Source organism: Pteronotus mesoamericanus, unplaced genomic scaffold, assembly GCF_021234165.1.
Source record: "Pteronotus mesoamericanus isolate MK-2021 breed Mesoamerican mustached bat unplaced genomic scaffold, CSHL_Meso_final contig_20, whole genome shotgun sequence".
NCBI classification, from domain to species: Eukaryota; Metazoa; Chordata; class Mammalia; order Chiroptera; family Mormoopidae; genus Pteronotus; species Pteronotus mesoamericanus.
The window spans coordinates 6,292,532-6,364,145 of record NW_026555085.1 but is presented as its reverse complement, the minus strand read 5'-3'; the positions used below and the strand labels follow the sequence as shown (position 1 = coordinate 6,364,145).

At 44.7% G+C, this 71,614-nt stretch overlaps 1 protein-coding gene and 2 pseudogenes across 1 annotated transcript; all 3 read right to left on the bottom strand.

The window, feature by feature from the left end:
- Positions 1 to 14,459: 14,459 nt before the first annotated feature.
- LOC129067945 (60S ribosomal protein L22-like) lies at positions 14,460 to 15,427 on the bottom strand (annotated as a pseudogene).
- Positions 15,428 to 20,989: 5,562 nt separating this feature from the next.
- BRPF3 (bromodomain and PHD finger containing 3) lies at positions 20,990 to 54,771 on the bottom strand. Its single transcript, XM_054569279.1, has 14 exons — positions 54,653 to 54,771; positions 54,047 to 54,139; positions 50,178 to 51,633; positions 47,240 to 47,396; positions 44,768 to 44,899; positions 42,295 to 42,423; positions 41,687 to 41,999; positions 40,661 to 40,963; positions 38,504 to 39,010; positions 35,558 to 35,651; positions 31,856 to 31,953; positions 29,137 to 29,234; positions 24,639 to 24,793; positions 20,990 to 23,320 (listed from the first exon to the last, which is right to left on the bottom strand). The coding sequence occupies exons 3-14, from the start codon at positions 51,626 to 51,628 to the stop codon at positions 23,137 to 23,139; spliced, it is 3,621 nt and encodes a 1,206-aa protein (XP_054425254.1). The 5' UTR covers positions 51,629 to 51,633; positions 54,047 to 54,139; positions 54,653 to 54,771; the 3' UTR covers positions 20,990 to 23,136.
- Positions 54,772 to 58,640: 3,869 nt separating this feature from the next.
- On the bottom strand, positions 58,641 to 59,280 carry LOC129067008 (ras-related protein Rab-2B-like; annotated as a pseudogene).
- Positions 59,281 to 71,614: the final 12,334 nt, after the last annotated feature.

Below are 71,614 nucleotides of genomic sequence, written 5' to 3'. Positions count from 1 at the left end.
AAAACCACTGTCGCTGGGGTTGATTGCAGGGAACTTTCCTTTTCAAAATGGTCCTTACCGGTACACTACCTCATCTTTTCACGTTTTTTTTAAAAACCTATTTTTAACTGTTCAGGAGCCAACTAATGGTTTCAGAGAAAGGCAGTTCCAGCACCAGGGTCTAGGTCTCTGGTTACACCATAAACCCATGCAGATAACCAGCAGAATTTAGATTAATTACCAAACCAAAGCCCTGGCCCCAAGTTTAACTGTCATTATGCAGAAAGACTCATCTACCTTGGATTTTTCCTGAGGTCCTTGCCTTCCAGAGACAGATTGTCAGAAACTGAGGCAACACTTGCTTGGCCAGCGCAGGTGTCTATCCCAGTAAAGAGCCCAGAAACCTCAAGTTTTGGTCCAAACCATCGCTGTGGGTACCACAACGGTTGCTGACCTGGAAACACTGGTAGAGCCCGGTGCCCGCTGCTCAGACTGCCACCGTGGTGAAGCACACTGAGTGTCGTGACAAACTGGCCTGACATCCTCACTGCTCCCCGCTCAGACCAGGGTTCCAAGTGTATCCCACAGGACCCGTTCTGACGCGTGGACTGTGGATAAAGGATTTCATAATCAAGTGAATCCATTTAAGAAATATGGGGGTAAGACTGGGATAAATTGGAGGGCCACAATGTAAACCTTCATGATAAAGGCACTGATAATCCTGTGCAGCAAGTTCCACTGGGTTCCAGCTTAACAGCCATCCCTTTCCTTTCCCTGGCTAATCAAACCCCAATTCTGTCTACTTTCTTCAGAGCAAAAGCAAATCCCAGAACAGAGGGGATTAAGAAACAACAAATGAACACAATTCTGACCAATAAAACAGAGAATAATCTGCTGGGAAATTCTGAGAAATTCATCATCTTTCTCAGAAATTAAAAAAGAAATTAGCATGCCCTGGCCAGTGTGGCTCAGTCGGCTGGGACTTGTTCTCAGGACACAGGCCGAGGCTGTGGGTTTGGTCCCAGTAGGGGCGTGTATGAGAGGCAACCGATTGACGTTCCTCCCTCATATTGATGTTTCTTTCCCTCTCTTTCTCCCTCCCATCCCCTCTCTCTAAAAACAAACGAGCAAATATTTTAAAGAGAGACTAACCAGAATTCTGCATTAGTAATGGCTGAGCAGCTTCTGTTAAACCACAAACCTCCCACATGACAGAGTTATGAAAGCAGCTATGAAGACACTGGTGAGTGATCAAAGCACACATAGTAGAGAGGAGTCACCACTTGAAAGAAGGGAATAGCCTTGGATAAGTTTTGTGGTTTTTTGTAGTTTTTGCCTGAGGGAAGGCCCTAGTCAGGGCCTGTGGCCTAAGTAAATCTAGGATAGAAGCCCCCATGGTACTGGTGTGAAAACCCGCAGGGTCTGTCAAGTTCTGGTGACCACGCAGCTGGAAAGTGAGGAGAAACCCTGGAAAGGATACGGAACCACGAAGGCAGAGCCCCCACCTCTGTGTAAACGCTGCTCAGATCTCTGAACCCCACGTGTGCAGGACAGACTCTACCATTTCAGCTCCCAGCTACCAGAGAGGAGACTGTATATGCAGTTTGACAGTTCAGCCGAGTGAACTGACTGCTAAAACAAATGAACAAATAAATAAAAAATAAATTTAAAAAGCAATAGTCTTCAGAAGAACAAAAGGAAATCAGACCGTTTACAATATATCGTTTGCAATGTTCGGAATACAATCCAAAGGTTCTTGACATTAGATTCGGAACAGTAAAGTAACACTTATTATATTGAGTTTTGCCAGTCCTATAGTTGGGGAAAGTTTCCCAATTCATTGTCCATATACTCATGCATAGGTTCTGATGATGCAGGTATTTGATGTCTAGCCAAACTGGGAGGTAGGCCCCAGCCATCCCTTTGGACATCATTTACCCGTGTCTGCCGGGGACGTGCTCCTCTCTTAATGCCCGGAACTGTCCTGACTCTCAGGAGGAGAAAGGTGACAGTCCGGCCCACATGGCCACCCGCTCCTGTCTGCGTCTCCAGGGCCCAGAGACGTCTCAGCCCCTGTGCAGAGCCTGGGCCCACAGTTGGGCGTGAAGGTAACTCCATGGCCAGGATAATGGATTCCTGGTGTGGGAAGCTAGACAGTTCCTTACGTCAACTCTGCAAGGACGTTTTCATTCCACTCTGGCTAGGTTGGCCCATTCTAATCAGGGCCACGACCAGGATGACAACAGGCTGTGATTGACAATAACCGGGGATTAGTAAGAAAAGAACAGAAACATTTATTTCTCAAGAAACTAGAGTATTATTTGAATCTAAGAGTTTTTAAAACTAATTTTTTAAAACTAATTCATCATGTTGATTTACTTGTTTTACTATTTAGCGGTTACTTTGTTTAGCTGCTTGATAAGGTGTTGTGACTTTGTTTTTTAGAAAAGATGAGGAAACATAATGCTTTCTAGTTCAGTTAACAATATCTACACCATAAGACCCCTATTCAGACCACACAAGCTCAGAACAGAAGTGGCACGCCTTAGCTGTAAGCAATCTAAGACGAAAAGGACAATTCTGAGGGCTAAGCTCGTAAGGTGAAAATAGCCATAGCATGTACTAGGTTCTTCCTGAATCAGGTGATTCCTTTTGTATTTTTAATAAACAAAATTCTCACATGGAATGATAGAATCATTTTGGAAAAGAGTTTTGTTACAGAATGCAAGGGATTCGCCTCTTGGGGCGCTCTATCCAAAAAATGAGACATGGCTTGTTACAAGGTAATTTTATTTACTTGTAGCAAGTAAAGGAGCCAGGGGATCATATCCAAATCCCAGCCTCTCCAGAGGGAAGCTTAGTCTTAGTCATTGCTTGTATAGACTGTTTGGTCAATTACATGTTGATTTGTTCTTTGCAGTTGGCTACATTTGTCCAGTTGTGTTTTTTAAAATTGATTCTGGGAGAGAGAGAAATACATCAATTTGATGATCAATTTGTTGTTCTACTTATTTATGTACTCATTGGCTGACTCTTGTATGTGCCCTGCCTGGGGATCGAACCTGCAACCTTGGTGCCCCCAAGATGCTCTAACCAGCTGATCTACCCAGCCTATCCAGTTGTGCTGTTGTCAGCTCATCCTGTTTACTGCTGCATCTGCAAAATACATTTTAACGTTTAGCAAGATAGCATTACAGCTGCCTGGACCTTGAGACCCTTGTCTTATCAAACAGTTTGGTTATTTATGAAGAATCATAGCAGTTACGTCTTGGGTGAGGCTGAACGCTTCCAATTTGTCTTTAAATTAGTGATTCTACTTCTGGAAATGTATTCTAGGGAGAAAATCTAAGGCAAAGGAAAAGCTCTAGCCAAAAGAGCTCATCACTGCACTGTCTTAAATATTTAAAGCATTGAAAGCTCATAGCATCTGAAAGTAATGGAATCACCTACAGCAGTGGTCCCAGGGACCAGTTTCGTGGAAGATAATTTTTCCACAGACACCGGGTTGGGGTTTGGGAGTTGGGGCAGGGGAGACAGGAGGCAGAGCTCAGGTTGTAATTTGGCAGCTGGAGCAAAGTCTCACTTGTTTGCTTTTCCGCTGTTTACCTCCTGCTGTGTGGCCTGGTTCCTAGCAGGCCAGGGAAAGGTACAGGTCTGTATCCCTGGGGGTTGGGGACCCCTAACCTACAGCATATCCTCTTAATAGTATGTTACATAGCCATATTTTAATGGTGTTTACATTTTAAGGATATTTGGTATTGGACTAAGTTGTCTTCTATTGCCTTTCCATCTAATACGTGGAAGTGATTGAAACAAAGTTAAAAATAAAAGTTGTAAGGCAAAGATTATTTGTAAAACACTAGCTATAACATTTGGTCCCAGACGCGGCCTCCCTGCGGCCTCCCCCCCAGCTCCTATAGCACCCATGGGCCCTTGGATGGGTGCCTTGTATAGTTGGTGTTTTCATTATGTCCCTCACACTGGTATCCTTGACACTTTATCTGGGTTTTTAGACCTCTTTTACTCTGTACAGCACACAGCTCAACCCTTGTACCCAATCAACCACCAAGTCCTAACAGTTTTACTTTCTAGTTTTGCTTAGCTTCCACCCTTCCTCTCCGTCCCCCTAGGAAGGGCTGTGCTTGTCTCTCAGGAGGATTCCAGCAACATTGTAGCTAGCAACGCTGTATCAGTTAGGGTACTTTCCGCTGCAAGTAACAGAAAACTCACTGCAGAGTAGCCTAAATAATGAGGAGAGAAAACTCCCCCCAGAAAGCCCTCTAGGAGACTCTCCCTCAGCGTCCACGGGCCAGCACTCGGTCCCACCGCCAAGCCTCAGGCGCAGGGCAGGCTGGGAAAACCACCAGAGGGCCTCCGCTGTCTCTGAGGCCGGCCCGGGGGAGGGAGAGAAGGGTGAGGGGCAGTCTCCGGAGGGTAGGGAACCAGCAGTGCCTGTCTCAGGCTCCCTGCTTGGGTCTCCTCACCCCTTTAACCCATTCCCAACACTGCCATTATCTATTTATAAATTTTTTAATCAATGATTCATCCATTGGGTTAGTCCATCAGGTTCAGCTAGCTTATGTTCCAGTTATAACCTTCAACTACTTGTAGCTTGGAATATCAGGGTTGATTTTCACTGGCCACGGCCGCAGGGGGAAGGGAGAGCACGGAGATTTCTACCAGCTCTTACCTGCTTCCGCCCGGAATTAACATATATCAGTTCTCCTCACACTGTATTGGCTAAAGTAAGTCGCATAGCCACACCTAACTTTACAAGGGCACAGAAGTGGTATCATCCTTTGTGCAGGGTGAGCAGGACTAACAGTTACCACATTGAACAAACTGAGCTTTGACTATATATGCTAAGTGAAGGGCTGGAGATGTATTGGTAAGAAAAACAAATTATCTGTTTTGAAAGCATTTACAGTCTAGAAGGAATAATCTACTCCTTCCTTTATGCCTTCATGCTGCCATATAAATACTTCAATTGTATCACCTGTTAGGTGTTTATTACTTTTTTTTTTTTTTAAGGACTTGGCTGTCTGCCTGAATAGGCTGTAAAACCTAATACCTGGAATGGTGCCTAGCACGAGCAGAAACTTAGTAAATGTTTGTTGAACGGGGTAGGAGATAGGATAGGCTCAGCTACAAGGAACAGGAAGCCTGGCGAACAGCGGCTTAAACGAACAGTTTGTATTTTCACATAGCAAGGGGTCTAACAGCCAGCAGCTGCTGTGTCTGGCTTCTCTGTTCTGTTCATCCAGGACCTGGGCTCTTCTCAACCTTACAAGAGGACATGCCGGGCTTGCTGACTTTTCTTCCATGTGATTGTGCCTCGTAGTCACAAGGCGGCTGCCACTGCTCCACATAACATATTTATATTTAAGGTGGGAAGAAACAGAAGGGTCAGTGGCACGGGGCTCTCCTCTGGTGCTGGCCCCTAGAGCCACCAGTAGCTTATGTCTCATGGCCAAAACATGGGTCACATGGCCATTCTAAGCTTCGAGCAAGGCTGGGAAGGATGATATCTGGATTTCTAGTCTCTGTGGCTGGAGATGGCAAAGAAGGTGCTGGAAGGGTTTGTGTAGCCAACTGAAAGTATTCACTGAAATGAAGAATATGTGCTCAATAAATATTTACTGGTGAAAGTTCATATTTTGATGACCTCGTTCTTTATGGACTTAATTTTTTTCAGTAGTAGTTTATATTCAATATTTTCTATTCATTTCAGGTGTACAACATAGTGGTTTTATTGATTTTTAATAACAAAGAACTCTCATCGCTGTTGTGACTACCCAATATTGAATACATCTTCTGTTTGTGCCGGGCACTGTGCCAACCAAAGTATATGAATTCTCTCATTTACTCTTCGCAATACCTGTGACACAGGTATTATCAGTCTCTGTTTTACATGTAAAGAAATTGAATCACTGAGTAGTTAAGCAACTTGTCCAACTGGTTCACTTACCAGCTAGTAAGTGATGAAACAGGGGTTTGAACTCCAGTGTCTGACCCCAGAGCGCATTGTCCTGTCCTGAAACTTTAGGTCTAGAAGGGAACAGAGAGCTCATCAGACCCAAACCCTGCGATTTCATAGTGCTGCGCCCAGAGGTAGGACGCGACCAGCTCGAGGTCACACAGCAAGCTCACGGCAGAGCCCGGCCCAGGACCCGGGGCTCCCAGGCTGCGGTTCTTTCTATTCCACTGGGCCACCTCTATTTAGAAACCTCACGTTAGTTCACTGACCTTTAAAAAGATAAATGGCCAAACTTGGGTTCTGTGGACAATTCAGTTTAAAAACATGTATTTAATGTAAGGTTTGGCAAATTAGAACAAGTCGTTTCTGTTTTTGGAATGAAAACTTGATGATTAATCAGTCCAAACTCTTTTGCCCATCTCAGTGGAAACTCCAGCCTGCACCGTATTTTTTTAGTTCTTCAGAGAGAAGAGGAAAGAGAGAATGCAATGGTTAGAGAGCCGCACTGGGACTTCCTAGGATTACTTTGAACTCCAAGCTTCGGATCCAGAAATGCCTTATTGGTAGTGTTTAACCTCATCCTGTGTAACGTGGCCTTGGGAAGCCTCTGGATTGAGTGGAACACTTACGCTTCAAATCCCACTTGACCTCGGACTCGCTGTCCATGACAGAGGCCCATTGTGAGAACGAGGCGGACTTAACGTGCAGAAAGCTCCTGGAGTGAAGGGGACTTGGTGAGCTTCGGCTCCCTTTCTCGGCTCCCTGCTACTTCCCCCTCAGACTTGGGACTGAAATGCCAATTTAACAAGCATCGTGTTTCACAAGACTTGAAGTGTTTTGCCAACAGAACTCAAATCTTTCAAGGGAAAAGTTTGCCTAAATTGGAAAGTCATTTGGTGGGGCATTTAAGGCCCTGGAGAGTAAAGATTATAGGCATAAACTCTTGAATCACGCAGGGGTTTGAATTTTGACTCTGTCACTTCCTAACTTTGTGCGTAGTTGTGCAACCTCCTTGTATCTCAGTTCCCCTTGATAGGGGTAGCCAGCTGAGGGGCGGTTGTGGGATTAGCCGCGGGAATGTGTGCAGGGGCCTGCGATCTGTCATGTGGTTCGCTCATCACACAGGTGCTGGAGCCTTGGCAGGTCCTTGAGGCTCTTTCACAGTATTTTTCACCTGACTTGTAGTGTGGCTTAGACAACACATTTTCTTTGCTTCTTTTAATGTGGGGACAATTGGGCAAGTGACTGCATGTGACAGCAGAATGAGGTGGCATAGCAGGCAGTAGCAGAGGACCCAGGACTCCAGGGCAGGGGGCCTGGGCTGAGTCCTGGCTCTGCCTTCAGTGCCCGTGTGTTCCCTCTTTCTCTGGCTTCAATTCCCTGCTCGTAAAGTTTAGGGGGTGGGAGAGGTGACCGGTCAGGTCACTCCTGGCCTTAGACGTCCTTGCTAATCACTGCCACCCAAACACTATTTCAGAAACTTAGGTCACCAATACTGGCAACACTTCAGCAAATCCTGTAATTTGGGTTTCAGAATGAAGAAATCTTTCAAGTCCCCCTACCCAGACCAAGAAGAGCCAGTTGGGAGGGAATAGCAGCCTCTCCTGGGGCAGAGTTGAGGAGTCGCCGGGCCTGTGTTCCTTGACCTGCTCTCCCACCCTCCTCTAGCCCCTCAGATAAAAACGTGGCTTCCATCTCCCACCTTTTCCCCCCAGTTCCTACTGTAAACTTGCCCTCAGTCCTTTCTCCACACTTGGAAATTCATTCACCAAACATGCACAGTCACCAAATGCGTACCCACGGTGCACCAGGCGCTCCTCTGGGGCGGACAGAAGACACAGCCCCCGCCTCGTGGGGCTGGCGCTGTAGGAGGGGGCAGAATAGCCAAACGGCATGTAACAGCAGAGCAGGTGGAGTGGCAGAGAGACGGAGTTAGCTGTGTTGGGGTTTTGTGTGGTGAGTGCGATCTAGCAATTCAGGGTGTGAGAGGGGAGAGTGTAGACAAGAAAGGAGTTGTGATAACTGACCATGGAGTTGAGGCTGGAATCGGAGAGGAAAAGGGGTTTAAGGGGGCAGTGAAATGTGGCGAGGTCTGCGGACTGTGGGCCCTCTGGGGTGTAGGCTGGAAGGAACAAGCTACAAAGAAGTTTGAACTTGGCGTCTTTGAAGGGCCTGGAGCTTGACCGTGGGGCAGAGTAGCTGATCCAGGGAAGATGGGATCATTGAGGGAGAGGAGGTCAAGGAACCGGGAGGCCAGGGCATCGGTGGCCCGGGCAAGCGGTGGTGAAAGCACCCAGCAGCGTGGCAGGACGAGCGGGGGAGGGCAGAGAGGTGGGAGCTGCGGCCCCCTGGGAGCTTGCTTTCACCCCCTGCTTTCAGGGACAGCAGTGAGTGGAGTTAGTGAAGACACATTTAATAGTGCAATGCAATGTTACATTTGGGAAAAACTTCTTTTGTTTTTATAAGAACTCAGAAAGAGAAAGAGCTGTTTATGTGGGGTAAAGCAGGCAGGCCTGAGCGTTCGGGCTGAGAAACACCTGGGAGTATGTTGTTCCATCAAGATCAAGGCTGCCAGCCAAGGGCAGGCAGTGCTGCTTGTGCAATCACAAAGCCCAAGCTGCTCAAAAGGTATTTAGCTTTTTAAGGGTGAAGTAACTTCCTGTCATCTCTGAAATGCCAAGGAGAGAGCCTCTATTTCAAGAGGCTTGAAATAATATTATAATGACAATATATTAGTATCATGTACGGGAGGCAATGTGTAGAGACATTAAGAACGTGGGTTTGAATCCCAGCCCTGCTATTTATTACTCATTTAACCTCATCTGCACAATGGGGATAGCAACAGCGCCTACCCCTCCTGTTTTTGAGAAGCAAATGAGCTAATGCATGTAGAGACTAGATTGTGTAAGGACTCAGAAAACGTTGGCCAGATAGTCTAATCTTTGTTGGCAAAAACAGCTTTGAAGGCCCTGTGCCATTAGTATTTCTGTGTATGGAAAGCCAGCCAGAAAGTAAATTGCATTTCTGTTCATTGCATTTCAACAGCCACTGGGAGGCAGTGTGGCCCAGGGGAGCGGGGCTGTACTGGGAGTCGGGAGCCCTGGGTTTCCCTTCTTCCTTGGCCTGCAGGGGAGCGGCCAACTACAGCCAAAGGCAAGGCAGGGTGTCTCTGAGCCTCAGCTTGCCCGCTTGTAAAGTGGGGGCAATTCTGCCAGGCCCACACAAGGTGGTTTTGACCACCAAATGAGGAAATGTTACATGAAGGTAACGGCAAATCACTGGAAGAGTGTGTGCAACGCGCTGGTTTGAGTGTCCGCCTCCTGTGCGTTGGAATTCAGCCTGCGTCCTCCCCAGAGCAGTACCCAGAAGACAGAACATTTACCAGATAACCAGAGTCTATGGGAGAAAGTGCTGGTGGGGGAGAGTGTTGGATTACAGAAGGTAGAAATATTTTTACAGTTAAGTCTATGAAAAAACTTGGGGAGAATATAATGAATGGTGCCCACTGTGGTCCACAGTTATCCAACAGATGCTTCTGCTCATGCAACATGACCTGAGGTCAAGGCTCTTCAGAATGGTTTATAGCTGTATAGGTTGAGAAGCCCCTACTCACCTGCCAAAGAGAGGAGGGGTGAATAGATAAGGCATAAAGCAGAACAAGAAAAAGCTCTTTGTGAATTGACATGGAAACACTGACCAGAAACATCGAGGGAAGAAAGAAAAAATGGAGTGCAAAACAAGACTATAAGATGCTACTATATGTTGTCCAAAAGAACAGGGGAGAATATCTATAGAATTTATGTATTGGTATATGCATAGAATATCCTAGAACCAATTATAAGAAACTAGTCTTATTAGTTTCCCCTCTAGGAAGGAAAACTGGGACACGGGTAGGAAGAGGAATATCACTGTATATCTGTTTGCACCTTCTGATTTGAGAGGTGTAAATGCAACAGCTACGGGATGGGGAGGGGGAGAGGAAGGCTGTGTGTGGGCTCCAGAATCAGATGGCTGGGCATGACTCCCAGTTCCACCACTTTCTGGCTGTGTGACCTTGTACAAGTGACTCAGCCTCTCTGAGGCTCAGTTTCTGCAAGAAAGGGGCTTGAGAGTATGATAACAACCCACCTGGACTGTGGGGAGATTGGCCCTATGAGTTTAAAGCATGTAGATGGAAAATGGTTGCTATAGCTGCTTAACCAGCCAGAGCTTTCCACTCGCCAGGTCAGCTTCCAAACTTCCCAGAGGGCATATGCAGTTCACCCTTTCTTTTCACATGCAGTGCCCCAGGCATCCACCCGTGGGAGTCCCTGCACCTTCAATGGTCAAAGAAGAGTGGGGTCAAAGAAGAGTGGGGGTAGAGGGGGGGAGTCCTGAGTCAAATGCAGTAAAAGGCTTCTCTCAAGCTTCTTCCCAGAGGAAGAACCCTGCAGGCCAGCCGCTGGGCTCTCTGGTAACCAGGTCCAGCTCTACTGACCCCACATCTTTCCACCCTGCCTGCCCCTCCTCACTCTGTTGAAAACAGCCATTTTCAAACACGAGTGTGCATCTGAATTGCTGGTGCCAACCAGATTCCTGGGCCCACCCTAGGACCTCATTGTGCCCATTTAGGCCTTTAAGATGGGGCTGCAGCCACATGTCTGTTGCTCAGTCCCACCTCCTTTACCCTCCTTGTCTCTCCCCAAACTACTCCCTAGTCCTCAGACACATCCCAACCTTTCCACCTTCCCCCTCCACACTTCTGATTTCCAGGATCTCTCCTTCACAAGCGAGATTGCCCACCTGCTTAAATGATGCCTGTCTAGACAGACATAGCTCAGATATCTGCTCCCCGAGGAAGCCCTCCGATTCGGGCTTCCCTGCCCTTCCTCCAGGTGCCCACAGACCCTGAATTTGCCTCTGTCACAGCACTATCAAGGCCTCCTTGAACTAGAAGGATTCTCCGTAACAAGGAAAGCTATGGCATTCAAGCGCATGAATGTGAGGTGCTTTGTAAACACTGGCCCCCTTCGCCCCAAGCCCCAGAGGAGTTACTGTCCTCGTTTTATAAAGCAGCGAGGCTCAGGAATATGGGGGCTGCCCTGGCCGAACAGCTAATAGGTGCTGGGCTGGCATCTGTGCTCGTCATTCTGGTCTGTCACCCTCCTCCCAGACTAGACACTCTCTGAGGGTGGCTGTCAGCCCCTTTTCCCTCCTTCAGGGCCGGGCGCAGTCCAGCCCCTCTGGGGATACCAATGGTGAGATGGGGGTGGCCACAGAAGGAGGTGCCAGGGTAGGGAGCACCCCTGAGGGACCCGTGTGGAGGTGGGGGTGGCAGTGCAGGGGCCACAGGTTGGTTCTGGGTTGGTGCAGAGGGAAGGGGGAGGTGAAAAGACTGTGTGTGGAAATAGGCAGGGAGATCCGGCTCCCACCTTGGGGAACTCAAGAGATTGAGAGGACTTGATGGAAATAGACAGGCGCAGGGCCAGAAGGGACCAAAAACTGTCTCCCACTTTCACCTAAACACCTTTGGAGGTCCCGTTGTGAGAAACCTGCCTGTAGACTCCCCTGGGCACAGACCCACTTTACTATCCATATGCAAAGCCATGCGTTGCAGAATGGATGTAAAAGACTGGAACCAACTCAACGTATACCAATAAGGAACTGGTTTAATCAGTCAGATTTTCATATGATGGAACACCCTCCAGCCCCAGAAAGGAGGAGTACACTGTTGAAGAATGGAGCAAAACCCATGGGCAAAGGACCGGAATAGACATTTCTCCAAAAAAGATATACCAAAGGCCAACAGGTACCTGAAAATATATACAATATCATTAGCCATTAGGGAAATGCAAATTAAAACCACAATGAGATATCACCTCACACTTGTTATAATGGCCATTATTAAAAATACAAGAGATAACAAATGCTTGCAAGGATGTAGAAAAAAGGAAACCTTTGTGTACTGTTGGCGGGATTGTAAGTTGGTGCAGCCACGATGGAAAACAGTATAAAGGATCCTCAAAAAATTAAAAATAGAGTCACCATATGATCCACCAATTCCACCTCTGGGTGTTGATCCAAAGGAAAGAAAAACACTAACTCAGAAAGATACCTGTGACCCCATGTTAATGGCAGCATTATTTACAATAACCAAGATATGGAAACAACCTAAGTGTTCATTAATGGGTGAATGATAAAAAAGTTGTGATACACACACACACACACACACACACACGGAATATTATTTAACCATTAAAAAAATGAGGAAATCTTACCACTTGCAATAACATAGATAAGACTTGAAGGCATTATGCTAAGTGAAATAAGTCAGAGAAAGAGAAATACTGTATGATCTCGCTGTATGTGACTTCTAAAAACAAAAACAAAAATAAAACATAGAAAAAGAGATCAGATTTGTAGTTACTAGAGGCGGAGAGTGGAAGAAGGGGATTGGAGGATGGCGGTCAAAAGGTACAAATTTCTAAGTATAGGATAAAAAAGTACTAGAAATATGGTGTACAACATAATGACTATAGCTAATACTGCTGTAGGACATATAGGAAAGTTGAGAGTAAATTCTAAGAGTTCTTACCAGAAACAGAAAATATTTTTTCTTTTTTCTTTCTTTTCTTTTCATTGTATTTATATGAGAAGATGGATGTCAGCTGAACCTACTGTGGTAATCATTTCACAAGACGTAAATCAAACCATCGCGCTGTACACCTTCAATTTACACAGTAAGGTACATTAATTATTTCTCGATAAAACTGAGGGGAAAAAAGGAAGTTCTCATTGCTCTGATATACAACAATCACCAAAATATATTTTAAGTAAAAATTTGATGTGCATAATTAGGGAAATGAAAATTTAAATCACCATGAGTTACGATTCCACATGTACCAGTCTGAGAACTTTTAAAAATTAATAATTCCAAGTGTTGGTGAGGAAGAGGAGTGAAGAGAGCTCTCAAATACGCTGGCAGGTATGTGAATCGACACAACCACTCTGGAAAACAGTTTGGCATTGTCTTCTGAAATTCGCAATGCGTGTTCCCTCAGACCCTGCAAATGCCCTGGGGAGATCCTAAGTGTCCATCAATACGTGACTGGATAAAGAAGACATGGCACGTATACACAGCAGAATATTATTTGACCATAAAAAGAATGAAATATTACCATTTTCAACAACATGGATGGAATGTCAGACAAAGACAAATGCCATATGATTTCACGTATATGTGGAATCTAAAAAACAAAAATAAAAAAAAATGAACAATCAAAATAGAAACAGACGAATAGACACAGAGAACAGATTGATGGTTGCTAGACAGGAGGGAAGTTAAGGGATTGGTGAAAATGGTGAAGGGTTAAGGGTACAAACTGGCAGCTACAAAGTCGTCCCAGGGATGTAAGGTACAACATAGGGAACATAGTCAATAACATCGTAATAACGATGTGTGCTGCCAAGTGGGTAGTAGACTTAACAGGGGGATCACTCAGTAAGTTCCATAAATGTCTAAGCACTATACTCTACGCCTGAAAAAAAATATTGAATGTCAACTGTAGTTGAAAGAAAAAGAACATTCACACCAGCACTGTTTCTAGAAACAAAAAATTGGAAGCAACCCAGCTGTTCTTAAATAGTGCAACAAAAAATTATCTTAATACTAGGAATTCCATACCAGAGTGGAAACGAACTAACCGCAGCCATGTGTACCAACACTACTGAACCACAGGACCGTAATGGGGGTGGGGGGAGGCAGGGAGAGAGAAGGAAGTTGTAGAAGACTTCACGAAATACACACTTTCTTCTCTTCAAAATCTAAAAAGCTGGGATACCACACAATGTTTATTATATGGAGATATAAACATGTGGCAGGACTATAAAGAAAAAGGGCATGATAAGCATAACATTCAGAGTAGAATTTAGGGAAAGAAGACCTGGTGTGGAGAAGGTCCACAGAGAGGATTTTAAAAGATCTGCTCCTTTGTCTAGGACAGGTGGTGGGTACGGGGTGGCTTATTGCATCATGATTTAAAAAAAAAATTATATACTGTATAGCTACTATTTTTGTATCTACTCAGTATTTAATAAAAAACTTTTTAAAACGCGGCCTAGACTTGCGTGAACAGCATGTTACCATTTGTATAGAAAAGGGGACACACACACATGCACACATACACACACACACTTATGTTGGGTTTGAATGGTTGCTGTTTTATTCAACTCATATATCATAGCCCTGGCCAGTATGACTCAGTTGGTTGGGCACCATCCTGTAAACCAAAAGGTTGTCAGTTCGATTCCTGGTCAGGGAACATGCCTGGATTGTGGATTCGGTCCCCGGTTGGGGCATGTACAAGAGGCAACTGATCAATGATTCTCTCTCACATCAATGATTTTTTTTCCTCTCTCCCTTCCTTCCCCTCTCTCGAGAATCAATAAAAGAATTTAAAAAGTTGGAGTTTCAAATCATCGTCAGCAGCAAAAAAGCATACAAAATATGCCAGATAAATGAATTTTAATCCTCATCTTCCTCCACTTCTTTATCCTGCTTAATCTATAAGTAACACAATTTGTAACTCTCTGCTGTTGGCAACTACATGCAACCAATCACGTAGCTTCTTCTTCTTCAAATATTGTTTGGCGAGATATATCCAATACCTTTTGGAGAAAGTCCCCTCAGAAGTTACAATGATCTGCTTTTGCTCCTTTCAATGGTTATAACCCCTTCACCAGGATCCCCAGCTTTTCCATTCACTTTGTTTCCTGAGGAAACTGCTCAAGATCAGCAGCACCCATAATTCCATCTTCTACAAGGTGGCGCAGTTAAGGGGAAACTTCAGAGCCCACTTCGGTCTTCACCCTCCTCGCCAGAAGCTTTCTCACGGGCGCCGTGGTGGCGGCGGAGGCAGGAAGGCCTCCTCTGCTGGCACTAAAGTATCTCTGGAAAGTTACATATGCAACTGGTAAAACTGGTGGCCTGTGGGAAGAAACTGGGAGGCTGGGGACAAGGAGGGAAATGTGCCTGAATTTTTAAAAATTTAAGTCACATAAACAATTGAAATAAAGAAATAATAAATTTCAAGACAGGGAGGGACTGAGAGGGAGACCGGAAGGGGAAAGTGGAAGGGAAGGGAGGGCCAAGGGTGGGACAGGAGGGCTGGTAGGCTCTGGCCGCCAAAACCTCGCTTTGCCCAGACCCACGTGGAGCTAGAAGGCCCACCAGCCACCCAGGAAAGCCTGTGTCCTCATCTCACACTTGGGGCCCAGCCCCAGACCCTGCCCTTGCACTTGAGGATGGAGCTGGCTTCAAAGAGTTGCCTGCGTGAACTCTGGCTCTGTAATCTTTTGTTTCTAGAGCTTTGTTCCCAGGCAAGCCTCCCTTGGGTCTGTTTTCCTGACCCGGCCTTCTTATCTCAGACCTTCACCCAACTGGTGACCTGAGCAATTCCTTTGAAGTTACTTCAGAGTCTTCTGGGCCCTCATCCTCGATGACTGAAATGTGTCTGTGTCGCCAGGGCCAGCCAACAGCCAATGGGCCCTTTTATCCCCTTCTTAATTCCCCCTCCAGGACTCAGGGTCATTTGTGATACTGCCCCATCAAAACCTGCTTGCATATTCTTTATTCACACTGGAATATCAGTAATTCAAAAGAAGGCAGGGTCAAAGGCAGGTCCCTAAGGATCATGGCCTTGAGAGGTAGAGGTGTGAAGCGCTAATGGAATTTCAGGCTTCAGCCAGTGGGCAAGGAAGGGTTTGGACTCAATGTGCAGGGAGCGCCTTCCGCCCCGCTTGTACTTAGGGTGCTTGAGGACGAAGCGGCAGCTTGGGCTGAGAAGAGAGTGGGACCCTGAGGCCGGGCTCAGAACCCCAAGTCCAATGGCCAGAGATGAGGAGACAGGACTGGGAGGGCTGTGTTACTCTGGACTAAGAGCCACCTTATTCCCGAAAGAGCCAATGCAGGGCCCTGCAGGCACCAGGGTACAGAGGCAGGTGCTCAGGGGACAGCACTGCACGGCCAGGACAGGGGCAGCTCTCCCACCCCGCCCCTCCCCTCAGTGGGGGGCTCCCCCGTTGGAAAGCACCTTGGTGGTTCAAAACTTCCCTCAGGAGCAAGTAGTATTATAGAGGAAGAGAGAAACCTTGCTGTATAATGGAGCTTTAGCGGAAGCCATTCAGCAAGCAGGTCTGGAGCAAACGCCATGAACTGACTATACTAAGCGTTGGAGAGAATGTGGAGCAGCCAGACTCTCATACCTGGCTGTGGGGATGTAAACTGCACAGGCAATGGAAAACCATTCGCTAGAGTCTGCTATAGCTGAACAGCTGTCCCCATGACCTAGCAATTCTGCTCCTGGGGATATACTGAAGAGAAATAAGCACTGGGTCCACCGAATGACAGGTACGAGAATGTTCTCAGCAGTGTTATTCATGATAGCCCCAAACCAGGTTGGTTAAATGAACTCCAGTGCGTTTATATAGTGGAATACTACCCAGCAATAACAAAAACCAAACTGTAGTGGCATGCAAAACGGGGAAGTTGTTCAGAGGCATACTGCTCAAGGGAAGAAGCCAGACGCAAAAGAGCACACACCGTATGATCCCACTTGTATGGGAGTCAAGAGCAGGCAACTCTGCTCTGTTACTCTAGAAGTCTAGATGGCCGTTACCCTTGGAGGGGGGCCGGTGACGGAGAGGAAACATGGGGACCTCTCTAGGGCACCAGAAGTGTTCCGTATTTTGATCTCGGTGGTGGTTTCATGGATGGCTACACATGTAAAAATTTATGGAGATTAAACTTAAGGTTTATGTATCTTAATTACTATATGTAAAGTTGTATCTAAAACAATGATAATACTTAAGGTCTAAAGCTCCACTGTCCCTGCCCCCGGCCCTGATCACTTGGCTGCTGGCCTTCCCCTCGGAAGAGTGTCATGAGCGCTTTGGAATGACCTCTCATGCCAGGTGCTGGAGGCTGCCCCTGAGGGCCAAGCCTGGGACCAAGAGCTTCTCAAGCTGCAGAGGAAATTCTGTGGCGGTCTGGTGGCCTCCTCACTCTTAGTATTTGGAGTAGGACTTATTTCTACGGAAGGCACCCCCAACAGCAAAGTTCTTGGGGTAGAGATACATAGCTCCCTTTCAATTTCAACTGCTGGAGACTATCAATATTTTAATAAAACAAAGAGAGGTAAAAAAAATAATAGCAATAACAGGCAAAGTTTGGCACAGCCCAGTTCAGCATACATAGCAAGCGAGGATGAGTCAAACTTGGGCAGAGGCGGTGACAGGCTCGAGTTCCAGTCGTACCAAAACCTTCTGCAGAGATGATAGACAGCCAACAGCTCCTCAGAGCAGCTGATTCTCAGCTACCCAAGCAAGAAACTAAAATACACACTCTACCTAGAAAAAACAAGAAACTATAAGGAATTGCATTGAGATGGTGGGAAGAGTTATTTCTGGGTGCTTAGGATAATCTTAGTTTCTCCTTTGCACTTCTTAACAAGATTTCCCAAATTAGGTAGTAAAGAACAAATTTTATACTCTCTCATGGCCAGTTCATATAAAATCTTTCAAGGGTATTTCTGGACTTTGAAGCTGAGGAGAGGCCCTGCCCTGGATCCCCTCATATCCTGCACCCTTGCCCAGCATCTCTATCTTGCCTCTATATCCCTGAAAGGGGCCAATACAAAGCAGAAAGGAAGAGGAAAGCACACAGACCCTGCTTCAGAAGTGAGGGGAACTAGACAGACACCTGCCACTTCCAGTCAGCGAGCCCAGGACACGCAGTGTCCTTTGAAATAACAACACAACCACTCTGCCGAAATTTGGGGTCAAGTAGCTTTTTAAAAAATTGAGGTATAATTGACAAACAACATTTTATTAGTTGCAGGTATGCAACAATTATTTTTGTATATATTGCAAAATCATTACCACAATAAATTTAGTTAGCATCCATCACTTTACATAGTTACAGGTTTTTCTCCTGTGATAAGCATTAAGATTTATTACTCTCTGAGCCACTTGCAAACGTGCAGTATTTTGTTTAGTATTATTGGCTATAGTAGTATAATACTATATAGTATTATTATAGTATTAACTATAAAATATTAGCTTTTTCTCCTCTGTGTGCCTGAGAGTCCCAGCCCTCTTAAGAATATTAAAATTGTTTAGAGAATACTTATATATATATATACACACACATACACACACACACACACATAAATATATCAGTGTGTGTGTGTGTGTGTGTATGTGTGTGTGCGTGCGTGTGTATAAAATTTCTTTTCTTCCCACCCCTAGGGCCCTCTGCCACCCTCGAAGGGAAAGAGCAAGCAGAAAGGCACCCCAAGTGCCAAAGTCAAGTCAGCCTCCCCTCCCTCCAGCTCTGGCCCAGCAGACACACCCCTCTCTGGCCACACTTCCCCACCACACAGCAAGGCAGAAACTTCTATCCCCTCTTTGGAGAAAACATTTTTGTCTTCCAAAGACCTCCTTCCCCCATCCCAGACTGGCTGCGGCTGCCCCGCAGGCACCACGGGAGGCCTGCAGACCCAGGGTAGACAGGCCCCACATCCCATCTCCCTCCAGGAGGAGCCGAGCAGTTTGACCACTCACCCCCTCTTTTCTCAAAGTCAGAGCTCACAGCCTAGCGAGGTCAGGAGAATCCATCTGAAAGGCAGATTCACACTCAAGTGTTAAGGGAAACTGACAGATCAATGGAAGTGGCTAAGCTGACTAGAGTTTTGGCAAGTGCTTTTCATGGTATTTTTAAACTTGTTAGGAAGATGAGATTTTCTATTCCTAGTCAGAGTGCCCCCACATGCTCCAATATAATATTTCAGACCTGAGTACATACATTTTAATCACAGCATTGATAAAATCCATTAAGGGCACTTCTGCTCACCTTGAGAGCCGAGTCGTGGGCCTGCAGAGAGTAGAAAATGCTGGGTCTGGGTCCAGCGCCACCTCTTCCTGCTCTGCAATGCTGCACGCCTGTCCCCCGCTCTGTGAGGTGCGTCGGTGGGCCTAGGTCCTTACAGCTTCACAACCTGTGTGAGGCCCCGGGCACACCACCCCTCTGCAGGCACTGTCTCCATCCTCTGACTCGAAAGGTAAGGGGCTTTCCTCAGGTCTGTCCTCCCCTCTCTCTCTTTGGACACTCTGGTAACTGCCCTGGTAGGGGCTCCAGCGCCCCACATTTCTGTCATCTGCTCCTACCTTCCTCTTGAACTCGGCTGGGTACCATCTCCTTGCTGGGGCTTTTTCTCAGATGTCCTGTAGGAAAACTCATCAAAAACTAAACTCTTCCTCCCCTCCCCAAACCCACTGCTGATCTCTCCCAGAGCCACCTGCAGACCCTGTCTTAACATTCCTTCATTTTGACTCTGACGTCTGATTAGCTGCCAAGCCTCTTCCCTGTTCCAGTCCTTCAATGGATGCTACTGCCTGAGATGAACTAATGCCTCGCCCTGGCCTTAAGGTCCTCTACGAAGTCAGTCTCTGAGAGACTCAGAGATGTTGAAGACCTTGCTTAAACTCACACAGCCAGACTGACAGGACTTTCTAGTCTAGGCTAATGACTACGGGAGGCCGTCATTAGCTGGAATACGCACCATGATTTCCCTGAGCCCTGCCTTTGCTTCAGCCACTTCATAGATTTACATGGCCGTCCATTTTTCTCCTTGCCTGCTAAAATCCTGCCCATCTGGTCATTTTTCTTTTACTTTGTTTTCAAAATTTTTTTAGGGTGACATTGTAATTTTGCTCTACATTGCCTTTGTAATTCAAAATATAAATTTATAAATAGGGATTTTTAACCTGACTTTTCAAGGCTTGAACTAATTATTTCATTCTTCTGAAAGTTTTTGTTATTCCACCAACCAAATATGATGCCTTTCTCCCAAACTCCTCCTGTCAGGGAGCCTCACACCTGCCTCATTCAGACTTGTCTGTGATCTAACTGTCCTGGGTGCATAGCTTTGCACACCCAACATGCAATACAAGGACTGTCAGTACAATGGAGGTACTTTATTTTTTTTAATTGATTTGAGAGAGAGAGGGAAACATTAATGATTTGCTGTTCCACTTATTTATGCATCCATTTGCTGATTCTTGTATGTGCCCTGACCGGGGGATCGGACCTGCAACCGTGGTGTACTGGGATGGCGCTCTAACTGAGTTACCCAGCCAGGGCCTATACTGTGTTAATGTTATAATGAATTGAGAATGTTCACACTTTAGTGACTTCAATAACAAAATTTCAAAGGTCCTGTGGAAGTAATCAGGAGACCCCTGCGCCTGAGACAAGCACAGGAGCCAGGCAGGACCAGAGAGAATGCGAGGGGAGAAGTTGCCCCAGGCCCTGTCACTAACAGTTTGTTCCTGGGAACTCTCCCCCTGCTTCTGTTCTCCACAATGTTCCTCTCCAGAAATGTTGGTGTCACAGACACGGAGGGAGGGGAGAAAGGTGCAGGATAAGCTGGCATAGCCTTGAAATGTGTGCAGCTTATGAGAAAAGCCTTGATTAGATCCTTGTTCCAGGATTCTGCCACCATTTCTTGGCTGGCTGAGCTTGGACAAGGCTTTTAATCTTGGTAGGTTTCCTCATATGCAGAATGAAGACCCGATAGGTTTAAGGATCCTTAATGGAAACAGAGACAATGGCAAAGGAGGTGTGAGCACCCTAGAGTCAAACCCCACAAGTGTGGTAAACAGGTGCTGGAGGTGTCCTTCTCCCACTAAAAGAGCACGTGCTCCTGAAAGAATAGAGGCATGAAGGAACAGGGAAGCTGAGGCATGGGAGCTAGGCTGGACCTTCCATAGCTCCCAGCAGGCAGTGCTGTTTGGGATGGAAACAATGTCAGAGTCCATCTTCACACTGGTCCCAGGGGTTGACAGAGCCCTCTCCAGCTGGGAGCCTGCAACAGCTAGACAACCCCATTCTTAATGGCTCCAGGCCTTCTGAGGAGGGAGTGGGCTACAGAAATTAAGAAGAGAGGGGCAGGCACCCATGGATGACACCAAGCATGACACAGCAATTGCTGCCCATTAGAACATTTATTTCTCAGAGAGAAAATAATTTCAGACAGTCATATTATAGTAGGTAAAATTAACTTTTGTATTCTTTACAAGCATAGATTTTTCTCTGTTTATTACCTCTCTTATACCATCTGTTATAAACAATTCTAGAAAGCAAATAAAGTCACTTTCTACAATAAATAGAGCATCGTGTGCTTCACAGCAGACGCGACTGAGACACATAGGCCCCATGCCACAGCAGGATCTGAGCCATTTCCTGTTCTAAAAGAGCAGTTTTAAAATGAGACTCAGAGAGAGACTGAGAGATTGAGAGAGAGAGACACTAAGAGAAAGTGTCAGAGTGAAGAGATAGACACAGAAAGAAGGGAAATAGAGAAAGCCCCAAGATCTTACAACACAGGTTGAGACAAAGGTCACAGAGTCCACAGCCCACTGACTACCTGGGGAGAGGGGGTGCATTGGCTCCTTTAAACAAACCACACTGTGTGCACTTAAAATACTCAGCCACACAATGGAGGACTCCTGTAATGGAAACTATAGGCCCGAATAATTTAGAACAATATTTTACAATTATATACACCATGTCCTTCCCTAGCCATATGCTGTATTGTCTTTAGTACTGTACAAAATCCAAAACCCCATCCTTTGTGTTATAGAGTTTTGTTGGTTCCCTTTAAAACTCTGGCTCGTGTCCCAAATGTATAAGAAGTTGTGGTGGTTGGTTGGTTATATTTTTAAAAACTCGTGTGTTGTAAAAATGGCAGTGATCTCCCCAGTGACTTCATTTTGTCCAAAACTCCTCTATGAAAATTTTAAAACAATTAAAAAGAACATCAGGTTAAAAATCAACATGGCAATCAGTGGCCTGCAACCTGGCCCTGTGACTTTGGTGCTTAAGAAGTGAAAAGAAACATCCAGAGAACAGACACTGAAGCCTCTGAAAGTCATGGTTTGTCAGTCGGCAGTCCCCATTTCACAGTTTTTTTCCTTCCGTTTTTGAGAAGGTGATGGTGTGGAGGAGGTTGGGGAGAGAGGGAAGGGGACAGAGTGTCAGAAGTAAAAGTGTTGGTTTCCCTGCAGTTGGGAAGCAGAGCAGCAGAGGCTGCATGGGACAGAGCACAGGACAGGGGGAGGCTGGACTGCAGGCACCACGCCATCCACAGTGGTGGACAGGGAGACTACAGGCCGCGGCTGCAGGAAAGGTAGAGCCCACGAGGGGTGGAGAAGAATGAAGGGGCAGACCCAGCTCTGCCCTATAACCCTCAACATCCAAGTGGACAGAAGGACACTCATACATCTGTCCACTGAGGCTGGTCTGCTGGAGCCCACCCAGCCTCAGCCTGCCTCTTGGCAAGACAAGGAGAGGGCAGGAGGGCACCTGCCTCAATCCAAGGGGGCAAGCTCTCACAGTCTGGCTTCAGCTGCCTATCTGCCGGTGTGAAGGTCAGCGGGGGGAGGAACAGCACGAAGGCGGGGGGTGTGTGCTGGTGGACGGGTCACCCAAGTGACAGGCTGGCCTCTGTTCTGGGCCTTGAGGAGCCAGGAGGAGGCACCCACCTAGCATAGCAGCTGGCCTCAAGGGGGATGAAACATAAAAATAAAAACACCAATTTGGTGACGGTTTCTGTCAGTTTGGCACAAGAGAAAGAAGGAAAAGGAACCTGGGAAAAAGACTGGGCAGAGGTGCAGAAGATGGGATGGGAAAGAGGTGTGAGAGTGGGGGATGGAAGGGGAGTGTGGGTGAGCTCAGTGAGATTCCCCATGGGACCCTAGTGTATCCACAGCACCTCTGTGGTCAACGTCAGAGCCTTGCTCGCCCTGAGGTGTAGTTAACTGGGAGTGAGGTGGAGGGGGCCAGGCAAACCCTTGAGGAAAAGCCCAGGACCATCTCCTCGCTAGGCCTCACAGCTATTTCTACTTCTAACTGGTTCTTCAGTGGACCAGCCCCTGAGGGAGGTCAGATGGGAGTTTTTGGCACACAGCAGCCCGCCAGGGAAACCATGCAGTTTGTCAAAGCTGGGGCCTTGCCCTTGGAAAGAACTCAGCCCAGTCAGTCCCTGGCCTGCTATAAAAGGAAGGGAAAGCTGCCAGCACAGAGAAGCGTCTCTGTGCCCTAGGGATGGAGGCAGGGCAGACAGACACAGGCCATACCCGCCTTACAGGTAGCTGGAGGTGACAAAGGAGTGGGGCCCCCGGACACGACTCAGGTGGATCATTGCTCGATCGTAGGCCACCTGGACCGACTTGCGGATGCTAGTCTTGCGACCTTCCAGCATCTTGAGCTTGTCCACAGTATCTTCCACGCCCAGGGGCAGGACTTTGTCTCTCGGAAGCCACTGCCTAAAATACAAGCACAATTAGAGGCCTGAGCTGTTGTGAGTTGGTCCCATGAGGGTGTTCCCCAGGGCCTGCTTGATCAGGACACACAGAAAGAGACAGACTGGGACATACCAGATAGAAGGCCACCAAAGGACCTGTTTCTGTGGTCAGGCCCTTCTCTGGGCCCCAGGATGCTCACTCTGCTTAAGGGGTTGTCAGGGTCCAGGAGTCAAGACAGATCCATGTGCTGCCCTCTGGGACAGGCTAAGCCATCGGAAGGCTCTAAGCCTGCTTGCTTTGCAGAATGAGGCAGATATGACTAGAAGAGGGGCTGATGCCAGGCATCAATGAACTGATTCCTGGGGGGCCTGAACCTGGTGTTTTTCTTAAGATATCCCCAGGTGAATCTAACAAGTGGCTAAGAGCCCAGTCTTCAGGGTCAGATCTTAGTTTGCATGCCAGGTCTGACTATGGGGTCTTGGCTTCCTGAGCCTCAGCTTTCTCATCTGCAAAATGGACTGGGGGAAGGGAGATCAATAAATATTTAAATGATAAAATATAATGTAAAGTAATTTACATTAAAGGCACCGAGTAAACACTTAATAAATGGTAGCTATTATCATTATTATCATTTTTACTGGTTAGTCCTACCTCCTTATTCTATAGAAGCAAAGGTGACAGAACTCTCCTGCTGGTGCTGAGAGAGGCCCTATGGGGCTCACAGACAAGGAGCGTGCAAGCTCCTTGCACTGAACCCTTCCCTGACCAGAACCTGGCCCCAGGACTGAGACACACATTCCTTCAGCCACTGGATGTATGGGCAGCTGAGGCTCAGCTGAGTTCTCTCCAGGAATCACCTTCCACCAAGGGAGCTGCTTGGCTCAAGGTCGCCCCCAACCCCAGTGGCAGCAGGCATTCAGTGACTAGTTGACGTGGGGGTACAAAGGCACAGCCCCAACTTTTGACAAGGCTAATGAGCCACCCAGCTCCAGAGCTCCTCACAAGATCAGCTGAGGCCTCTGTTGCGAGAGCACTGCAGTTCAACATTTTCTTCTCCCAATGCTGCCTCCCTTGTCCCCACAGCTCTCCCTTATAAGCCTCCTGAATCAAAGTTCCATGTCAGAGTGTTTCCCAGGGAATCTGCTCTTAGTTACCATTAATGCGCCAAGTGCAGGCCAGCTGCTGTCAGGTAACGCCTCACCTTCCCCCGGAAGGAGACAGGGTGACTGAGTCTACAGTCCCTCTGTGCATCTCCCCAGCATGTCAAAATTTGCATAGCCTCCTGGTCAGGCCCCTCGGCTGCACCCTGGCCCCTTCCCCAGCAGCAGCACCCACTCACCAGGTGCGCTTGTTGTCAAAAAAGAGGACAAGGAAGAGCTTCTCTCCAGCCTCGGCCTGTTTCTGCTCTCCCAGCTTCAGCACATCCAGTGGGGGGACAGGGATGGGGACACCATTGTGCAGGAGGCCCTCCCGGGGCATCTTGGGATCGATGATCTGGAGGTAAGAAAGGAGACAACACTCAGCTGGGGGTGAATGGAGTGAGCAGAGCTGCCTGCCACGGGACTAACCACTAGGCCACCACACACCAAAGCTATGCAGGGTCTTGGCTGGGCCCACAACCAAGTGATGGAGAGGTGGATTTCCTCCATGACCCTCAGTACCCCAAAATGGAAATTCTGGCTATTTCCCCAGCTCATTGTTCTAATCCTCTGGCTCTGCCCAGTGAGTCCTTCAGATGAGAGAGAAGCTTGCTCCACACACTGTCAGGGCCCAGAGCTGAAACAGAAGTAATGGGAAACCAGCACGGGGGAGCCAGAACTGAGTGGGGTGTCTCCGATGTCCAGTCAGAGAGGCAAACTCCCTCCTCCCAATGTCCCTTAGAGAAGAGGAGTGGAGGCCATGTTTTTCCTTTAGAACCCTTACAATTCACTTCAAATGCTCAGGGGCCTTCCCAGACACCACGGCTACACAGAGGTTCTGCATCAGCAGGAGAGCATCTCCTGCATCCCTTTGGTTCTAACCTAACAGAGCCTCTGATTACCCACCACCTTCTTGTCTGACTATAACTCTTTCCAGTGTGTGGTCCAAATGCATGTGTGACACCTTCATGGTGAGACAAGAGAGAAGCTAGAAGACTGGGCTTGGAGGGCTGCTGGAGAGGGAAGAATGATGTGGCTGAAACAAGGGCCACTGGAGGAATGGATCCTCAGGGTTGCATGTTTCACCAGGGCAAGGGCTCAGCAAAATGTGCAGTGGAATAAACAACAATAATTCTTGAGCTCGGTGGAGCACTGATAAAATTGCCAAAGCTCCTAATTATTCACACATCATCTTACTTCATGCTCTTGCTGATGTTGAGAAGTCTCTGACAGGTATTAGCTGATAGAGGAAAACGCTAATCACAGGCAGAAAGAGGGGGTAGCTCTCTGAGGCTATGGCTGGGACTAAAACCAAGCACCTGAACCTGCTTGGGCCTCTGCTGCCCACTGCCTCCTCCACAGCCCTTCTTCCAGAGCTGGCTGATAATCTCTGTGTGCTACAGCCAGAGAGATGTGGAAACCTACTGAGGAAGCAGTCTTCCCCAGAGATGGAGCAATATTAATTTCTAGATCCTGTCCCAGGGGGCCTCTTCTCACTATAAACTGCTCTTTTAGTTACCTTTGGGTACCTGCCAGCCCCTCTACATCCCTCTCACGACAAGCAGCTGAAAGCAGGTGCTCTGGTTAATAGTTTACTCCAAGGAAGAACTGCATCTTCACTGCCCCCAGCTGTGTGATTCGTCAAAACTCTTATCTCCTAGCCTGTGTGTCCCTCCTGGGACTGAAGTTAAAGGTCCTAATGAAAACCAACATACAAACCCTCCTGAGCTTCCTCAATTTTCAAACAAGACTCTGGGATACTCTGATATGTTTCCTCTTGACTAAGCCATGTTGATTTATGGAAGATGAGGTGGATGGTGAAAAATGTCCCTCGGGATAGAAGCAAGGTAAGACTGCCACTTAAGGTGTGCTCCCCTCCCTTCTTAAAGAAGATAGAGCCCTGGATGGCATGTCTCAGTGGATTGAGTGCTGGCCTGCAAACTAAAGGGTTGTCAGTTTGATTCCCAAGCAGGGCATATGCCTGGGTTGCGGGCCAGGTCCTCAGTAGGGTGTGCACGAGAGGCAACCACACATTGATGTTTCTCTCCCTCTTTCTCCCTCCCTTACCCTCTCTAAAAATAAATAAAATCTTTAAAAAAGAAAACAGAAAAAGATAGAGACAAATGTGTCCCAAAATAATAAATGGTCCATTCACTCAAATGTTATGCAGCTATAAAACAACATGGAAATAAAGCTTGTGATAAACTTAAACATATACTAAGCGTGTACATACACTACTACAGCTGTAGTATGTAAACAATAAACAGAAGGAACAATACAAAATACTTATAGTTAGCATGTTGAAATATGGTGATTTATGTTGCTTTTTCTCTATTTTTCCAAAACTACTACAGCTACATTACTTTTATAGAAAAACAAAAACCATTTGAAAAACAAACAAACAAACAAGAACCGCCCCCCATCCCCAATTTAAAAACTCTATATTCACTGTGGATACAGGTACAGTTGACTTTTGAACGTGGCAGTTAGGGGCACTGACCTTGTGTACAGTTGAAAATCCATATAAAACTTTTGACTGTCCGAAAACTTAACTACAGTCGCCCCATGGGGTATCCATAGGGTATTGGTTCCAGAACCCCCGTAGTTACAAGAATCCGTGGATGCTCAAGTCCCTTATACAGCTGGCCCTCTGTATCTGCCGATGGAAATCCTGCGGATATGGAAGGCCAACTGTGGACAAAAAAACCTGAGAGCAAGTGGACCCAGACAATTCAAACTCATGTTATTCAAGGGTCAACTGTACATATTTAAGTAAGCACAGGAGAGCATAAACCAAAAAAAAAACACAGGCTGTATTCAAGTAATTGGGTTTTTAGGTGGTGGTTGAATTTCTTTAATCATGAAAGAAAATGTATCATTAAAAAGATAATCAGAAAGAAAAAAAAGACAAACTAGTTTTAGAGGCTTTTCTTGCAATGAGTTTAAAAGAAAACAAAACAAAACGAAGGCTACAAAGCCTTAGTCATTTCTTTGAAGACTCAGCTGGGAGTCTCAGGGACAGGAGGGCACAGAGCATTAGGAAGACAGCCCTGAACACAATCTCCTCAGCAGCTGGATGACTGCAGATTCTGCCACCTGCCACTGCTAAGGAGGAAGTAAGGCAGAAAGTGAGGAACACACTGGGTTCCAATATGGCTCCAGTGTGTTGTATAACCTTTGGAGCTATGGTTTCCTCACTTGTCCAAAAAGGATCAGAGTTCTTGGTCTCTTTTAACCTGATAGGCTGCTTGAAAGAGCCACAGACATGGATGAACTGAGAGCAGCTCACAGCTGTGTGTGCATGCAAACCTGGACAAAGACCATCTGGGAAGCTTTTAATAAAATATCTACATTAGTCTGGCCTCAGAGAGTCTAATTTGGTAGTTCTAAGATGGAGCTTCAGTATCTGCATTGTTTATAAATTTCCCCTGGGTGATTATGACATGTCCCAAAGGTTAGAATCAGCATCTTTCAGGGCCAGATGGACACTATCTCCCCAACACAGAAAGTGTTCTAAGAAATAACAATCAACGTGGTAAAAATGGAATTTTTAGTTACTGCTAGTGGGACTGTAAACCAGAACTTTCTAAATGGCAGTCTGGCAATTTGTATCAGAATTTTGTATAGACTTTGCCTCAAGAACAAACTCTTCAGAATTCTCTGTAAAGAAATAATCAGCCCTGGCCAGCGCGGCTCAGTAGATTGAGTACCGGCCTGTGAACCAAAGGGTTGCTGGTTTGATCCCCAGTCAGAGCACATGCCTAGGTTGTGGGCCAGGTCCCCAGTAAGGGGCACATGAGAGGTAACCACACATTGATGTTTCTCTCCCTCTTTCACCCTCCTTTCCCCACCTCTCAAATAAATAAATAAATAAATAAATAAAAAGAAATAATCAGGGATGTGCACAAAGGCAAAGTTACAATGATATTTACTGCTGGCCATTTATCATAGTGAAAAAAAAAACAAAAAAATTTAAGTGATCAAGTAGGGAATAGTCAAAATAAGGTTAAGTACATGCGCACAAGTGAAGACACAGTCATTTAAGTTATGTTGATGAAGAATGTTTAATGGCATAAGACAGGCATGTATATGGTATGCTGTTAAGTGAAAGGAAGGTTAAACAGAATATGGTCTCATGTATATGCATATCTATGCATTAAACCAAAAAAAAGAGGCTGAGTGGATATATATCGAGGTCATTTCTGAATAGACGGGACTGTGGATGATTTTGAACTCAGAACAAAGGCATCACCCATTTTAAGCCATGGCTCAAATTTCAACCCTGCCACTTATTAGCTGGATGACACAGGTTAACAAATGGATCCTCAGTTTTTTCCCCTACAAAATGAAAATAATCATACCTTCCCTCACTATTCCAAAACCTTAGCATGACAAATGTTTAATAAAATATCTAAGTACGATTAGCAGCTTTTAAAATTCTCTACAATGAGCACATATTACATTTATGCATTAGCAAATAAATCCCTAAAAGCCCTAGTCTCTGTCTCCCCAAGCTGGGAGCCCTGCTGGTTTGACCCACCCGAGGTTGCGCTGAAACCTCCCTCCCTTCTGCAGCGGAAGGCACCCTGACTCCCACCATAGTCTGTTGGCTTGATCCAATCCGATAAGCCCCTGGGGCAAGACAGGGGCCAGAACCGCCCAGGGGAGGGAGGAGGGTGGCATCTGAAGCAGACTCACCAAGGCAGGGTAGGAGGGATAGCCTCGGCACTTGGCCCACACCAGCTCCAGGGGCTCCAGGTCTCCACGATCTTCAAAGGGCATCAGGAGGCTTCTGCCTGGGGGTGGGGGAGGGGAGGAGACAGCGCCCAAAGGGGGCTTGGAATGGTGCCCAGGAGTCCTCTGCCTGTGGCCTCCATTTCACTGGGGCAGCCTAAGAATGAGTCAGGAACATCCCCTCCACCCTTCCTCTTCCCTGCCCCTTCCTTAGAAGTTCTTAGGCTAGATTAGAGGTTGGCAAACTTGTTCTGTATAGGACCAAAGAGTAAATATTTTAGGTTTGTGGGCTACATGGTCGTGGTTGCATCTACTCAACTCTGCTTTGCAGCAGGAAAGCAGTCATAGGTAATCTGTAAATGAATGAGTATGGCTGTGTCCCAATAAAACTTTATTTTTGGACACTGAAATTTGAATTTTTTGTAATTTTCATGTTACAAAACATGATTCTTTAAAAAAATTTTTTTTCAATCCCCTGAAAATGTAAAAACCATTCTTAGCTCATGGACCCCTTTATAAACAGGCAATAGGCTATACCTTGCTGACCTCTCCATGGCATTCCTTGGAAGATGTTACTGCTTCATTACCAGGTCTAGGGAGAAGAACTATCATCCAGCTTGGGCAGAGCCACAGGCTGCCCTCTGTGCCTCCCAAAGTGAGCAGTCCTCATGATGGAGGTGTCATGGAACAAGAAGCCTGGGACAGGCATCCCAGTAAAACCACTTGCTAAATGAGTTCTTTTCTGACATAGCCACACCTGGCCATCCAGTTCACCCCTGTTCCCCTCCCCACATCTATAAACTGGGCACTGGGAGGTGACCACACTCAACCAAGGAAAAAGGTCCAAATCTCACAGAATGGAAAATATGTTTCTGAGGAAACATTACCACCCTCATTTATACATTTTTAAAAATATACTACTAATTGTGAGGTATTGCTTCTACCTACTGAGTCAATAGCAATAACAACAAAAAGATAAATTCCAATGCAGGAGAGGCAGGCTGCAGGGAAGCTGTGCAGTCATACAAGGCTGAGGCAGCTGCAGACCAGGCCAATCCTTCCAGAATGCAATTTCGTGTAAGTCTCAAGAGCCATAAAAAAAAAAAAAGTATGAACGATCTGCTCTAAGTAAATTCCTTCCCTGGGAACTTAGTTGAAGAAAATAACTTTAAAAACAAATAAAAAGATTTTGAACAAAAATATGCATTCACTACAGATACTGTTGAAGCTGGAAATAAGTGTCTAACAATAGAAAGGTTAGTTATAATGCACTGTTCTAATGGTATATATACAGATTATATCAATATGAAGAAAGTATGAGATAATACTGAAAAAAGAATACAAGAGAACAAAGATTAGCACTTTCTTAAAAACATGTCTGAAATAAACAGAAGGCAACACAGAAATGAAGACAACTGTGTTAAGGTAATGGAACAGTGGGAGGTCAATTTCCTTCAGCATCATTTTAATAAGTATGCAGTTTTAAAAACAAGAATAAAATGTCAAAATGTCATCAACTGAAGGACAAAGCACGTGCCAATCCACTCCTAATTTTGTATCTAGACATGAGCCTTGCCTTCTGGGTGCTGACAGACAGTAGTGAAACATGCAGGCTTGCATTCAACACACATACAAGAAAAAAGGTGATGCTAAGGGAAGATAAAACAGTTGGGAAAAGGAAAGAGGAGAAGAAAAGCCCTGAAGCCTGTGTGTTAGGTGAAAGGTTCGAGGACAGGCACCCAGTGCATACCTGCCATGGTGGGTGGGACAGTTGCTCAGAGAAGAGCCTGCCCTGCACCTGTTTGTCCTGAGCACCACCCAGGCCTCTCCTTTGGCCCTGCCCTGCTCTTTATTCCCTTGGCCTAAGGAGAAAAGGCCCATGTATTTCACTGTTTGGACTAGCTGGAGTATGTGCCACGATGGGAGGGCTGAAAGCCCTGGATCTTATGAAATGACAGGGTCATGTGTGAAATTCAGTGATGCAGGCTATCACTGATGACCCCATTGAGGGAAGACAGGCCATATCCACTGAGATTACAAATGCACACTTCCTTCAATAATGCAACTCTGCTTCTATAGATACAACCCCATGGATACAAAACGATTTATGTACAAGGTTGCTTACTACAACACTGATTATAACAAATTGGTGAAAACAATCGAAATGTCCATCCTTAGAGGGCTGGCTAAGTAAATGATGGCACTCCTACATAATGGGACATTAGGCAGATGATAAAAAGGAGGATCCTCTAAGATATATTATTAATGGCAAACAAACAAAGATGGGAGGAACATGTATATATTAGGCCTCTCTAGTCACTCTCCTACATATACACATGAGGTTTGGCTTGTCCATGTAAGGATTACATCTGGAAAGACGCAAAAGAAACTGCTAACGGTGGCTATCCTGAGGACAGGAGCGCTGGTTTTTCATTATGCACCCTTTTTGTACCTTTCTGATTTTTGTTACCATGTATGTACATTACCAATTCAAATTTAATTTGAATAGGGGTTACAAAAGAGTATGAATGACCTGGGAAGGGAGACCATCTCTCTGCCCAGTGCCCAAGGGTTTGGAGGAGCTCAAAGACTAGCAAGGCCACAGAACTGGTTCTGTAGATGGTCTGCCATCCGTGACCCTGCCCTCCTGCCCCAGAAAATCCACCTGTACATCACTCCTCACCTGAGCCACTGTAGTCAGAGTCTCCATTCACCCCTTCCAGGAAGGGCACTCGAGACAGGGCTGGTTTCCCACGGCTGCGTTTGGGGGGCATCAGACCACTGTATACAGAGCAAGGATGAAGAGGGGGGTGAAATGAGCGATTCCAATGACTAACACCTCCAACTCCTGCTCTCCTATGGCTGAAAGAAGCAGAGCTGCATAAACCCTTCAATGCAAATGATTTCTCACCTTCCCCTAAAAATACACTAAGCCATGATATACTTCAGAAAGTTCCCATGAGGCTTTGAGAAACCATTTCATCCATGTGGAAGGACTAAAACTAGGAAGAGATGCCTGCTCCCCTACTTGGGAACTTTGGATTTCATCCAGAGGAAAGGTCACCCCAAGCACTTGTCAATCCTTCTAGTTTAAACAATGGGGCCATGAGAGGGGCCCATCTCACATCTGCCCAAAATTCTTCACTCTGTGGCTCACACTGCTTGTTCTTTGGACACCAATTTGTTTTTTAGAGGTACAAAAATCTACCTCTTTCCCAAATTTTCTATAAAATACATGTCTTTAAAAAAAATCTACTTCTCACTCCTACTTTATGTGTTTGAATTTTTCTTAGAGATAGGTTTCTTCTTAACATGGTTACTGAAAGGAGGTAAAAATATATATATATTAGACAAAGACTAAAAGGTAACAAGCAAAAATGAGAATAGTAATGCCAGAGTAATGGTATAACCTGAACCCACCCCCACATGAGTATTTTTAAAAGCTCCCAATGCAATTCTAATGTACAACCATAGTTGGGAGTCTCTGGGCAACAATGATGTGGCTAAGGCTTTCTTTTCATCCAAACTTAAAAAAAATCACAATTACATAATTTTTTTCAACTAAAAAATATTATGAAAAGACAGGCCAATAATTTGCCCAAGAAGAGAAATGCTTAAGAAACCTCTGGTGGTGTAAGAGGAAGCCGGAGTGAGGCCTGTTTGGAGAGTAGGGTACTCCTGTTTTATTGAATTGTAACTAACTTCATCATGGTCTTACACAGAAAACCTGCAGAACCAGAACTAAATGAATCACAATCCTTTAGTAGTAGGTTGAGACTTTTTTCCTCCTCATCAAAATTAAGGCCTGTTTGGAAAAACACAGAGAACACTCAGTTCACATTTAGGATTCAGTTCCCGCTCACCCTACAAAAATCTGTCACAGAGCTTAGAGACTGAGGCCTTATAAAAATATAAGGAACTAATAGTTTTATTAGGAAAGTCTCACTAAGTTCACCTCATGGGTCTGGGAAGATATCTTCAAATACAACAAAAGAGGATCCAGCAAAGTGGTTAAGAGATTAAACTATGGAGCCAGACCACCTGGGTTCAGAACCTGGCTCTTTACTCAGTAATACTGTGACCTTGAACAAGTAAATCAACCTCTTTGAGGCTGTGTCCCCCACGTGTTGCTGTGAGGATATAATGGACTAAAACACAGGAAGCACTCAGTATTGCACATATCAAGCACTCAATAAATGGCAGTTCTATAATAAATATTATATGAAAGGCAGTAAATTTTAATGTCTCACTTTAAATTTAATAAACTACTAATGCTGTACTGTCAAATGATGAGCTCTGGGAAGGATGAGCTCAATAAAATGGGATGTAACACCAAAACTAGGTCTGTGTTTTCCTGTTTCATAGAAAAAAGCACAAGTGACTCAGTCATGGCTTGCATTTCAGCCTCTCTCCAAGTTACCTAGCCCTACGCAGATGGCCCAATCTGTAATTATTTGGTCTACTGGTTAAACATTCAGCTCTGTCCTCTAGAAGCTCCATGAGAACAGACATTTCCTTAGTGCTTAGAACAGTGCCTGGCTCATATTAAGTGCTCAATTAATAACTGAAGGAACAATCCATAGAAAGAGAGGGCAGCCCTGTCACTGCTCAGAAAATCATCAGAACAGACGAGATCAGGTGCGTTCAGGGTGGGTATGGCTGGGGTCGAAAATCATCAGAACTGATAAACCAAGGGGCATGTGTGTGGGGAAGAGGGTAGGATTAGTGACCAGAAGTCCTTTCAAGGATCTTTCTAATTCTGGGATTATATGATTCCAATCAAATTAGTAAGCAAGATAGTTCTTTATGTATTTATCACTGCAGTGTAGAAAATAGAAAAAAAGAAAGGAAAATATCATGGCAGCCCGAGCCCCTGAAATCTCCTGTTTGAAACCTTGAAATTCCACTGGGGACCACTGTGTTAAAGAGGAGATCCTTCCAAGGGCACTGTTTCCACGTTGAGTTAGGGCCCCAGAGAGATCAGTGGCACCGGACTGGTGTTCTGCACAAAGACAAAAACACAGCCTGAAATGGCAGGCTAACTAGAGCCTCGCCTGGCTTGCTTCTTGTGGCTCAGAGCTGGGAAGAGTGCCCTTTCACCAGGGCGGGGAGGGGGGGGGGGGGGGGGAGGGTGCGACAACACACCTTTGACCTTTAGTCAAGGTGTAGGGGGCACAGTTTGGTACTCCTATACTCCTACCCCACCCCCAATAAACTGGGTTTCCAGGCACCACTGTCTTTGAAGGGAATCAGGAACTCCAACCCAGGAGCAGGCTAGAAGCATCTTGTAAGATTCTGAAATCTCTGCCTTTTCTCTATGCCTGGTAACTGTGTCCTTTGCCATCTACTCTCCCTATATCTCTAGAGGCTGCAACATGGAAAAGAGTATGTAAGATAGGGGAATTTTGAGGCACAGGGCGGGAGTAGGGGGAACCTCCAAGGAACCACCAAGAGCTGGGACCTGCCACAGCAGGGACCAGTCCAGACCCAAGGGGAAGCTGGTGGCCCCACCAGTAGCCCAGCAGCCAGGGTAGAACAAGCACTTAACAGAACATACACCGAACCTGCCTTGGGGGTAGTCCAAATGCAGACAACATAGCCCTGTGGTGCTCATTCCCCTGGGACCATTACCTCTACTCTTAACCCAGAATCCACTCAGTGGTCATGTAAAGGGACCATGAGGTCAGCCTTCAGGATAACTCTTTTTTTTTTCCTTTGTGGCACTAAGTTTCTCTTATTTCCAAGAGTCCCACACTCCCTGGTTCTTGCAGAATTCAAAGGTTTATTGAATTCTTACAATTCAATAAACCCCTGGACTTGGGAGACACTTCAAGGTTCTGGTATCAGAAATCCTGCCTTCAGGTAAAAGAATGGGGAAAGAAACCCATCCCTCCCAAGCTCAATGATGATAAAAGAGCTGGGGCCTTTGTTTAATAAAAGGTAATCAGCTCATTTCTTATTCTCACACCACACCTCTAAAGGAGCTGTAGCCATGATGCCCCCGAAGGCAAAGGGCGAAATTATGTCTGCAGTGGGCTGAGTTATCTGAGTGGTCTAGGGGTGGGTAGGGGACTGGCTCAAATGTTAACCTCTCTGGGCGATAGAGATTTGGCTGGTCCCACCCTCTAGAGCCAAATTCAGCTCCTCAAATGCCATAAAGCAGCAGCATCACTCCTCTCCTCCTGGTCAGAGCAGGCCTAAGTCAAGGGTCCTGTCTTTTCCTAAGAGCTACTAGAGTTACAGACCAGAGGCCCCAGGAAATAGCAAGGCTGGGAGGAGGAAAATATCTGAGATAAGCTGAAGGAGGTTCAATCTGTAGCTGAGCAGAGAATGAAGGGACAGGTGATGAGGCTGTCAACAAAGCTCTGGAGATAACTGTTCTTACCTGCAAGCTTCAAATGCCAGTCCACCACTGAGACCCAAACTACATTCCGAGTCAGACCCGCTTTCAGCGTGTTTTCCAAAGCCGTTGGTTACGCCTGCCAAGAACACACAGGGTGAGCCTGAGTGCAGATACCCGCTACCCCGACCCACACTGCAGAGTGTGAGCCTCCTCGTGAGGGTGCCGCGAGGAAGGGTGGAGAGAATGGCTGTGCTTTCCCTATGGAAAATGGATCCTGGATGGTGGAACCTGATAAAGTTTGGGGGAAATGTTGGCTGAGGCAATGAGCAGACACTGCATTTCCCTTCCCTTCCTCTGGTTTTACTGTTAAAAAAAAAAAGCACATAGCTCACTCCAGTTATTGTCATCTCGCTATAAAGGGAAATACCAAGACTTCCCCAGTTTGGCTGGCTCACACGTCCCTAGATCTGCTTCTCATTTCAAGCCTCAATTATCAGGGAGTCTCCTCTGCCTCTTGGGGAGCCCACCCGCCTGGCTTCTTCAGATAACACTCACACACCCTGTCTACCACACAGCTGGCAACCTAGCTTCATTCTTTTGGGATGGTGTCAGGGGAGGTTGAAGCAGGATAAGGGCTGTGGGAACCACACCCTAAGATATTGAACAGGGCTCAGCAGACCTGAGGAGGGGGTACTTTTCAGTAGAACTAAAGCAGACCACACCTTCCTGGAATAGGGAGTCAGAATTCCCTGGGTTCTAGATTGAGATCTAAAATACAGGTCCATTTTTCTCTTTAAGCCTTGGTCTCTCCTTTTGTGAAAATAATATACTCTTACTTATGGAGGATGCTATTACAGTAAGTATGAATGAGAGGAAGTCTGTTTACACGAGGGAGCCCTTTGGAGGCAAATGAAGACTCTGCTCATCTCAGGGAAATGATGCTCACTTGCTGTGAAGGCTTGACTCTCTCTTATCTAGACGATTCTTAACTACAACCTACAAGTCTGAGAGCTAAGTCAAGAGCTCTAAGGGACATTGGCCAGAAAACTGATCCAAGTCACACCTGGAAGAGCAGGTATCTGAGTTAGGATATCCAGACTCTGACCTGGCTCTACCTCTTTCATTGTGACCTCAATTTAAATCACTGTGCCAGCTGTGCCTTAGGTGCCTCATCTGTAGAGAACCAACACCTGTTTTTGTGAGAGTCAACAAAGATGTACACAAGTATTCCTGAGCATCAGGTAGTTGGACTACAGAGGAGGAATAGATTCTAGCTGCATTCCCAAGGAGTGGGCCTTCTCACATTGGATGAGCCTGATGTCCAGTATCCCAGTAGTAGGACCTTTCATTTTTAGTGCCCAGTGTTCTCCGTGTTGTCTGGCTGTGCCTGATATGGCTGAGAGAATGACAGTAATAACTGTTACCATCTACTGCTACATGCCAATTACCTTATACAGACTATTTCTAATCCTTAGAGCCTTGCAAAATAGGTATCACTAGGCCCATATTAGAAATCAGGAAACAAGCTCAGAGAACCTGTTTAATTTGCACCAGCTCATTAATTTGCTACATAGCTGGTGAGAAGATGGAATTTGAACTGAGGTCTGCCTAACTGCAGGCCTCAAGTTCTTGACTATATAGCAATGTAATACCCTAACACAGGGAAGCCAGGCCAGATGGGAAGGGAAGGTACTGCTGCAAACAAGGTGCTAAAAGGAAGAGAAAAAAGCAGAAAAAGCATGTACTGGCCACACAGCCCACAGCCACCACATAAAAGGACATGAGAGGGACATGAGGACCAACAGCCAAGAGTAGGCCCTCCCCACCAAGCAAGTTGGCCTTCCATATCCCACTGACACTCAACTACTGTGTCTGGCAATGAGGGCCCTGCCCATTCAGGCCCACCTTACCATCAAGACTTGGTTCCTGATGCTCCAAACTGTCCCTTACAGGACTCTGTCCTTGTTTCCACACACCTGAGCCTGATTCCTTTGTCCTGTCTATTCCTTTTTATTCTGCCTTCATCCCTCAGGGCCAGCTTAGTCATCAACTTTTCATGAAGCTTTCCCAACTCCTCCAGCTCATATCCCTGAATATCTCTAGCAGTGTTACCTGACATAGTCACATACTGTCCAGCACTATGACACCTCTGCACTTCAGGAGACCACTAGCCTCCCCACTAGCCTGTGAACCCCTCTGGAGCTAGAATTGACCCTGACTTATTAACACTCCCTACCCATAACCAGCTGGTGCTAAACATGTAATAAAGAATTCTTTAATGATCAAGACCCCATTACCTACTTCTGGGACCTCATCTCCTATGTCTCCCTGCCTCACTTTCCTGAAGGCACAGTGGTTCCCTCGCCGTTCCTCAGACATGCAGGCATGTTCCCACGGCCAGGACCAGTGCACCTGCTAGTCTGTCTTTGTCTATGTTTTTGGAATGTTCCTCTCTCAGATATCCAAAACTGCTTCAGATCTTTAGTCAAATGTCACCTCCTCAGAAGGGCTCCCCTGGCCACCCTCTCTCTAACACCACCCAGCATCCCCTATCCTCCTTCCCTGCTGGACTTTTCTCCGTAACTTCTAATATACGACACAATTCATTCACTTGCTTTTAGCCTATCTCCCCTCCGAGGGAGATTTTTGCCCAGTACCTAGAATAATGCTGGGTATAAACATCTGATGAATAAATGAACTAAAATGAAGATAGGACCCATTATACCATATACAGCTTTGCATTCTCCTCAGGACAAAAGAGAGCCCCAGACACAAATTAGCCCTCTCCAAATCCTTGCTTACAGTCAGTCTACCTTCCTAAGCCATTACTCATGTGCCAGACCCAACTGTGAGCTATGGAGCACTCAATACTACTATTGGCATCCACCGGGACCATTAGGGAGGCGGCCAACAGAGGGAGGTTCTGGCTGGCAAGGCAAAGCAGAGAAGCAGATGAGATGTAGCGAGAGAAGTCACAGGCGGGGTCACCTGTTTCTTCCTCCTGCTGGGGGGACCTCTCCCCTTCACTCTCACTACAGCTCCTGCTCCTTGGCCGCTTCCGGGAGTGCTGCTCATCCTCGATGCTGGCAGGAGAGGTGGGAGAGCCCACTGCACCATGGTCCTCACCATTCTCCAGAGCCCCATCTGGGCTCCTCTGCAGCTTAACCCCATTCTTGGCCTTCTTGAAGAGGACTGAGGTGCGGCGGCCCACACTACTGAGTGGGGCACCAGCTGGGGTATCGGAGGCCATGAGGGACAATCTGTTGATGCCATTGTCACTGAACAGGTGTTGCAAGGGCTCGTTCCCTAGCTGCAGAGGTGATTTTTCCAAAATCTCATCTTCTTCCACCTTTCTGGGTTTTAGGAATCGGCTTGGAGGTTTGCTATCATTGATGGGTTTTAGAGTGGGGGGATCTGGAGGGGATTCTTGCTCAGACAAGGAAGGTGCAGGCCCAGTGGGCTCCAGGGTTGGTGGGGGAGGCAGTTTGGAGTCATCTGTTAGAGAAAAAGAGAACCTGCTTGAACATTTTAGAAAATTCTGCCCCTACATGCTAGATACTGACACTGATAGCCAAGAACCAAAAGGACTGGTTATTACAAGGTTTGAGAAGCATCCCAGGTCTCGGTCTCAAGTAAAGAGAATGTAGGTCTAAGTTTTATTAACACTAATAGTTCTCAACCCTGATTATGAATTAGGATCACCTAGGAAGTTTCTTAAAAGTTTCAATGCTGAGGTCCCATTCCAGACCAATTGAAACCAAACCTCTAAAGATGGGGTATTTTCTTTAAGCTTACTAGGTAAGTCTGATGACGTGAGAGTTACAAACTATTACCCTATATCTGAGAAAGTTGAACCCCCCACCCCCCCGTTTAATCAGTAATTAGGTAAGTCTCAGCTACATAGATTAGGGGCCTACAACTCTCATTAGACTCCAGTGTTTTTCCATCTTTCAATGTATTTTGTTTTATGTCACCCAAGTAAAGCAAATAGGACAGCAGAAAGAGTAAGTTTAAGATATAGAAAAATGAGGCCATGGAAAAAAGTTAAATTGGTGGTTCCCAAACACATCTGTTTACCTACCATACTGAAACTTTTAAAAACTGAGATTTCTGAACCACAGCCAAGACTTTCCTAATCTGAACCCTGGGAATTTTGTTTGAAACCCTTTAGGAGATGTTGCAGCTGGGCCATGGGGCATGACTCTGCTGCCACATTCCAGGAATGGGGATACAAGTGGCATGCTGACTCCCACATGGGGAGTCAGGAAGAATCACAATGAACACAAAGCCCTCTAAAGCCAAATGTGACCTCTCAACCATGTTCCCATTCTCTACCAACCTAAAATAAGACAGGCCATTCGCTGCACTTTGGCCCTCTTCCCTCTTGAAATAATCCCCAACCTTTTGAACATATGGATGACAGGCCCTTCCAAGCCATAGGCTCAGATCCAAGGACAGGTAGGAGGGAGACAATTCTGTCCCCAGCAAAGTGGAGAGAATGGGAAGCAGCTCAGATTTCAAGCCCAAGTCTCTAAGAATTACTTCCCCAGATGTCTTTTTTAGTCTGGCCTTTCTGCTTGGGATGGGCCTATAGACCTGGCCAGCTGGGGTCAAAGCCATGACATAGTTTCAGAGTCCAGACTACCTTTAAAGTCTTTCTTTTCTATCCCCCTACACCACAACCTGAGCTGCTCTAAGAGCCTCTCTACGTAATGGTATAAGGTGAGTTGATATTTAACTGGTATGTGCAATATGACCATATCAGGAGCAAAAATGGAAATACTCCTTTACTGGTTAATAACAGCTGCTGGGCCCCAGCACCTGAAACTCCCTGGACCTGCCTACCCACAATCCAGCAACTGTATATCCACATCAGTGGCCACCAGGAGTCTACTCCAACACAACAGTCAACATCTACTCTGACTGATAAACTGTGGTCTCTACTGATTGCTAAATATTTTTTAATATCATCCCTGGGTACACGTGGAAGTGTGATCCCCTCCAAGAGCATCTGCTTGCCTACAAAGGTCAGACCTCAACTCAAGGAAAAGATGCTTCTATTATAGGATTTCAGCTTAATTCTTGCTCCCCTTCCCTGCCCTCCAGCACCCTGTCTGTCCATGCCTGTCTATGCCTGTCTCTCACCTCTGTCCCCATCATCTTCTGGCTCCTCCTGCGGGGCCTGCTCCAGCACAGCTGCATCTCCCTGGGGCCCTGCTGGCAGCTCCCCATTGGACACAGTCTTGTGCAGTGAGGGTGGCTGTGGTGGCAGCGGCTGTGCCAGCTTCTGTCGAAGAGCATTGATCTCCCGGCGCAGCATGCGGACGCGGCGGGTCCGGGCCCCACTGGACCTCATGGCACTCACCAGGTCCAGTTTCTCCAGCAGCTCCTTCAGCTGCACTTCTGGGGACAAATGGGCCCGGTTCTCTGGGATAAGGATGTTGTCCACTGCCAGGGAGAAGGGAGGACAGAAGGGGCTGAAGGACTTGCTCAGCCCAGGGCAAAGGGAAGGGACTGAATCATTCAGATGCTGAATATTCTGGAATGCCTGGGCCAGTGGCTTCCAGCAACATCACTCTGGGGCCTTGACCTTGGCACCACAGCTGCCCACAGGGCAGCCACAGGGACAAAATCAAAATCTGGAAAACATCTATAGGAAGCAGTCCACGGTTACAATTATGGGCTCTATGGAACAGGCATGAGGCAGCCTGGGAAATCCCCTGGCCTCAGTGACTGTTTGGCTGCTGCTGTCAAGAAGGAGAGAGCTGGCAGAGAGTGGGGTTCAGAGACAATTCCCTTTTATAGTCCTCTACCTGCACTCTTCTAAATGGAAAAGACATACAGCAGCATTGCCCCTACCCCATGGCTCCAATGCCACATAGAGGGGTTCAGGAGAGGAAGACCTCAGTTGAGGTTTTAGCTTTTCAAACAGACAGCTAGTACCTAATTTCCCTTTTCTACCATTGAGGAAGTGCTCAGTGAATTAGTTAAACTTTAATCCTTAGAACTGTCTCAGCCACAAGGAGGTGTATTCCAGTCTGTGCCTACCCCAAGCTTTGCCCCTAGAGTCTACCCTACGGCCCCAAGACCCACCCTGATTCCTGGCTCTCTGGGTTCTCTCCCTGTGCCTCTTCCTAGCCCCTCTACTCCCCATCCATTCAGGCTTCTCACCATCTTCCCAGGAGAAGCGGTAAAAGTCCTCCAATTTGGGTGACTCGGGCAGGTGGGTGCCCCTCTCGGGGTCATAGCCGATGTTCTCTGCCTGCCGCCGGGCGTGCCGCAGGATGGCCCCTCCCAGGTCTCGCAGGCGGACAGCTGCTCGGTGGAAAATTGTGTCTTTAGCATTATACTTCATGCAGTTGGTAACTATAAGGTTAAAGTCCTCCTCAAACTCCTCCAAGGTGTGGTACAGATGGGACTCCAGCTTCCGCCTCATAGTAGAAAAATCCATTGGCTTGGATATGAATTCCAGGTAATCTGGAACCTAAACATATAAAACCTGTACATTTACAACAACCATTTACTAGCCAAACAGATGCACCCTTCACAGGCACTCTTGCCTCCCCATTTTGTGATTTGGCCATTTTGGGCTAACTCAGAGCCCCAGAGCCCTGACCCACCCTGGCCTGCTGACCCCTACCATGGGCAAGTCTACTATCCTTACCAGACACCCCCAGATTTGGTATACTCTGTCACCCAACCCCATCCTGGCCTACTCAGACCGTGTTTCCAGTTCAAGAGGGGCTCACTACTCAGGAAGTGGGGTGGGGGGAACTTGCCTCACTCAGGCTGACAGGTTCAGCGAAGATATGTGCGGGATCCTTCTCCTGCAGCAGGTCTAGTGTTGTCCTCAGCAGAACATTGAATGGCATCAGCTCTAGCTCCATGGCAGCCTGCTGCACCTTGATCTGTGGGGAGGTGGGGAGAAATCAGGACACCATCCCATAAGTGTCCCTGCCACAAAGAGACACTGAACTTTTCCTTGATAACTTGACTTTTTGTATAATAAGTTTTCACAGGCTATTATCAAGCTGACCAGTTTATAAGGAGCTAGCACTTAACTTACAGCCTAAAGCAAAGAAACTAACAGCTACCACTATGTGGATGTTTCCTATGTATCAAGCACCATACCAAAACTTAGAGCAACAATAATTATACAGTTGACAGTTAAATAGCATAGGTTTGAACTGAGCAGGTCCATTCATACATAGATTTTTTTCAATAAACTATAAATGGATTTTATCTTCCTTATGATTTTAACATTTCCTTTTCTCTTGTTTACTTTATTATAAGAATATAGCACATAATATATATAATATACAAAATATGTACTAATCAACTATTTATATTAGCAGTGAGCTTCTGGTCAACAATAAGCAAATAGTAGTTAAATTTTGGGGGAGTCAAAAGTTATATGTGGATTTTAAGCTACATGTGGGGCCAGAGCCATTAATGCCCACACTGTTCAAGAGTCAATTGTAAAAATAATTAATACTTTTATAGTCCTTTCTAAGTGCCAAGTAATTTTGGCACTTAGAAAGGACTCTAAGTGCCATTTTACTTAACTGAGTATATGAGGTAGAAACAGATAAGATATTTTACAAAGAGGAAACTGTAGCACAAAGACACTAAATGACTGGCCCCAGGTCACAAGCCTAATAAGGGACGGAGCTGGGACTCAGTCCCAGAGAGCCTGTTTCCACAGTGTGTGCTCTTGACGGTTATGCCGTACTGCCTCTCTATTTATATTATCTCAGTTAATTATCACAATAACCCTAAAGGAGAAACTTATCCCCATTTTAAATATCTGAAATCTGAGGTTTGGGAACAATATGATGAGTCCTCACTAATCCAAGGTCATCTGGCTAGAAGAGACAAGATTTGATCCCAGGTCTGAACTCATCCAAGGAGCACAGTGATGATATAAAATGTTCCTTGGGCCTGAATTCCCACCTAGTGTGCTGAGATATTGATCCCATTGGCCTTTGGAACGTCTGGTTTGGCCTAGAGTGACCAGGGCCTCCAGGCTTACCCCTCAAGCAGCAAGCAGCCTCACATATTTACAGTAGTATGCTGTGAATTGTTATTTTACTATGTGTGCCTATTGTGAAAAGGTTGGGAAGCCACAGACCAGAGTATGAAAAGTCCTGCCTCTTGGCTATATCAAAACAGGCCTGCCTGCTTCCTTTTCCCTTTCATTTCTGTGAACTGGAGGCAGGTAGAAAAGTTCAGCTGTGGAACTAGGCCTGGGGCGGCAGACAGTTTGAATCCATGGAAAAGGTCCTGAGATGTCCTCTGTGGCCATCCAAACTTGGTATGGCAAGAGCTGCCCAGTCTCAGAGGTGGAAACTCAGGTCTTGTGCTGGGGCTGAACAGTGAAGTGGGAGTTTGGAGAAAGAAAGAAACATCTTTAACCCAGGCCTATGAAGCATGAGAACAGTAGTTACTCTTTCTGGATCAGAGAAAACAGTTTGGGCTCATCATTCACTGAATGAATAGTATTCGCTCTTTACCATGTGTAGAGCACTGCAGTAGACACTTCAGGGAGGCAAAGAGTATCAATAATGATGATAATGGCAGCTGACACTATAGCCCCTACTATATGCCAGGCACTGTTCTATGCTCTTTAAATATATGTTATCTAATCCTCACAACAACCTTATGAGGAAGGTTCTATTATTACTTCCATTTCACAACTGAGGAAACTGAGGTATAAGATTTAGCAACATACTCAATGTCACCCAAGTGGTAAGTGGCAGAGGTAGGATTTAAACCCAGGCAGTTGGTGCCATAGTTCATATTCTTAACTACCTATCTCAACATTCAGAGGTTTAGAATACCCTTGAATAGAGGTTGGAACATTTAAATGACTCAAGACCGTAAGTGTTTAAGGGCCTAGTGAGGACCCTTGGAAACTCCCAGGCCAGAGGTGATGTCTATCAGAATGGCCTCAGAAGCTTTTCAAAATACTTAAGTCCAGGCTACCCCTGAGAGTTCAAGTAAGAAACACCAGGGATGGGACCAGGTATATATTAAGCTTATGCTTGAGGCCACCAGAAGCTGCACCTCCCAGTGAGTAGCTATCAGCAGCAGAGCAGAGCAGAGCAGAGCAAGCAGGCCTTGGAGTCCACAATGCTGGGCAAGAAGGGAAGGAAGTTTATACCAGGCAGGGGCTCCAGGTCTCCTGGTAGCAGTGACAGCAGGAGAAAAAGTTCTTGAACAAGAGGCATGGGGTTTGGAGCTCCTCCTCACCTGCTCCCGCTTGAGCTTCTCTCTCTTCCGAATCAGCTCTATCAGTAGCCGGGCCCGCTCCAAGTCATGCCGGAGCTTCTGCCAATATTTCAGCTCTTCCTTCACTGCACTCGTTTTCTCGTCCTGCTCTCGCTGCAGAAGGGAAGAGAAAGGAGGGGGGAACTAGAGGCCTTCTTCCTGCCCAAAGTCCTCCCCAATTGAAGCCTCACAGAGCCTTGGCAAGTGAGGGTCCCAACCCCTTCTTTGACACATAGTCCCTAAAAGCCCTTCCGCCCCCTCTCTACCTCCTTCTTCCTTCCTGTGCTTCCCTGACCTTATTACACTGTCTCTTCACTGCAGCACAATAATTGTTGAAGTGAGATCTTGGACTGCGTCTCCTACCCTTGGGGACACCAGTGAACAGCTGTGGCCCTCAAGGCTGGAAAGAACTTCAGAAGGAAATTAATATACACCTCAGGGGGGAAAGAGTTTCACTTTAGACTCTAGCACAAAGAGCTTTGACTTTGGGTTAGAAAACAAAGTGTTTTCACTATAAGCTTGTACTAACTGACTGTAGAACACTATCACTACCACCAAATACATAATTCCAGACCTAGAAGAAATTACAGTGCAACTGGGGGAAGGAAGAGGCTCAGGATTTGATGAACAAAGGCATGGTAGCAAAAAGACAATAAAAACTGATTAGACAGACTAAATATAAAATGTTGAGAGAATATAAAATAGAGAGGGTCTGAGTGGGTTGAAGTTGTATCAGGGAAGGCTTCCTGGGGGAGGCAATCTTACTAGGTTTTCACATGTAGTGATGGACATGGGTGAGTAAAGCAGTAAGGAAGGTCTCTTTTGGAACTGAAGGGAACACAGGGTAAAAGTATGGAGGCAGAATTAATGATTCTTTGCTTGGTGAGAAAAATGGGCTGGCCAGAGGAAAGGAGCTGGACAAACCACAAAAACCTAGGGAGACCCAGGATCCAGGTTACAAGTAGCCTCAAATGCCAGGCAAGAGAGCCTGGAGCCTGGACATGGCCTGCCGGGAGAGAAGAAATATATTCTGGAAAAGGAAGTGACAGGATGGAAAATGGTAGTAGAGCAAAGAAAGAATTAAAAGAGACTGGTGACCACCTGAAAAGCGATTGCTGAAGTTGAAGGTACACGGGTGAGCACTGTAGCTGGAGAATGGAGGCAAAGGGCCATATACTGGTAAATCTCCCCAAAGAGCTTAGGGGATGATTAATTGTGGCTCGTTTTGGAGGGAAGAATCAAGAGTAACTATAAGGTAGAGAACATCTGAGGTCAGGAGGGTGGTTTCATGGCAATAATGAGAAAATATGTTTACTAGGAGGAAGATAATGAATTCAGTTTCCAATCCTGAGTTACAGGAAATAACATATACATAGACCTCTATAGTTCCTGTGCCTCAGAGGAACTAAGGGCAGAAAACAAGGGTGAGGACAAGAAACCTGGAGCAACTGCCACAGTTACTTACAACTATGAGAGTGGACAAGTTCTCCAAGCAGAGAGGCAGGCAGCTGAGCACATGGGAATGTTACCATTAAGGAGTAAAAAGTGGGATGGGCACAGGGATGGATGCAGTCTGTGGTGTATGGGAGGTGGGAAATGGTGTCACAGAGAAGCTCTAAGACAAATGTCAAGTGTGGCCGAACAGTCAATAAAGTGAGAATCTGAGAAAAGATCTGCTGAGCTGCAAGGAGGTCACTAATGTTCCATGGGAGGCTTCAGGGGAGCATGTGGGCCATTTTGAGGAGGGACCAGATATAAATGTGCACCTCAGTACTCTAGTTACTAAAGGCCAAAGTGAAATCAGACAGAACACAGACAAAGGGTACCACAGTCATGTGAAGGCTTGCTTCGTCTCTGGAGTAGCAGTGTGGGAACATTTAAAGGCAGCAGTAATGGAGCAAATGAAGAGGGAGAGAGAATTAAAGATGTTAAAAGTCTCTCAGGAGGCCTCTACCCTGGCAGAAAACAATAAATATGTAGCAGCTCCAGTTGCTAGTGGCTAAAAGGCTATGACAATTGGGCAGGCTGTGCACTACAGCTTAGATGATAAATCTGTGTGTTTTCTATGAAACATTTTTTTGGCAGGTGGCAATATAGTGTCTTGAGGAAAGTGTGTCTTTTCCTAACCTATGCCGTGTGACTGCCTGACTCTCACTTTCTGCCACATCTAAAGGGTTTTCTCCACATATGCAGAAAGTTGAGCTTGCTCTCCACTATCCCCTAGAATTTGCTCCAAAGTCAATCCTCTTCCATCCAGAAGGAGCTGCTATCTGGTCTGAGGAGCTCAATACTGTTGGAGGTTGTTCCTGGGATAGACCACCTAGAGGGGTGATCACAAAAAGGCAGAGGATCCACAGAAGGCTGGGGGTGGGGAGAAGGGGAGCCCGAACCATCATTCCTTCTTCACTTTCCACCTCCTTTACCCCTCCACCCCCAAATCACCATGTCACCTACCTGTTCAGCGTTTCTTTGGGACTGCAGGTGGGAGTGCAAGCGCCGGATGAGGGGGACACCATTCCGTGCCTGCCTCTTCAACAGCCAATAGTTGTGAAGCCGCTGCATGAACTGGTTTTTCCTCTGAAAGGAGAGACCACTACAGATCTTGTTCAACCTTGAGTAGAGGCACAGGGAAGTGAAATGCAGGATCAGTGGGTAGCCCAGATTATAGCCTCCTCTCCAGACCCTACTTCATTTCTGAAGCTTATAAAGGAAGACAGAATACAGTGGCCAAATGCCTCATTTCAGAGAAAGGCTTGGAAAGGACAGCCAAGTTAAGCAGCTCAGATTCACCTGACTTTCCACCTCCTGCACTGCAGTCCTAAACCTCCAAAAGAACCCTCTCCCAGAAACCCTATTTCCTGCTGTCCTGGACTCCTGAGAAACAGGCCTGTAGCCCAATAACCCTAGCTTTCTCTTGATAAAGGCAGCAAGAGAGAACAGGAACTCGAGTAAGCTACGGGCAACGTGGTCACTATTTCCTGTGGCTGAGGGTCCCACCAGATCAGGGAGTTAGTCCATGGCCAAGTTGGAAGGAAAACTAGTAGAAGTACAGCAGGCTACTCCTGAGCCCAAATGCAACCCCTTGGAGTTGTCTGACCTCCGGTTTTTCATTAAAAACCTCAGCAGCCTAACAATGTCTAATGTTGAACCAAACTGTATATTTATATGGATCTAAAAGCATAAAAGGATGGATAATCTGAAAACTTAGCTGGCTAAACTAGCCTAAAACAGAAGTCTTAAGTTGAGGGTTTAAGCCAGTAACAGTAACATGTGGAGGGAAGGGGAAGGGGTAGAAAGGGAATTCATGAGAGCCTACAATCTTTATCTTAATGTCCATACTGAAAGATGGGTTAACATTATTCCCATGTTGCAAAAGATGGAAAGGCAGGTTAGGAGCAGAGGCTGAATAAATGTCAAAGTCCCTAATGCCGCTAAGATGATGGAGCTGGGGTGGGATCTGAATCCATGATCTCTTTGCTATAGCATACTGTGTTCCATAATTGGTTATCCACCAGGTAAGCAAGACCTCAGAGCTCCTGGGGTTTTTCTACCACTTTTTCTTCATCCCACGCCACTGAAAGGAAGACAAGCATGGCTAAACAAGAAGGTAAGACCTAAGAAGGATGGGCATATTGGACTAGATATCGCTCACCTGGGCCTCGCACCTTTCCAGGGTCAGACATTCTTGCCCCAAAGCCAAGCTTACAAAAGAAGGGGCTAGGCCTTTTACCAAAGAACAGATCCCCTACCAATGCCCATGCGAAGCACACCTGCCCAGATGCAGGCAGCCCCCTCCTTCTACAACCTCTTGGCCCTGGGGGGTCCCAACAGCATTTGTGCAGATAGGAAAAAGAATAATAATAATAAAATAGCAGTAGCAGCAGCCACCATTTATTGAGTGCTTACTATTTGCCAGGCACTGTGCTAAGTGCTTTACTTGTATTATTTATTTCTCACAACAACTCTATGAAGTAGGTTCATTTACAAATAAATACAGTAGGGCTTAAAGAAATTAAGTAACTTGCCAATAAGTAACTTGTGGAATTCATAGGTAGTTAGTGATAGAAACAGGATTCAAATGTAGGTCTGCCTGGTTCTTAGCCAGCCTGCAAGAAACATCTATGAGAGTGGACAAGACTAAAAGTTTGGCCCTGGGATATAACCAGCCTATAGAAGGGGACTAAGCATTCACCCACTCATCTCAAGGAGGAGGGTAGCCTGGATCAGTTCTGTGACTAGATGATGTATTCCTGGTCAACTGAATTCTAATCAGGCCATCGCTGGCAACAAGCCTCCCTCCTAACTTTCCGCATTCTTGTGTTTTCTTCCCAACTGACAAGTGTGGTTGTCTTGTTTCCCTCATGGAACTCATTCCCACTACCCCCCAGTACTCCTTTCTCCCTACTCTACTCATCAAGTGAGACAGACAGCAAGTACAGAACCTACATGCATGAGCCCCAGCTTGTGGTCGAGTCTGCCACTTTCCACCTCATTCCAGCCCTTAGAACAGGACTTGGCATACAGTAAGTGCTCAATAAATATCTCATTGAATGAATAAAGGAGTGATCAACTTTACCTCCCATGGCCACAGTTTCTTCATCTGGGGGTGTGGGAGAAGGTGCAAGGACTACATTAGATGAATTGTCTCCAAGGTTCCTCTTGCTCTAACACTGTATACTTATTCATGAATATCACCCTTGAGATGAGCTTCTGCTAGAAAATCTCCCATCCCTCCAACAGCTCCAGCTACCTGATAGTTTAACAGGTACATTGGTCTCTCCACACTTAGTAGCTTTAGTTACACTGCGTGATGCTAAATCTAGAAGCTTCTCAAGAGGGACTCCCCACATCACGCCTCCCTCCTAGAAAATCCCCATCATTCCCAGGACCAAGCTTTCTGGACAGCAGAAATCCATATTGACCCTCTCAACTGGAAGTAGTTGTATCACTGTAGGGGATTTTGGAAACATGTGGGGAGGGTTTTAAGTGTCACAAAGACCAGGCAATGAAGGAGGGGATTCAACTGGCACTTACAAAGACCACAGATGCTAAGCATCTAGAAATGCCTGGGATAGTCCTAATAATGAATTATCCTGACCAAAATGCCATCTGTGCCCCTGTTAAAAAACACTGCCTTAGACATCCTGTCACCTGAGACTCTAAGCAACTTGAGTGTTTGTCTCACTTTGAACCAAAGGATATATATTGTTCTGAGGACACAATCAAAACTACAAACCAGACTAGGCAAGCCCAGGTTGAAAGGAAAAATTTAAGGGCACTGAAGAGAACAGACGCTCACCAACAGTGCTTAGGGAAGGAGGCCTGGCACAGGGCCAACACCAGCCCAAGAAGAAACCATGAGTCTCTAGGGTGCCCTCCTGGGTGGGCTCACCTATAAGAGGGTATCTGTGGGATGGTGACCAATGGGACAGAGGAAGGTGTGTCTTGAACCACTTCTTCTGGCTCTTTCTTGATCTTTTGCTTCAAAGTCATCTTGTTCTTCTTGGGCACTCCCTTAACAGGAGCACCTACTCCACCTTGGCCTTCTTCTTCCTCCTCCTCTTCCACATCTTCCTTCTCTTCCTCCTCCCCACAGCCTTCCTTCAGCTCTTCCTCATCCCCAGCCTCACTGAGACTTTCAGGGGAGTCACCCTTCCTTCTAGCCGTGGCAGCACCTGGCGGTGAGTGGGCCTCACAGTAGGCAGTCTTGCGCACTGTGAAGATGGTGCCATTGAGGCTGGTCTCACGCATGGGCTCAATCTTCATGAAGAGCCCAGCCCGCTGTGCACATGTCACATGGAAGGCTGTGTAGCAGTTCATCTTATGGCACTGGATGGCTGCACCCAGTCCCTTCTGCTTGCAGATATAGCAGGTCAGTTTCCAGCGGGCAGGTGGGATGTTGTCAATGCCCTCAATGGGCTCCAGGAATACGGTGTTAGCGAAACAGACTTCAGGAATCCAGATGGCACATACCACGTGAGCCCAGTGCCCATCACTGGTCTGTTTGAAGGCGCCACCTTTATTGGGGCAGAGGATGCAATCCACAGGCCGGGAGGGAGACTGCAAGCAGCAGCGGCATAGCCACTGTCCCTCAGGGATGTAGGGGACGCCATAGCACTCCTGGTGTACAGCCAGGTTGCAGATGTCACAAAAGAGAATGACATTGCTATTGTGGCACTCGTCATCCAGGCACACGCAACAGAAGGCGTCTTCATCAATGAGTGACTGTTGGGCTCCACTGCTACGACTCTCCAAGTATGACTCCTTCTCAAGCCGATCTACTAGCAGCTCAAAGGTATCTGCTGACACCAAACTGTGCCCATCCACTCGCCGTTTCTCATTCACCATGTCCAACCAGGCAAAGTCCTCCTCATCCATGTCATACTCTACCTCTGCATCCAGGTCTTCAGGTGGTTTCTCAATGTAGCGGTAGTAGGCTGCAGGCAACGGGGGTGCTTCTGGCTGACTGCCTGAGTCCACCAAGCGGAAGCTGGGCTGTGGGAGGTGGAAAGAAGTGCCAGATGCATGCTTGGAACATGACTCTTTCTTCTTGCCCTTGGATGAGGGTTTTTTGGACTTGCCAGGGAACTGAGGCTGCTCACTATTTTCCTTGTTACTATTACATTCAGTGATATCCTGGGCGGTCAGCTCATCCTCTGTGATGATCTTGAGTGGGTCATAGATACTGATACGATGCAGGCGTCCATCAATGTCCACCTCAACAATCCGTTGAGCCTGGGCATATGTCAGGGTCTCCCGGGTAGGTGAGCACTTGAGACTGTAGGGCGATGGGGAACGCCGGCCCTCGGCATTCTGCCGTGACTTCTGGTGAGGCTTCCTCATGGCACCTGGGAAACAAGGGAACAGGCCTAAGGAGAGAAGGCCAGGAGACCTTGAGGTGGATACATTTATTCACCCTTCTAGCTGATTAAGCAGCCACCAAGAAAGAGGACTGGATGTTCCCTCTGTCTGAACATTCAGCCCCTGAAATGTTCCCATGGCTTGCTCCTGCACCTCCTTCAAGTCTTTCCACAAACATCACTCTTCAGTGAGACCTTCCCTGACCAATCTATCTAAAATTGCAAATCCTTCTCTCCTATCAGTAATTTATTATCCTGCTTTATTTTTCACTATAACACTCATCATCTTTTACTGTGCTATGGAATTTATCTCTTTATCATGTATGTTTGCTTCCTTCTACTAGAATGTAAGCTCAATGAGGGAAGGGATTTTTGCCTGTCTTCTTTGCTATATCCCCAGCACTAGGAATGGTGCCTGGCTCCCAAGAATACTATAATACTTATTGTATAAGTCTTTCTCCTTTCATTCAATTAATACTTATACATTAGTAAGTATTAGTTGACTGAAAGGAGAAATAAAACATACATGATCCCTGCCCTCCAGTTCTGTCTGATTAAAGGGACAGAAAAGTAAACAGATCGGTATGATGCAAACATAAGGCTGTGGGACAGCTAACTATGGGGTGGTTATAGCCTCAGAAAAGAAAACAAGAACAGAATCCACTTTCAAGCTCTGGTCATGCACAGTGGTCCCATCAAAGGATCGAAAATTCACAGGTCCAGAGTCCTCTTCCAAACTATCTTACTATGATCAAAAACCCTATCCCCCTGACCATGCCCAGGAGTGATAGGGTGAAGAAACATGAAATGTCTATCTCATGCAGTCTAAGGATTTCGAACTATAGTATTCAGGGTTTTATCTGCAAAAGGAAGCGTTCAGGATGCACTGGCTAGTACATCTAAAAGCAAAAGCTTTGGAAGTGTCCCCAAGTGGCACTGAAGTTTTAAGTTGAACTGAAGCCCTCATTATTAAGGCCAAGGTGCCTGGGGCAATACCTGAGGTAAACTCTCAATGCATTGTTTAGAAAAGCCCCTCTCTTTCAAAATACTTGTCTAGTCTACCCTTGTACAGCAAAGAGTAAGCACTAAAGTTTTCTACATCATTCTCTAGATGGACAGAACTATGACAAGCTCAAAGAACTTGTGGTAAGCAGTTACTGAGGCAATCACTACCAGGAAAGATCCTTGGGGATATGTTGCCAAGAGGTGTGGGTCGAGACTTGAAAGGGTATGAGCAGGAGGAGGATTCCAAGTAGAAAAACAATTTGACACCTTGGTTGAAGGATCTACCATCTCTCTCTATAAAATGGAGATGATGACAGTGATGATTAGGACACTTTTACAAAGTACAAAGTCTTTCACTTTTAATATTTCTCACAAATAGTTTAGGAGGTAGAATAGATACTATCATCTGCATTTTACAGATGAATAAATAAGTTCAGAAAGGTGTCACTAAACTCAAGTGATAAAGCTCCAATTCAAACCCAGATCTTTGACCTATTCAACTTATCTTATTTACTAGGAGGAAAGAACACCACAGATACCCTGGTCTGGTTAGAAAAAGAAAAAGAAAAAGAAAAAAAGAAAAGAAAAGAAAAAAGGCTCTGGAGCAATCTAGGTTTTATTCTTGGCCCTAAATGACCTAGAGAAAAATCAATCTCTCTGTGCCTCTATACTTCATCAGTAAAATGAAATCAATAAACTCTACCTCTTAAGGGTTTGCTATTTATCAGTAAGGTATTATTAAGACCCTCATTCAAAAGGCCTTCCAATCCCAAAGTGTGACTGAAATGGCTGAGAAATAGTGCCAGACAGGCACACATCCTATTTGGAGCCAAAGGAAGCAATCATCACAGCAATTCTGTCCAGGTTCCAGAGGCCCTTGCCCACTACATGTCTTAAAAAGGCCAACTCCTTGAGGGTAGCCTAGGTCAATAGACTGCTTTATTGCCTCCTCCCCATCAAGGGTATGAAGACCCTTACACCGGTGTGAAAACCTACCTCAATACTAGCGTGAAATAGTTTAGAGCAACTGTGGCCCCTTTGTTAATGCAACTCTAGCCTTCCTCCCTCCTTGCTACCTTCCAGGCAGCTCTGGTATCTCTCCACCAAGCAGCAAGCACCTAGGGAGAGCTCTTCAGTCCCATCCAAGCCTCTAGACACTGGTGGTCAAATTCTAGAGGGAAAGGGCTGCTGCTGAGGAAAATGAAATGAGTTCGCCCACAAGGAGCTTACAGTCTATTTTTTGGCAGGAGTTTCTCATTCCACAAGACCCTTCCTACGTCCACATCTCCCGACAGCTTTAACACCCCCAGAGGTGTTCTCGGCATCCCCTGATATCTCGCTGACCCACACCACCCAGGACCTCAAAGAATGAGGAGTTTCTGCAATTCGACTGTACCCCTGCGTCCCACACGAGATACTCATGAGACGAGCACCGCAGCCAAGGCTCCTGTCCCCTTAAAGGGGCACCATTTCCAGAAGAATCTTCACCCTTTAGAGGAGAAAGGAGAAAAATAGTATCTCTACCTCAGAGGGGAGGGGGCGAGCACGCCAGACCGACTGACGCGAAGCCCGACCCCCGGACAGAAAGCTAGCACCAGCGAACCAGCGGGGCATAGAGGCGAGCGCCCATTGGCCGTCTCACCTGCCCGTTAAAAAAACCCGGAGGGCTAAGGGACACTCAAGGGGTGGAACTCTCCTCAGGCATGACCAATTGGAGAGCGTGGCGGGGGCGGAGCTAGGCGGCTGAGCTTCCAGAGCCGGGGGGGAAAACAAGATGGCGGCTGCGGGAGGGGGTCCTCGCTTTTCTGCTCCCTCCCTCACCCGCCTTCCTCTTCCCCGCCGCCGCCCGCGCTCCGGGAGAGGGCTTTCGCACTGCCCCCGCCCTACTCGGAAAGCCCCCGCTTCCCTCCCCAACTCGCGCAGCCCCTGGTCCCGTAGGCCCCCCTGCCCCTGCCGCCGCCGCCGCCCCCGCTCTGTCCGGCCCCGCAGACGCCCCCATTACCTCAGCCGCCCGCCCGGCCCCAACGTTCGGAGGACCCAGGGCGCGGACTGACCGGCCGTCAAGCAGGTCGGCGCGGCCCGGGGAGCGGAGCGCGGCCTCCCGCGCTGGCCTCCGCGGCCACAGTCGTGCCCCCTCCCGGCCCGCGCTGGGCCCCAGCCCGGCCGCCACCACCACTCCCGGGGGAGGAGGGGGAATGGAGCCGCCGCCGCCGCCGCCGCTACCGCCACGGAGCCCGGCCGAGGGGAGGGAGGGATCAGCCCCCAGGCAGGATCCGCCCCTCCGGCCTCCCCCCGCCACCTCCACCCCTTCTCTCGCTCCCTCCCTGGCTCCGCGGGCTCTCCCGCTGAACGGGAGCGAGAGCGCGAAACAGGGGGAAACGGGGAAATATACCCCCGCCCGTATCGGGCGCAGCGGCGGCCGGGGCGGCGCTGAGGAGCGCGGAGCCGCCGCCGCCACAGGGCACCGTCCTGGCTCGGCCTCACGGTGGCGGTGCGGACGCGGCAGGGCCGCGGAGGAGAAACGGGGTCTACGCCCGCTGCGGCCCGGAGTCACTCAGGCCCAGCCCCTCGCGGGCGAGCCAAACCAGGGACGGGGACAAAAGGGTCTCGTTGGGAACGACGGGTATCCCTAACTCTGTAGTCAGTCTTCTCCCCATATGCCTGCGGGGTGTTGGCTAAGGTTTGGGGCAACAACCCCCTTCTCGCATTGCCTGTACCCCTTCAAAGGTTAACCCAGAGAAGTCAGTCAAAAATCGGTCTGCAGTTTCTTGAGGTGCAGGTGCCTGCACTTTTCCCAGAAAGTCACACTCCCCCTCCGCGCACTGCCCCCGCCGCCCCGCCCCCCCCCGGCGCCGCCCGCCCCGGCGGCTCGGTCGGAGGACAAAGGTCTTAGCGATGTCCATCCCCTCCCCCAGTGAGGACAGCCAGGAAAGACCGGCCTCCTGTCTACAGGTGAAAGTCTTGTTGCTAACAAGACATCCTTAAGAAACAGACCAGACTTTTCATTGTGACACCTCTACCCTCTGGGTTTAAAAAGAGTAAACATCAAAGTTTGTCATTCTGCTTAAGGACGTCTAGTTACTCGTTTAACGCTGTAGACAGGGAAACATGTTCTCCTTAAACCTGTTTGGGCTAGGAGTTGGTTAATTTAGGGCAATAAGCGGCTTTCTAAAAGATGCTTGACAAATGACAACTTCAGGCTTTCAGATGTAATCAGATTGGCTTTCGTTTTGCTGAATTTAAGAAGAGGGCTCCTTTGCCATCCTCTTTTTAATTGGAAAGCTTACCCTGTATGACTGAAGTCTCAAGCACCAATATTTAACGATGTTTATAGAGGACGTATGGATAAACTGACTTTAAATGTGAAGATGAGTAACGTATTTTGAGTTTCCTCTGCCCACGCTGGTGGTGGTAGCTTGGTCAAACTTTCACAACTTCTTGGTTGGTTCTGAAGATCAAGGATACAGATTCTAGAATCAGAGGATAAAGGAGCATCAAGTCTTAGTACCCAAGTCTTCCAAATGTTTAAACTGAAACTTACTGCTACTCTTAAAGTATAGATGCTCATCGTCCCGAAGAATTTAAATACATCGTGTTTTGAATTTGAAAGTTTTAATACAAGGAAACTAATTTGTTTTACAACGATGTTCTCCTGATTACATAGTAGCACCTCTGGCAAAGTGGTAGCAAAAATACTTCTGTTAACCAATTTTTTAAAAAAGGGAGTGGCTTGTGGAGCTAAGCAAGGGGAGGGCAATGTTTTTAAAACAGAAGATAAAATAGTACGAATTAATGTCAAGTGTTCTAAGGCTAAGGGTAATAATCATTTGGAGGGAAGGTGTGGAAGAGAAGATGATTTATTATGAAAGGAAAAGCCCCAGAGGCAAGAGAATATTACAATTACTTTTAGTTAAGAAAAACAAAAAACTGAAGACTAATGGAAACAAGGATGCTGAATTTCATGTTCTTTTAAAATGTGAAATAAAACCATTTATACTTATGGCTCATAACTTATTTCTTGATGGATGTTCTCAAATTTTATTTAGCACAATTCCATTTGTGTGATTGGGAGCTATATTTTTCCATTAAGTTAATGAATAATTACCATGAGAAAATGTGTTGGTTTCCAGTTGTAACAGTGAGTAAAATAATGATTTTAATGCTCCTGAAAAATGCATTAAGGTAACCTAGTACATATAATTTCTAAGTTTTTCTATTTAAAGATTTCATAGGAAGACATTCAACCTGAGTGTTTCTCTTCCACTTGCAACTTCCAGTTTCTTTTTTTTCCAGGATCTTATTTTTTTATATATACATTTTATTGATTGTGCTATTGTCCCATTTTTTTCTCCCCTTTATTCCCCACCGCCCTGCATTGCCCCTCCCACCAGTACCCCTTAGTTCATGTCCATGGATCCTACATATGAGTTCTTTGGCTTCTCCATTTCCTATATTATTATCTTTTTTTGATACATGCATATATTTAATGAAACAATTCACTGCCAACAACAAAAAAATTTAGAAAAACCCATGAGACCTCAGTACTGTATAGTAGTATGGGACATCACAGCAAAAAGATACAGCAACTGACCCAGAAGACCAAATGATAATGGAAGCAAAGGCAAATTTGGCTAGGATAGCATTATATATTCTCATGAAAAGGAGAACAGCTGGAGAAGTACCCACTTATTAGACTGCTTAGAAGCAGGCAGCCTTACTGTACACTGCATGGAATGGAAGCATAGAGCTGGGGAAGGTAAAGAGAGGAGAGGGAAAAGAGCAATATAGAATAACCCAGGGTACGCAGATGGAAGAGACTGAGATGGAGTTACAAATAGATGACTTTTGTTTCCTCTGAAGATTAAAATAGACTTGTTCCGAGTCTAAGTATGTCAGTTAAATTCAATGACCACATAAATAACACTAGGCACTGTGAAGGAATGGTGGAGGGAGTGATTTACAAAAGTGTGGGGATAATGTGGTCTCTGCTTACAAGGAGCTTACAACGTATGTGGAGAGACAAATTGCACACACAAAACAACTATAAAACATATTTTCAAAGCAACATAAATACAAATAAATATACATCTGAATAAACAACATATGAAAGCTAAGAGGTCCTGTATCAATAATTATTTAGAAGTCTCTAGGTAAAAGAAGGCTTTTTTAAGGAAAAAGTTTTGGACTTTGAGTATAATGTTAGAGAGTAGGACACGTGCAAAGGCATAGAAGTGGAAGTAATTATGATGTCTGGTAAGTAAGCAGATTAGCTTGACTAGAATAAAAAGTCTCAATGGGTCTCATTATAAAGTGAGTGTGATGAAACAGTAGGGGTCTATTCGGTGAGAGCCACTGCAATGTTAGGTCTGGTCCCTAAAACAAAATAAACAGGGAAAGATGTTTTCTTTAGGTAATGATAATAAGTCGTCACAGGTCCAGGCACAACTCCACTGTCCTCAAAAGTTTTGTAGTTACTCTAAGAAAGGGAAACTAGTATTAGAATGGTAGAAAAGTATTCAGCATCCTTGAGCAGTTCAAGTAGAAGGAACTGTCTTCCACAAGAACTCTTACAAAGTGGCATGTGGGAAAATTCAGTAAGATTCCTAGACTGAGGAACTAGCCAGATCTAAGTAATCTCAAGTGCTTAAGCAGAATATCCCAGACTCTTGTTATTAATTCCTGGTGGGGAGCAGATTATGTATACTTCTAAAATAACTTATCTGTGAATTGCCATGACAATCAACTTTTATCCTAAAATTTTAGAAATTAAAACAGGAGGCTAAGAAGAGCCCTAATCTATATAGGTAATTCTCATGTCCCTGAAGAAGGGACACTTCAGTAAGGGCCCAAATTCTCCCCTGGTCTTTAAGTGGGAAGGCAAAACATCGCACCTTGAAAATAGGCTATTCTCAGCCAAAGTAAGACCTCTTTCTTTAAGCCTATTGATCTGAAGCTGTTCCAGGAAGAAAAAAAGTGTCCAGACCAGATGTTCAGCAGCAGCCAGAGTTGGACTCTGTATCACCAGAGTTCCGCTGGGAGGTGCTGGGTCCCACTGATGTTGAAATACACTGTTGAGGACCGATGTTGATGCCATTTGCCTCATTATGGACATCAAATAAACCCTGCTGGATCTTCCTATATATTTCTTTGGCTATGTTAATGATGCCTCTTCAACGTTGTAGGCTGTTTCGCTCAAGTTTCCAGGAATGCTTACGAGCAAGGGCCTTGCCTTCTTCTCTCTTCACATCCCTGTGGGACTCTAAGTCACTCTTATTTCCAATCAGCATGATAACCATATTGGAGCTAGAGTGTTGTCAGGCATCCTCTAACCATGAGGTCAGGTGGTTGAAGGTTTCATGCCTTGTGATGTTGTACACCAGCAGTGCTCCAGCTGCTCCCCTGCAGTAGGAACAGGTGATAGAATGGAAGGATTCTTGCCCAGCCATATCCTCGATTTGGTAGTTTGATTTGTTTTCCATCAATGTTGACCATACGGGCCCCAATCTCCACACCTATTGTGAGGTTGTGGACAGGCTGGAACCTCTTGTCTGTAAACTGTAGGAGGAGACATGACTTCCCCACACCTGTGTCCCTGATGACAATGTATTTGAAGAGATAAGCATAAGTCATGGTACAGTTTCCTCTGGATTCTGGGTCCGCCCGATTTCCCATATCCTATACTATTCGTAACCTCCCCCTGTCTATTTTGTACCTACCAATTATGCTTCTTATTCCCTTTACCTTTTCCCCCATTCTCCCTCCTCCCCCTCCTAGCGGATAACCCTCCCTGTGATCTCCATTTCTGTAATTCTGTTCCTGTTCTAGTTGTTTGCTTAGTTTGGTGTTTTTTTGTTTGTTTTTTTTTAGGCTCCATTGTTGATAGTTGTTTTTCTTGTCATTTACTGTTGATAGTTTTGATCTTCTTCTTTTTCTTAGATAAGTCCTTTTAACACTTCATATAATAAGGACTTGGCGATGGTGAACTCCTTTAACTTGACCTTTTCTGGGAAGCACTTTATCTGCCCTTCCATTCTAAATGATGGCTTTGCTGGATAGAGTAACCTTGGATGTAGGTCCTTACCTTTCATGACTTTGAATACTTCTTTCCAGCCCCTTCTTGCCTGCAAGGTTTCTTTTGAGAAATCAGCCGATGGTCTTATGGGAAGACAGCTCCTTTTAGGTAACTGTCTCCTTTTCTCTTGCTTCTTTTAAGATTCTCCCCTTATCTTTAATCTTGGGTAGGGTCATTATGATGTGTCTTGGTGTGTTCCTCCTTGGTTCCAACTTCTTTGGGATGCTCTGTGCTTCCTGGACTTCCTGGAAGTCTATTTCCTTTGCCAGATTGGGGAAGTTGTCCTTCATTATTTTTTCAAATAAATTTTCAATATCTGCTCTTCCTCTTCTCCTTCTGGTTCAGATGTTGGAATGTTTAAAGTTGTCCCAGGGGTTCCTAAGCCTCTCCTCATTTTTCTGAATTCTTCTTTCTTCATTCTGTTCTGGTTGAATGTTTATCTTTTCCTTCTGCTCCAAATCGTTGATTTGAGTCCCAGTTTCCTTCCCTTCACTGTTGGTTCCTTGTATATTTTTCTTTATTTCACTTTGCATAGCCTTCATTTATTCCTCTATTTTGCATTCATAGCCTGCCATTTCTGTGAGCATCCTGATTACTAGTGTTTTGAACTCTGCATCTGATAGGTTGGCTATCTCCTTGGTGCTTAGTTCTACTTTTGGAGCTTTGATCTGTTCTGTGCCACTTACTTGGCTCTTGCCTCACTTTCAGTCACTTCCCTTGCTTCCCACAAAGTGATTGTGCCCTTTCAGATGCTGATTACTGGGTGGGTGGGCTTGTGTATATTCTAGAATCCTGTGGACCCCTCCAACAGACTCTCCTGTGAGACTGGGAGTTTCTCCTGCCACTGCCATCCCCATAGGTTTTTAAATCCAGAGGTTCTGAGGGTTTAGTTTCCCGAGCTGAAACCCTGGGTTGCACTGTCTGTCTCATTCCCCAGTTGCTCCTTCTGGCTTATCCACACTCAAATGTGGGACCGCCCAGTCTGCCAGCTGCCACCTTGCCATGCATCCCTGCTGCCCTAACTGCCCATCTCCACCCCTCTACCAGTCTGTATGAATGTTTTGTAAACTCCTTTGTTGTTGGACTTCAACACAGTTCAATTTCTTGGCAGTTATGGTTGTTTTTTATTTTAAATTGGTTGTTATCCTCTTGGTTGTGCGAGGAAGCAAAGCATATCTACCTGCACCTCCATCTGGGTCGGAGGTAAACTTTCTAATTATTTCTAATAATTTCATAGGTTCTTAAGGGTTTTCTCTGTAGGTAATTATATTATCTGTGAATATTAGTTTTAAAAAATATTTTATTTATTTATTTTTAAAGAGAGAGGAAGGGAGGGAGGAAGGGAAGGAGAGAAACATCTATGCGAGAGAGAAACATTGATCTGCTGCCTCTCATGTGCACCCTGACTAGGGACGAAAACTGCAATCTAGGCATGTGCCCTGACCAGGAGTCAAACTAGTGACGTTTTTGTTTTGCGGGTTGATGCCCAACCAACTGAGCTACACCAGTCAGTGTCAATAATAGTTTTTATTTCCCCCTTCCAAACATTAGACCTCTTCTTCCCTTCCTTCCTTTCTTTTCTTTTTCACCTCAGCACAATGTTGGATAGACACGGTTATAATAGCTGTCCTTGTCTTGTTAGTCATTTTAAAGGGAATACCTCTGACATTTACCTATTGAGAATGATGTTCGCTTTAGGAGTATTTAGATATTCTTTAACAGATTAAGAAAGATAATTTTATTCTTAAATGTTTTATCGTGATGAGTGTTGAATTGCACAAAATGCTTTTTCTGTATCTGTTAAGATAATTGATTTTCCCTTTTGCTGATAGAGAATTGATTCTCTAATATTAAACCATTCCTGTATCCCTGGAATTAACCTGACTTTGTCATGACTTATTGCCTCTTCTATACATCATCGATTTAGTTTGCTAATACTTTAATGTATTTGCATCAAGGTTCACAAGTGAGATTGACTATAATTGATTTCCTTTGGGAATTGTGTTTTAGTCTCATATAATAAATTAAGAACATTTCCCCTGTTTCTGTTTTCTGGAAGAGTTTGTATAAGATTGAAGCAAACTCTTTCTTGAAAAGTTGATAGAATTCAACTAATAAACTATTTAATCCTGATGGTTTCTTTGTAAGAAATTTTAGCTATCTTCAGTTTCTTTAATGGGCATAGGATGCTATGAGATCTTTGTTTATTGATTTATACTTTTCTAAGACCTGTTCTTTTAAGTTTTGTAACATACTAGCTTTCAAATCTCTGTTGCATCTGTAGTTATGTCCTCCTTTGCATGACTAGTATATGTTCTTCTCTTTTCTCTCCCTTTGCAGTTTTATTAGTTCTTCCCCACCTGCCACCCCACCCCAGATAACTAGCCTTTGGCTTTGTTGATCCTCTCTATTCTATTTTCTTGATTGGTGTTCTTATCATTTTTTATCTGCTTCCTTCCACTATTTTTCAGTTTTTTTCTGTTATTTTTCTAACTTAAGTTGGGTGCTTAGTTCTTTAATTTTCAGACTTTCTTCATTTCTAATATAAGTATTTAAGTCTATGTTTACATTGAATTACCACTATTGTTTGTTTCTCAAGTCTTGATACATAGTATTTTTTATTATTGCTCAGTTCTAAATATTTTTGCACTTCTATTATGATTTCATCTTGGACCCAAGTGCTGTTTCTGAAGTATGTGCTTAATTGATTTTTCTATTTTAGGATCATTGTAGATTCATGTGCAGTTGTAAGAAATAATACAAAGAGATTCCATATATGCTTTGTCCAGTTTCCCCCAGTAGTAACATCTTGCAAAATGATTTAAAAAAGTATTACAACCAGGATATTGACATTGATGAGAATTCAACTATTCATCTGACTGAGGAACCCTTATATATGATCAGTCATTTCTCTTTTGCTGCTTTCAAGATTCTCTCTTTGTACTTGGCCTTTGACAGTTTGATTTTGATGTGTCTAGGTATGGATCTTTTTGAGTTTATCTTATTTGGAGTGTGTTGAGCTTTTTGAGTGTGTTAATTAATGATTTTCAAGCAGTTTGGGAAGTTTTTGGCGATTATTTCTTCAAATATTCTTTTTGTTCCTTTCTCACTCTCCTCTCTTTCTAAGACTTCTATTATGTGTGTGTAAGTACACTTCATGGTGTTTCTCTGAGGCTCTGTTCATTTTTCCTTACTCTTTTTTTCTTTCTGTTCCTCACACTGAAGAATCCCAATTGACCTGTCAAGTTTACTTATACTTCTCTCTGTCAGCTTGAACCTACAGTTGTGCCTCTCTAGTATAATTTTTTAAATTTCAGTTACTAGACCTTTGAACTCCAGAATTTCTATTTGGTTCTCTTTCATAATTTTATCTCTTTACTGATATTTTCTTTTTGGTGAAACTTTCCCATACTCTCCATATTCTCTATGTGGTGAGACAAAAGAAATAATAATCTTTTAGTTATTTAGATATTATGTCCTCTCAGTTCTGTTTAATAGCAAAAATTCAGCTAAGTATATTTAAAGATTAAATTGGCTTTGTTCAATGATACATAAATCAGGCAGTATCCCATCTAGCAAATAGAAAATTGCTCCAAAGGGCTACAGCAAAGGAAAGGTTTTTAAAGTCAGGGAGGAAGCAGGAAAAGGAAGTTTGCCAACAGGGAGTAAATTGTTTCAGGCTTAGGTAACCTACCTATGGGGGACAGATGGGGTCTTATCAGGGATTACCTCTCTAATGCTGACCAAGTAATTCCAGGCTGTCTGGTAAAAGGTTACATTTCTGGGAGAGGCTGAAACTGCAATTAGCTTAAGTATTAAGTCTTGATTTGCTGATGTGGGGCACAACACAAGGGACTACATTTTGGGCTAGTTGTTACTTTTTAACACTTCTTTGAACATATTTATAATAGCTGATTTAAAGTCTTTGTCTAATAAATTCTGTTCATGTGAGTTCCTGAGAGACAGTTTCTGTTAGCTGCTTCTTTCACCCCACCCTGTTTACATCACATTTTCCTTTTATTTTATTTTATTTTTTTGCATGTGTCATAAGTTTTCCCAGGTTTGTTTTTTTTTCAATAATAGTTGTCATTCAATGTTATATTAGTTTTAGGTGCAGAGCATAGTGGTTAGTTAGTTAGACATTTATATAACTTACAAAGTGATCCTCCCCAATAAGTCTAATACCCAACTGGCACTATACAGTACATATTTATTATAATATTGTTGACTATATTCCCTATGCTGTACTTTACATCTCTGTGACTGTTTTGTAACTGCCAATTTGAACTTCTGAATCCCTTTAGCTTTCTTACCTAGCCCCGCAGCTCCCCTCCAATACTTTGGCAACCATCAATTTGTCCTCTGTATCTGTGAATCTGTTTCTATTTCACTTGTTCATTTATTTTGTTCATTAGATTCCACATATAAGTGAAATCATATGGTATTTGTCTTTCTCTGTTTGATTTATTTCACTTAGCATAATACCTTCTAGGTTCATCCATGTTGTTGCAAATGGAAAGATTTGTTCTTTTTTAACTGAATTTATTGGGGGTGACATTAGTTAATACAATTATATAGGTTTCAGGCATACGATTCTATATTACACTATCTGTATATTGTATCGTGTGTTTACCACCCCAAGTGAAATCTTCTTCCATCACCATTTATCCTCTCCTTTATCTTCTTCTACCTTCTCCCACCCCTCTTTCCCTCTAGTAATCACTATATTGTCTGTGTCTATGAGGGTTTTTTTTCTTAATCCCTTCACCTTTTTCACCCAGCACCCCCAAACTGCTTTCCTCTGACAACTGTCAGTCTGTTCTCGGTTATCTATGAACCTGTTTCTATTTTGTTTGTTAGTTTATTTTGTTCATTAGATTCCATATCTAAGTTAAATCATATGGTACTTGTCTTTCTCTGATTGGCTTATTTCACTAGCACAATATTCTTAAGGTCGATCCATGTGATTAGAAAAGGAAAGACATCCTACTTTTTTACAGCAGAGTAATATTCCATTGTGTAAATGTACCACAGCTTTTATATCCTCTCATCTACTGATGGGCATTTGTGCTGCTTCTAAATCTTGGCTATACAGTCTGAATTGAATTAGTGTTTTGGGTTTCTTCAGCTATATTCCCAGAAATGGAATTGCTGGGTCATAAGGCAGCTCCATTTTTAATTTTTTTGAGGTAACTCCATACTTTTTTCCACAGTGGCTGCACTAATCTTCATTCTCACCAACAGGGCACGAGGGATCCCTTTTTCTGCATTTTCACCAGTACTTGTTGTTTGTTGATTTATTGGTGTTTGTTGATTTATTGATGATGGTCATTCTGAAAGGTGTGAGGCGATATTTCATGGTGGTTTTAATTTGCATTTCTCTGAATATTAGTCCCATTGAGTATCTTTTTATATATCTATTGGCCATCTGTATGTCTTCTTTGGAGAAGTGTCTGTTCAGGTCCTTTGCCCTTTTTTTGATTGGACTGTGTGTGTGTGTGTGTGTGTGTGTGTGTGTGTGTGTTTTGTTTTTTTGGGGTTTTTTGGTGTTGATTTTTATAAGTTCTTTATAAATTTTGGATATTAACCCCTTATCATGTATCATTGGTAAATATGTTCTCCCATTCAGTATGTCGTCTTTTCATTTTGTTGATGATTTCCTTTGCTGTGCAAAAACTTTTTAGTCTGATGTAGTCCCATTTGTTTATTTTTTCTTTTGGTTCCCTCCCCTGAGATGATATATCAAAAAAAATATTGCTATGAAAAATGTATGAAATTTTACTGCTTATGACATCTTCTGGGAGTTTTATGCTTTCAAATTTAACATTTAAGTCTTTAATCCATTATTTTATTCTTGTGTATTGTGCAAGAAGGTGGTCTAGTTTTCTTTCTTTCTTTTTTTTTTTGCATATATCTGTCCAATTTTCCCAATATCATTTATTGACTAGGCTATCTTTACTCCATTGTATGTTCTTCTCTCCTTTGTCAAACATTAATTGACCATAAAGGCATGGGTTTCTGGGCTCTGTATTCTGTTCCATTTTTCTATATGTTTGTTTTTTTGCCAGTACCATGGTGTTCTGATTACTATGACCTTATAGTATAGTTGGATATCAGGTTGCATTATTTCTCCAACTTTGTTTTTCTTTCTCAGTATTGCTGTGACTGTTTGGGAGTCTTTGTAGTTCCATATAAATTTTTGGAATATTTGTTCTAGCTCTGTAGAATACTCCATTGGCATCGCAATAGGAATTGCATTGAATCTATAGATTGCTTTGGGTAGTATGGACATTTTAATAATGTTAATTCTTCCTATCCATGAACACAGTATATGCTTCCACTTATTTGTATCCTCTTCAGTTTCTTCCTTCAGTGTCTTATAATTTTATAAGTATAGGTCTTTTATATCATTGGTTAAATTTATTCCTAGGTATTTTTTCTTTTGATGTGATTGTAAATGGAATTGTTTTCTTAGTTTCCCTTTCTGATAGTTCATTATTGATGTATAAAAACACAGCTGACTTCCAGATATTTATTTTATTTTCTGCTACTTTACTGAATTCACTCATCAGTTCTAATAGTTTTTTGGTGGAATCTTTAGGGTTTTCTATACACAGTATCCTATCATCTGTGATTTCATTATTTTATGGCAAAGTAATATTCCATTGTGTATATATATACCACATCTTCTTTACCCAATCCTCTATCAATGGGCACTTGGTTGTTTCCATATCTTGGCTATTATAGATAACGCTGCAATTAACATAGGAATGCTCATATCATTTCAAATTAGTGTTTTGGGTTTCTTCAGATGAATACCCAGAAGTGGGATTGCTGAGTCATAAGGCAGTTACATTTTTAATTTTTTGAGGTAACTCCATCTGCTTTCCACAGTGGCTACACCACTTTGTGTTCACATCAACAGCACACGAGGCTTCCTTTCCCATATCCTCACCAACACTTATTTGTTGATTTATTGATGTATCCTGACATCCTGACAGTTGTAAGATGTATCTTATAGAGGTTTTCATTCACATCTCTGATGGTTAATGACACTGAGCATCTTTTCATATGTCAGTATATTGGCCACCTGTTGTCCTATCTGGAGAATTGTCTATTTAGGTCTTTTGCCCATTTTTAAAAATTGGATTGTTTGGTTTTTTTGGTGTTAAGTTGTAAGAGTTCTTTATAAATTTTGGATATTGACTCCTTATCTTCTCCCAATCCATAGGTTGTTTTTCATTTTGTTGGCTTCCTTTGCTGTGTAAAAACTTCTTACTCTGATGTAGTCTTATTTGTTTATTTTTTCTTTTGTTCCCCCAGGGTTTGTTGATGTTGCTGTTTGTTGTTATTGATGTTGCTGCTGTTTGTTTGTTTACTGACTTTCCTGACCTAATTTTTAGCCTGTATTGACATGTGTTGCCACTGTAGTCTCTGCTTTATTAGCTTAATGATTAGGTAATGAATGGACAACTATTTCCTTACATGACTTGAATTAAATCTCCCAGCCTTTGCCAGGGGGTGTGAGTGTGTGTGTGTGTGTGTGTGTGTGTGTGTGTGTGTGTGTGTGTTTTAAGGTATATCTTCGGGACTCTAGCACACAATGCACAACTCTGCTTTAGTTTTTACTTCCTGCCTGTGTAGATCCTTAAGACTTATCTGTGGTGAGAGAGATCAGGGTCTTCTCAGACCTTATGTGTACACAGCCATGCACATGCATATGATCTTCTGGATTTTAAGAAATATGTTAGAACTTTTCAAAGATCACTATAGATAGTCTTATTTCCAAGTTTTTCCTTTTCATCTTTTGCTACCCTTTTTTTGCCCTCCACAGTTGTTATCCCCTAAGGCACCTATGATGTTAAATATTTGCCACTGGTTGTTTTAAAAAAAAAATACTCCCAGGATAAGGATATTCCCAGTGAATGAGCTCTGAGGTAGTTCAGATAAATGCAAGTCCTGAGAGTGGCTGTTTGCCAGGAACTGTGAGACAGTTCAAATACTGTCAATTTTTTGAGAATGGAGCCTTTGACAAGCTGCAAACCCACTTCTCCCACAGCAAGGCTGCTGGTTTCCATGGTGCCACGATAGCATGATCCCTCTCTCCTCACCTCCAGATACCATGGAAGTGAGGAGAGAGGGATCAGAACAGGAGAGGTTAAAATGCCACAAAGTTCTGTTTACTGAGATTCAGCCCTTTTTTAAAATGAATAAATACTCCTCCAACTGTGCAGAGCCTTTGGTTGATTTCCAGAGTTCAGAAAATGTTGATTTTGACAATTTTTACCAGTTATCTCATTGCTTTTATGGAGGAGCAAATTTTTTTAATATGTATTTTATTGATTGTGCTGTTAGAGTTGTCTCATTTTTTTACTCCCCTTTATTCCCCTCCACCCTGCACCCCCTCCCAGCAGCATTCCTGCCCCTCCTTAGTTCATGCCCGTGGGTCCTACATATAAGTTTTTTGGCTTCTCCGCTTCCTATACTGTTCTTAACCTCCCCCTGTCTGTTTTGTACCTACTATTTATGCTGCTTATTCCTTGTACTTTCTCTCCTTTCTCTCCCCTTCTTCCCCCCTCCCCTTTCCCCTCCCCTCTGATCTCCATTTCTGTGATACTGTTCCTGTTGTAGTTGTTTGCTTAGTTTTGTTTTGTTTTGTGTTTAGATTTCATTGTTGATAGCTGTGAGTTTGTTGTCATTTTACTGTTCATAGTTTTTGATCTTCTTTTTCTTAGGTAAGTCCCTTTAAAATTTCATATAATAAGGACTTGGTGATGATGAACTCCTTTAACTTGACCTTATCTGGGAAGCACTTTATCTGCCCTTCCATTCGAAATGATAGCTTTGCTGGAGAGAGTAATCTTGGATGGAGGTCCTTGCCCTTCATGACTTCAAATACTTCTTTCAGCCCCTTCTTGCCTGCAAGGTTTCTTTTGAGAAATCAGCTGATAGTCTTATGGGAACTTCTTTGTAGGTAACTCTCTCTTTTTCTCTTGCTGCTTTTAAGATTCTCCCCTTATCTTTAATTTTGGATAATGTGATTATGATGTGCCCTGGCGTGTGCTTCCTTGGGTCCAACTTCTTTGGGACTCTCTGAGCTTCCTGGGTCTCTTGAAAGTCTATTTCCTTTGCCAGATTGGGGAAGTTCTCCTTCATCATTTTTTTCAAATAAATTTTCAATTTCTTGCTCTTCCTCTTCTCCTTCTGGCACCCCTGTGATTTGGATGTTGAAACACTTAATGTTGTCCCAGAGGTTTCTAAGCCTCTCCTCATTTTTTTTTTTTTTTAATTCTTGTCTCTTCATTCTGTTCTGGTTGAATGCTTTTCTCTTCCTTCTGCTTCCAATCATTGATTTGAGTCCTGGTTTCCTTCCCTTCACTGTTGGTTCCCTGTATATTTTTCTTTATTTCATTTTACATAGCCTTCACTTTTTCCTCCATTTTGCATCCATACTCAACCATTTCCATGAGCATCCTGATTACCAGTGTTTTGTATTGTGCATCTGATAAGTTGACCATCTCCTTGGCACTTAGATCTATTTTTGGAGCTTTGATCTGTTCTTTCATTTGGGCCATATCTCTTTGTCTCAGTGCATCTATTACATTGAAAGGGGCAGAGCCTTAGGTATACACCAGGGTGGAGCAAGCCACGTTGCTTTGTTGTGACACTGTCTGTAGAGGAGTGGTCTGAAAGGGAACAATGCCGCTTACTGAAAATTTACTGCAAATTTTTGAAGGTCCTTAACTCCAACATTTTAGAAGTGGTTCCTATCATGTTGACATTGGCACAGTGAAGATAAAGAACAATTCCATCACCACAAGGATCCCTCCTGTTGTCCTACCAGGGTCACACCTATTTCCTCTGCAAGCAGCCCTTTCAGTCCTAGAAACCACTGAAATGTTATTTTGTTATCTGTAAGATGTTATGTAAATGGAATCATATAGTATATAACCTTTGGGATTGGTTTTTTTTCACTAAGCATAATTCTCTGGAGGTTCATCCAGATTGTTGCCTCAATAATTTGTTCCTATTACTGCTAAGCAATAATCCATGATGTGGATATACCACAGTTTGTTTAACCATTCACCTATTGAAGGACATCTGAGTTGTTCCGAGTTTGGGGCTTTTATTGATTAAGTTGCTATGAACATTCATGTACAGGTCTCTGTGAATTTAAGCCTCCATTTCTCTGGGATGTATGCCCAGAAGTACAGTTGCTGAGTCATATGGTAATGGCATATGAGCATGTCCTGTTATGTGGCAAAGGAGGAGGGAGTTTACTGATATAATTTAGATTCCTAATCTGTCGACTTTGATTTAATGAAAGGGAGATTATCTTGGATGAGCCTGACCTGATCAGGCAAGCCCTTTAATAGAGGGTTAGGACCTTCCCTAAACTCTAGAGAAGTTTACTTGCTGGCTTTGAAAATGCCAGCTTCCCTGAGTTTTACAGCTTCAAGGAAATGAATTCTGTAAACAACCACCATGTGAGCTTGAAAGAAGATGTGAACCTCTGGTGAGACTGTAGTTTGGCTGAAACCTTGATTGTAATCCTGTGAGACTCTGGAAAGAGGGTCCAGCTAAACTGTGCTCAAAACTCCTGACCTATGAAAACTGAGATAGTAAATATATATTGTTTTAAGCTACTATGTTTATGATAATTTTTAAAGGATTTTATTTATTTTTAGAGAGAGAAGAAGGGAGGGAGACAGGGAGAGAAACATTGGTTGCCTCTTGTATGCACCCCTAGGCCCTGACTGTGGACTGAACCCACAACCCAGGCATTTGTCCTGACTGGGAATCAAACTGGCAACCTTTCAGTTTGCGGGCCGATGACCAACCAACCGAGTCACACCAGTCAGGGCTGTTTATGATAATTTATCATACAGCAACAGACAACTAATACTATTTTTGCATCAATTCTCAGAAGTGAGACTGGTCTGTAATTTTCTTTCTTCCTTGTCATCTTTTGGTATTAATGTTATACTTAATTTATAGAAATAATTTGGAAGTTTTCTTCATTTTTCAGTGCCTTGAAATAGTTCTAAAAGCATTTGGGAATGACACACTGGACAGCTGTCTGCTTTTTAAAGGTGTGGTAGGAATTCTTTGTGAAATCTGGGACTGATTTTTTGGGGGGAGGAGTGTTCTTTAAAAACTGTCATGTTTTGATTTTCTTATTATTTGGGAATTTGTTTTGATAAATTATATCCTCTTGAAAAGTAACACATTTTATTTAAGTTTTCAAAATACTTGCATAGAGTTAATGTAATTTTATAATTATTCTCAAGGGTTTCCCCCCCATGATTATTTCTCATTTTGTGTATTGGTCCTTTCTTCCATATTTTCTTCATTAGGTTAAGTTAGGATTGTCTCCCCCCCGCCCCCACCGCAACAACTTTTTAATTTATTTATTGGTTCTTTTGTTTTTATTTCTCAGTTTATTAATTCTTGCTTTTACTTTTATTTTTCTCTTCTTTATTTCTTAATTTATTACTTTGTTCATTTTATAACTCTGAATGGGATACATAATTTATTTATTTTCATTCTTTTTAACTGACAGAAGTATTTAAAGCTGTGAATTTTGCTTTCAGCAGTGCTTTAGATATATTTCACAAGTTCTAACATAGAATTTTATATTATTGTTTTTTAGGAATTCTATAATATCAGTTTTTGAGTTCCTCTTTGAAAGATTGCCTGAGAGTGTTTTTAAGTTGGCAGGAAGAAAAAGCTTTTGTTTCTGATTTTGTTGTTAATTCTTATATTTGAATTCAGAGAATGTACTCTATATTATCTTGACTTTTGAGAATTTAGTCAGGTGTTGTGGGTGTGAGTGTGGATGTGTTAAATATCCATGGTCCCTTGAAGAGAGAGTATATTCTCAATAACAGA

Bases quoted from the DNA above. Each gene is read 5' to 3' on its own strand.
- BRPF3 (XM_054569279.1), bottom strand. From the start codon at position 51,628: ATGAGGAAGCCTCACCAGAAGTCACGGCAGAATGCCGAGGGCCGGCGT. The intron at 42,000-42,294 runs GCAAGTTCCCCC...TTATATGTTTAG, and splicing joins AACCTGTCAGCCTGAGTGAG to GTTCCAGATTACCTGGAATT. The intron at 29,235-31,855 runs GTGAGGAGTGAT...CCCCACCCCCAG, and splicing joins CTCTGACTACAGTGGCTCAG to GCAGAAGCCTCCTGATGCCC.